Source organism: Ctenocephalides felis, unplaced genomic scaffold, assembly GCF_003426905.1.
Source record: "Ctenocephalides felis isolate EL2017-DRISC unplaced genomic scaffold, ASM342690v1 CF-g0.4_SCAFFOLD_00845, whole genome shotgun sequence".
In the NCBI taxonomy this organism is placed as follows: Eukaryota; Metazoa; Arthropoda; class Insecta; order Siphonaptera; family Pulicidae; genus Ctenocephalides; species Ctenocephalides felis.
The window spans coordinates 84,312,844-84,384,932 of NW_020536999.1; the positions used below are offsets into that span (position 1 = coordinate 84,312,844).

Here is a 72,089-nt window from a genome sequence, read left to right on the forward strand (position 1 = left end):
TGTAATATAGTAAATAAAATCTGTCAAAACAATTTTTAACCGTTTTTAAAAAAGTTTATAATTAAACATTTAAATTAAAAATGCATTATTCGTGTTAAAAAATCATTAAATTTAAAACTATACAACTTCCATATGAAAAATTGTCAGGATTTGCACCCAGCGAAATTTTATTTTTGAATGTAGTATTTAAAAATTTCATTTGCAAATTTATTTATTATTAATGTGTATTAATTATTATTATTTGTGACATAAACGAATAATAATTTTGCATACAAGTTTCAATCTAAGTAAAGTATCTTTCATTCCACCAATGATTTTGTTGAAATAATTTAAAATGTTCTTCGAAATTGAAAAAGATTAAAAATCCATGGATAAATTCTTTGAAAATTTCATAAAAATAAAACGGCTAAAACTTTGTTTAAAAATCCATGGATATATATCCATCCATATTTATATCTTTGATTATTGACTGTTTGGCTAGTCGACCGGGTTCTCGAATCGGGTCTCCAGTCGACTAGCGATCGCGACAGATTTCAAAGCCTTCGTCGATCCTTGAGTTGGATTGATTTTTGACCTAAAATATTGAAGAAAAAATGTTGTTTTTTTTGTTTAAAAAGTTTTGTTGTTGTTTAAAAAGTTTTTATTAATTTTGTTATTTTTTTCCATTTATGACTCTCGCTGTTTTGTACTGATGCGAAGTTATATATTTTTTACAACTCATAACGCACGCTGTACAGTACTGCCTGTACAATTAATAATTAAATTCCTTTTTTTTTTTCAAAATCCGGACACCCTTCCGGGGCTCATTCAGGCGACACTTCCGCCGCATGAAATTTTTTTTATTGGCCGTACGAATAACGATACGGATCTCACTAACATTTTCCTAGCTGTACTGCACGTTGTGTGCTATTTATGGACTTATGAAAATTTCAAGCTAGCAACGGTTACAGTGTGTGTAATGGCCATGGCAACTGTTGCTACAACCGTTACTTATATATTTTATTTAAAAATATAGTTTATATTTTTATAAATTGAGGGTAGTTCTATATAACCAATTGGCCGAGAGCGTTAAGTTACCACTACGGTAGCTCTGTGTTTCCCGGTTCAATTCCCGAAGTTGCTCAAAAAATCAGATGGGTAGTTTTTCATAATTATTAAATATTAGTTCTGAATGTTAAAATCAGGTGTCGCATTTCGACCTTCACACTTAGAATATTTCTGAAAAACAAAAAACTCAAGGATGGCACTTGACTGTAAGAGTGATATATAAAGAGAGAGATGACGAAGGTAGAGGAAGAACGGAGGAAAGAGAAGGGCAGATTATGAATAAGAGAGAGATGTGTATGATATTATATACTTTATTCAAATTCAATATTAATATAGTATGAGAATATAGATATAACACTTTAATATATTAGTAACTCAAATAGCCGAGTGGTTAAGGTGACCGCGTACTCGGTGACATCACTCTGGAGGCAGAAGGTAAGGCGGATCGAATCCAGCTGGAGGCGACGACGACCAACTCTGAAGCTGAAAAAATAGAGCAGTGATGGTGGCAGGTGTTGGCAGACGCGGAGGTCCTGAAACGAACACTCGAAGTGATAGTCAACCTGAGGTTCATGATGCGAGAGGTTACACATAGGGGGACGGACAATTGCGGACGATTCATCCCGAATCCAAAAATCTACCGATAATCCACAACATGCAAAAAAAAAACATCACCAAAAAAGGAAAAAAAAACATCAAAAAAGGAAAAAAATGTGAAAAAAAGCGGTGAAAGGAGAAAAAAGGGGAGAGGGGGAGGGGGAGAGGCCAAAAAAAAACTCCCCTAAGTCCTATTTAGCGATTTCACTCTCCGGTTCAGCGTTGAAACTTTTTTATGTTTTTTAGTGTTCCCTCACACCAAATCCCAAAGCCAACACTCGAATGAAATGAAGTCCACTTGAAAAATTTTCACAACGAGAAAATATTACTGGGACTTAGTTAAAATTCTTAAATATGCCCCAAAAATATTTTCTCGCTTTGAAATTTTCAATATGGGTCTCATTCATTCAAATGTTGGCTTTGGGATGATATAGCATGCAAAATTAACTCGTCTGTCTTAATCGAAAAGGTTTCAGAAAATATGGACTTAGAAAAAAAAAATTATTTTAAGGAATTATTTAATTCATCGATGAGATGAAATAATGTTAATCGAATAAAAATTGTTGATATGACTTGATAAAACATGTGAAACCTTTACAATTAATCGAGACTAAAACAAATGTAGTTGACTTGAAAAAAATAAAGCTATAAAAGAAATTCAACAAAACTTGTAAAATAAAATATTAAAAAATGTTCCAAAACTTGAGAATTAAAAAATCAAAACTGTTAAAAAGTTCACTGTAATCCTTTAGAAACTGAGTTAAATAATTTTCATAACTTGAATCGAATAATAAACTTGTAAACAAAATTATGTTTTGTCTAATCATTCAAGTCAACTCTTCAAAACTTTGATTGCATGTTCTGATCAAAATTATTTTTAGCAATAAGAGAATAAAAATCTATAATATAGCTATGCAGCAATATAATTGAATACATTTTAAATAAAGTACAATCTAAGACTTTTAAAAGCTGCATTTAAAAAGGTCATATTGAACATTTTAAATGTTTTGATCAAAACCAGCAATCGTGTTATCAATAATAAAAATGTTCATGCAGTCAATATCGCTACAGGGGGAAAACACATGATTCTTGATACTGGAAATGTAAATTTTAAATATTTTTTCTGCAGATTAAAATAAATAACAAGAAGTGTTATAAAAGGGATCTTCGTAATAAAGTAAATTTGTAACTTGTAACAAACAACCATTAATTTAGGAGTTGTCTAAGGAGGAATGTTAAAGCTGTATTAGTTAACTAATAATTTATTAACAAAAAATTAATATATAAGATTTCCGAATTCCATACAAAATCAGCTCATGGTGTTATTTGCAGAACAAAAGAATTTCTGATTGACTATTTATGAAATTGTAATAATATAATTTACTTTCAATGAGTTTGATATGTACGAGAAGTACAAACTTTTTTCTTTTATATTGATTTTAAACATTCATAAAAAGCACTTGTATAAATAAAAAAAAAATTGAATCAACATGTTTTCCCTGTGACAAATTAAATAAGAACATAGTTTTTCACACATATGTCTGCCAAATTAATTTAAATTCTTTTATTCGCATAATAGTTGTAGTTGAGTAAACAAAAAAGATAAATTGTATTTTTTGCATTAAAAATTAATAAAGTATACCTTATTAAAACAATTATATTGACTCAAATATAATAATATAAACAATATTTTCAGCAGATATATGTATGCAAAATAATAATAATGCACAAGCCAGAAAATATTTTCCTAAAATATATACAGGCATCAATGATATCGGATAATGGAAGGACAAGTTCTCAAAGCACAGTGATATAATTTTATATCACCAGCAATATGAACACTACGAAAAACAATCATAAAATACATTATTAATAAGAAATATTATTATTACAAGCATAAAAAGTAGCATGTAATACAAACTCGATCAGTAATAGTAAACTCTTTTCAGAAAATAAATTGTAAATAACATGTTTTTATTTATTTGTATTCAAGTTATAGTTTCACTGAAGATGACAAACAATATTGTGTCGAACATCAAAGATTTTCATAATTATTTGATTTTTGTTTGAATTCAAAATTAAGATAAACTTAATGCATATATATATATATATATATATATATATATATATATATATATATATATATATATAAGCTAAATATTAAATATTTAAAACAGTATAGGTGCATTAGATGTAGTACGAAAAATACCTGTATATAATATCAGAAATATATTCTTTGACTCCTTTTGTATAAAACATGCTTCGCACTTACATTGTTAAAAATCCTCTGCAGCAGCTAGCAGATCACAAAACTAATATATGAATCACCTCTGGAGCATCTGTCAGAAGTCTCGAGTACTGGACACAAAATCACTACTTTAAAACCACCGCATAACTTTGTCTTTCACAATTCTATTCGACATGTTGCAATTGTCTGAGTAAAGTCTTTACACAACACACAATAAACGACTTGAATTGGAGATTTTTGTGAATTTAAAATTCGATAACAAACAGGTATGGAAGAGAAGCACTTAAGTATAATCCAAAAAAGCACATATATAAATTATACTATTGATAATTGCATATATATAAATAAAGGATACATTGGCGCTGTAAATAAAATGTTTTCAAAATGGAGGCCCTGAAAGAGATAATTATAAAACTATTGATAATTGCATATATATAAATAAAGGATACATTAGCGCTGTAAATAAAATGTTTAATCATAAAATGTATTCAAAATGGAGGCCCTGAAAGAGATAATTATAAAACTATTCAAGGTACACCCAAGCACTTCGATACATACCCATTTTTTTGGCTAACTAATATTTTTATATCATATTGATCTACAGATTTAATTAAACAATTTGTTGTACAAATTGACAAAACCCAATTAAGGATTTAATTAAAAACTCTTAATTAACGCGAGCACATATCAATTCACAAAAATCTCTTTGACATTTGAGTTGACTGAAGTTAGCAAAATAAATGTTGTCCATATCTTGTACAATTTAAAGCGCGAAATTCAAACAGAAAATTTAATCTTTGCAATTATTTAAAAATATTTATATTCATCAAAATATAAAGTATTGTTATATAAAAAATATTGTTCAAAGTGTATAAATTTGCTTGAAAATTCTTTAGTTAAAATTGCTTCATGAAATTCTTTTAGCTCATTAATAAGTATTTGATTTGAATTTTATATTTAAAACAAGCTGAAAATAACATAAATCATATACCATAAAATTTATAATTACAATTACAATTAACTCTTATAAAAATTTTTACGGTTATCAAAGACTCATTTATAATATAATTGCGCTTAGTAATTTGAATAATACGATAAAAACGTTTCTCGATCAAATTAATATGGATTCAAAGAACGAAAATATGGATAGTATAAAATTAAAAACTAGTGGGGTGTATGGTATTGTAAATTTTATTCTCCTTTACGAGAAAGGAATCTATTAAAAAATCGATAAGAATAAATAATAATTAAGACACAATAACTATGAATCACTTACTTTCTATGCGTGCCAATCCTTCCACCAAGCCATCTACAGGCAGAGGTTCCTCTGTCGGTGTGCCTTGATCAACAGTGCTCCGTTCTTTGTTTATGGCCTGCTTTTTCATGACATCTGCCCGGAATTTAAAATTAAATTACATTCTGTGTCAGCTGCAAAAGCATTAGTCAAATAAATAAGATCACAATAATCTTCTTCTTCCTCTTCATCTTCAAATATCCTTTTGGTCCTCTTACGGTGACCCCTTCCTTGTGGCTCATCGCTTTGCGAAGCTTTGCCATCCGCCGCCGCTCTCTTGGCTTTTTCATACTAAGCTAAGAAATTGTAGAAAGCCTTGTATGTTCCAAAAATAGGAAAGCAAATTGTTTTGGTAGACAAAAAACAAATTTCAATTGGTGAAGAAAAATAGAACCCTAAAAATTAGCTTCATTGATTATCAGAATTTACTTCCATTAACTTGTCCAGTTTTTGCACCAAAAATCCAAGAAAGTTTCCTCTGCACAAACATTTTCCTTGAGATGAGTCTAGAGTGGAAGACTGATGGTGAAAAAGCAAGACGTCAAGGTTCCTCTTCATGTTCCACGGAGAAGAAATGACAATTCAAATTCCATGGTACCAAAAATTCTTGGAGGTACTCAGACAATTCTGTTCAAAATTCTATTGTCAATTTCTGATAGAAAAATTTGAATTCCTTGTTGAAAAATGAAATACTGAAGACGATTTATAAATTTTTAGAACATTTTTCTCAACTTTCCTGGAAGATTCATTTTTGACTTTTTCCATGCGCAGTAACAGCAATATTTGTGAAGGTTTTGTTCATGTTTCTGACTTCTCCAAGGCAATCTTGCAACTCAGATGTTGACACAGTTTTTATGGCTGGTGTTTTCTTCCAGTGTGATGTTATATCCAAAACCTTCTACAATTAAGGATGACCCAAAAACGACAGAGAATTAAGCATGTTGTCTTGTTGGAAAGAAATTGTTTGATTTGAACCCAGAAATCAGGAGAACTCTGATAAAAACTAACAGGATATGAATGCTTATAAGTACTTAATAATTCAATTTACATTTCTCAGTACTTCTAACCAAGTCAAAGACAAAGTCAAATGGATATTGTCTCTTCAATATTCTCCATGTTGAATGGCAGCAATGTTGTTCAAGATTCGTGTATAATTCTGCCAGTAATTAGTCAAAAGTTTCTGGTAAAAACCGGACAAGTTTATCAGTATCCTCAATGCTGGAAGCATTGAGAATAACTTCATAATCCAAAGATTATGAAAAACTGTTGGACTGTATGGAAAACTGTTGGACACAAAGATTACATGATTTGTCATCACTGCTGACTAAGATGAAACCAAAGTTCAATGGATTTTGTCTTTTTGATATCTTCCAAAATGAATTGCAGCAATGTGGTTCAAGATTTGTGTATAATTCTGCTAGAAATTACCCAAAAGTTACTGGTAAAAAGCAGAACATTAAGAGTTACCTTTGTATCCAATGTCTTTGTATCCAAGGATCTTTTCTTGATGTCTAATTTTACTGGTACCACTTTTGAACTAAATCTTGGCATCTTCTTCAGATGGTGACATAGTTTAGGAAAAGTTGCACTTTTATTTGTGAAGATTCTTGATCAACAGAATGTCTGGATATTCTACGAATAAACCCAAGAAAAACTAATTGCCATAGTGCAAAGAATTTTTTGGGCTTCAATCAGATATTGGTAGAATCCTGCTGAAAAAAAACAAGGAATTAACATTATTTCCAAACTGGTGACTAACTTTATTTTATTTGCCATTACTTTTCTTCATGATGAAGATCATCTTCATACCCAACGAGGTCAGCATTGGAGGTAAAATCAAAATTCAAAAATCTTTCCGTACTGAAACTAAATTTTGCAAAACTGCTTGAAACTAGTGGAAGAATTTGGAAGAAATAAATTTGAACTTTTCCAACTTAAATTGCAGAAAGATCCGGGAAGATTTTTGTCCAAGATTATGTCTATGGGAAGTATTTGATGGAGTTGTTACACTGCTGGTAAAAAATAGGACATTGAGGATTATCAGTATATTTGATAATGTTTCATATCCAACATAGTCAGCATTGGAGGTGAAAGAAGTCCAACGAATTTCTTCGCGATGTCTCATTTCAATGAAACCAGTTCCTCAACTACGTGTGGTTAGTGTCCCAACTTTCCATGGCTGGTGGCAAAAGTGAGAAGCAAAGTTGAGGCAAAAATATTTAATCCTGAACAACCCTTCATGAAATGTTGACCAGCAAAAGAAGTTGCAGGATCAGACTTCACTCTGCATTTTCAACATTGTATCTTCAAAACAACAAAATTGTATCCAGATGCATTTATTAATTCCATTTGATGAGTTTTACTCAGTATAAAAATCTTTTGAAGCAGTTTATCAAAAAAAAAAATTCGAGAAGTCTGAATATAATAAATCACCTTTTGTTACACTGACTTCAAAATCGTAAAAGTCTTCTCAAAAAAGTGACGGCAACACATTTTGGGTGAAGCTTTTACGAATAAATTGGAATCTAAAAATCCATTTCGTCTATTTTTGGTCTCTGGATTATGCTGTTGCAACTTGTTGTGGTGATTTGAGCACTTTTTTCTTGGATTTAGGAAATAAATGTTAAGTTTATAATTGACTTTTTTTATTTCATCCGATAATGTGAAAATATTACATTTTATTTCAGATTATATAAATTTAGAAATTTGATAATTTTTGCTAAATTTGTTCTATGAAATTGAAGACAAATACAAAAATACAAAAAGTGCAACCAACAATTTGCTCGCAAAACATCATGTTTAAATGGTAAATTTAAGTGAAAGTACCAGCAATTTGTCTTAAGACACGCTGCCATACACCACTAGTTTACTCTTTAGTTTAATTTTAACAAATTACCAAAATGTTCAAACAAAAATCTACAATCGTTTGGCATTTGTCAGATTAATAATATCCATAGTTTTCCACATGATTTTCAATAAAATTTAATTAACAAAAATATTTGACATTAAAATTAAAAAATCAACTCACCTTCATAAAAATAACCTCTTCATAAAAAATATTTTAAAAGTGCATCTAAACTAAATTATAAAAATTTGGACAAAAATATAAATGTGAATTTGTTTTCACGTTTTTTGAGATAATAAAAAAATGGATAACTATATTAAAAAAATAATCATTGTTTCTGATTTTGAATATTAAGTACATCTAGTAACCCAAAACAAACACAAACGTTAGCAAAATATTTTCAAAAATATATTTTCAACAAAATTTTTCCTTTGAAAATTTTACTCAATCATTTTTTTCAAAATTACAAAAGATTTAATAAGTTTACAATAATATTTAATATATTTAAATAGAGTATTTGGTAAAGTTCATCAACTTTTCAAGTTGGGAATCTTCTTTTCGATACAATTCTGGATTAAAGTTGATTCAATTGATGGGACTTCATGCAACGAGTCATGTAAGAAATATTTTGTACAATTTGACTAATAAAAATGGTCTTGGTCAAAATGACCATTGCTATTTTGTCATATCGTCAATTGACAAAAAATTGTGTTCCAAATCCAACCGGAGTAAAAGCAGTTCAGTTCCAGATCATCAATTTTGGAAATACTAATTAGGAGTCATACACTCTGCAAACATAGTTTGGGAAATCAGAGATTCTTACTTACATTGCTGATGATCAAAAAAATTCCAGACTTTTTTTGTGCTGAACTGGAGTCCGCAAACAAACACATTTTTTACCCCATCAGAATTCCATCTTGGAAGATTACCAGGAGTTGAGAAATCATCTCCAGATTTTTTTGAAAGTCCGCCAAGGTCCAGAATTGTCCACAAAATCGTCCTCAAATTAACTACAGTTGCTTTTCTATTATCTGAATCCTCATGGCTGGTGCCGTAGATTGGACAAAACTTTCTGCAAATGTCATAGATGGTCATTCCAGTATAGTTTCTTAAGGCTGTTGGATATTTTCTTTCCATCATAGTAACTTTGGTTCCAAAATCATTTATATTCTTTGCACCATCTTCAGCATCAGAAGTTCATTCTAAAAGATTACCAGGAGTTGAGAAATCTCAAAAAGTCTTCTAATTCAGTCAAGATCTAGAGATGTCCAATTTTGTCAACAAGATATTCCACAAATTAACTACAGCTGCTTTGTTATATACAGGAATCTCATGTTTAAAGCCTGATTGGTGAGGTAGATTGGATTTCTGCAAATGTCATAAATAGCCTTTGAAGATTTCATGATGTTTTTCCTGCAATATAAATAACATAAGGAAATAAAAGTTAGTACTTAAATCAAATACATTTTTAGCTCCATATTCTTCAGCAAATCCTTGGTGATTACATTACCAGAAGAAAAGTTCATAAATAATCTTTAAAGTGATGTCAACTGTGATTAACAAGATTATCTACAAAATGATGACAACTGCTTTTCTATGTGTTGCCACCACATTTCAAGAGCAAGTTGTCACCATTGACCCAAGGAGTATCTTTTTGGACAAAACTTGCTGCAAAAATCATTAGAGCTGATCTAAGTACTTTGTTGATAATTTTCCTCCCACCAGTTACAACATAATACATAGTCTCCTCAAAATAGATCTAGATGCTGTCGGAAAATGCTGGTTACAAACTTGAGAAACAAGAATCTCCAAGAAACTCCAGAGTACTTCTAGAAATTATGCTTAAAACTTAAGAAGCCAAACAAAGGAAGTTAGAACTTGGATTCCAAGTCAGACTTTTTTCCGGAGACCATCTTCAAAGTCAATGTCGAATAAAAATGAAGGACGTCCAATTTGGTCGACAAAATGATCTACAAACTGCGTCTTCATGTGTTAGGAGCACATTTCAAAAGAGAGTTGTCACATTTGATTCTTGGATGATCATTTCTACGGATACTAGTAGACTCTTGGCTTATTTTCTTTAGACATAACATTCTGTAAGAACCATTAGAGCTGGTCCTAATTGCTGATGATTTTTCCTTCATCTACATGTTATAAAATTGGACTCAAAATTGTTCTAGATACTGGTGTTGGAAAATGCTGTGATTCAAAGAAAATACCACAGCTCCATCAATGAAATAAAGACCATCAGTTTCAGATCATCAATTTCACGAACTTCCTTTCTCCAATATCCAAAAAACTAATGAATCTACTATTTGTACTTAATTTTATTCCTGTACTTCAAAAAATTCAGCTTAAAATCAGACAAGTTGAACAAATTTACATAAAACTTGGATTCCAAGTCCAAAATCAAATAGAATTTCAGAGCTATATAGATTCCATTGACAATTATCACAATTTTTCCCCAAATATCATCTCCAAAGACAATGTCAAATAGAAACAAAAGAAGTTCAATTTGGTCATGAAAATTGTCTACAAGTTCATGACTGTTGCTTTGCAATGTGGTCGTAGACTTCAAGAGCAAGCTGTCACCATTAAAACAAAAACGACCATTTTTAGGTAAAACTTCTTACAAGAATCATGAGAATCATTGCTGGTCCTAGTACGTGTTGATAGATTTTACTTACAGATACAATTAATGGCTACCAGATATTTTTTTCCAAATACCATCTACAAAGTCGATGCCAAATAAAATTGAAGGAAGTCCAATTTGGTCAACAAGATGGCCTATAAATTCACAATTGGTACTTTACAATGAGCTAGTACATTTCAAGAGCAAGTTCAACTATGAACCAAGGATAATTTATTTTAGACAAAACCTTCAAGCAAGAATTATTGAAGCTGGTCCTAGTACGTGTTGATGGATTTTACTTACAGATCCAATTAATGGGTACTAGATTTTTTTTTCCAAAAGACCATCTACAAAGTCGATGCCAAATAAAATTGAAGGACGTCCAATTCGGTCAACAAGATGGCCTACAAATTCACGACTGCTGCTTTACAATAAGCTTGAAGCAGATTTTTATGGCAATATGTTTCTTGGTTTACATTTCTCATAATTTTACTATGTTTAATCAACTTCAGTTTGAAGAGAAGTTGAATCTGGAGAAATTTTTTTAAGCAGGCGCTGGTGTATTCAACAATTTAACCAATTTTGCAAATACTTCTAGTAATGACCAATAGAACCTGCGGAGTACAGAACATACATTGACCAAATTGACATGTTCAAAAATCTTTTTACATTCTGGTGGTGTCATTACAAATCCAGTTCTTTGGAAGCAGAAACTTTTATGGAAACAATTGCCACACCCAGAATCTGCTGAAATCAATCCTGGGGCACTAAAAAACACTAACTAAAAAACAGCTGTTTGTTCCAATCAATCATGTAAAAAAGTTGGGATCAATTTCATCAACCAACGCCCACAAAAATGAAGACTATGTATATGAAAATCTCAGAAGAATGTCCTAATTTTTCTGGTCAAAACAGAATTTAATCTGATATTTCCTGTATTAATTTGTATCTTCAATTGATTCCCGATACACTCAAATAATTTACATTGCAAAAGTTTTTAGAACTTTGTTTGGTTTAGAATCCTGCAATGACTAATATCGAGAGCAAGACTAGTTCGATTTTTTTTAGGTGAGTTTTCTTTTCGAAGAATGGGAGGATTCTAGTCGTTGTAAATTTCTATCAAATTTTGACGTCTGTAAAATAATTTTATAATAATTATGATTGCTTATTTGTGTACCTAAATTATTGTCAAATTTTCATAATTTGTTATGACGTCTAAATACGAACAAAAATCAATACAATTTTGACATTTGTAAAATTGTTTTAATATTACAATTGTGTATTTGTATTTGTAAACAATTGTTAACAAATATCAATCAGGTTGCTCTGACAACATTAATAAAATTAAAAATAAAAATATTTATTAAAATTATACTTACATTATTTGTATCAAAATATGCACAGATTTTTATTTCACTATATTTACACTGGTTTGTTTAATTTATTTTTCAAATTTGGTTAAGTTTTGTTAATAATTACTATTAAATTTTGTTATAATTTAGTTACGAATAATTTTGGTTTCAATAGATCTAATTCATTTGTTTTTGTTTAAATAATTGCATACTAGATAAATCCATTTAAAAAAGGGTATGATTTTAATTTATAATTTTGTACGACCGTTAGAATTTGTTAGAAATTTTGGAATTAGGTTCCTCTTACCCTCAAGTTCAAAAGTGAAAACAATTCTGGTTGCGCCATCACTCCCCGGGAGATGACACTCCTTCTCAATTGTGTAATTACATTTTTTCAAAATAACGTCGGAAATCGATAGAAGAACTAATTATAAGAAAAAAATGCCTTTTATAGTTTTTCAAAAAAACTAATACTTTTGAAGTTACTGGCCACTAAAGATTCATATATTTTTGGCGTTTTTCTTCGTTTTTTGCAAATATCTCCTAAAATATACATTTTAACGAAAATCATGTAATGAACAAAATAATGTCAATAAAAATCTTAATAAATCGGTATTACATAAAGTGTTCTAGGAAAAATATTAAGCAAGATTTAAAAGAGCAAAGTCGTTTTTTATTTCGTTCAAGATTTAATTGTTGAATTTAAAGCCATCTAGTGTCGAGGTTTTACATTTTATGCATTTCGGTGAAATTGGGTTTTATAGTGCTCAACATAAGCTCTAAAATGAGTGCTGTTACAAGTTTTTGCGTGTAAAATGAGTGAGCTATCATGCAAATAAGAAGCATATACGAAGTTTTTTTATTTTAAATCATATGGTTTAATGAGCGCCATTTCCACCAGAATTAAAGTAATTCACATTCCATCTACAATTCATTTCATTATAGACATATTGATGGATTCTAGCAGATTCACTACTTTAGTACAAACTATTTTTAAAAAACTCACGATTTTATAAAAACTTTTTTTTAGTGAAAAAAAACATTTGGCATGTGACTTTTCAGATGAAATGAATGCATAAATGTCTTTTTGCATATATTGCATTCATGTGGGCGTTCTTCATTGTGCTTCAGCATGTGACTTTTCAGATTACCTAATTGTGTGAATGTCTTATTGTGTAAGTGACTTTTAGATTACCTAATTGACTGAAAGTCTTATAACAGATTTCGCATTTGAAAGAACTTTCTTTGCTATGACTAGGCATATGATTGGTCATATGCTCTTTTAAATGACGTGATTCTACATAAGTTGATATTTCGACTAACTCCTTTTTGACTTCTTCTTCAATTGTCACCTCGGAATTCATGAATCTTTCTAAACATGTATCATCTTCAGAACACGATTCAGATTTAACAATAACGTCGGGATCATCAAAATCATCCACTATTTCGAGTTTAATGTCTTTTGGCGAATATTCTGGTGGTTCAATTTGCTTGATCATTCATAGGCGTAATTGTTTCCTCCGACATTTTCAAATATTTTCACACAAAAAGTACAAAATAGTTGTGTGCTAAATAATAGTCTACTTTTGTCTATAATTTTTTTTAATATTGTTGTGCCCGCTGCACGACACTATATTCCTATATACAGTGTGCACACCACTAGCTAGTACAGGCGAAGAATATCGGAGATACCCGAAGATAACCGAAGGAGGAAGACCTAAGAGGCTCATCGAATACTCACTCTCTTCCTTGGCAACTAGCGGCGATACTAAACTACTAAATTCAGTTAATTACATAATTATACAAACTACATCTAATATTCATCAAAAGTTGTTCTGTTAGTGTTAATAAATTATTTGTAAGTTAAAAGGACTTTCTTGAGTTTGAATTTATAATTATATATCCTCGAAATAATCTCCGCTGAAGGCAACAACAAGCTGTAGTATATCACTGTTAAAGCAGTGAAATATACGAAGCACAACAATATAATAAATCATTTCAACTTAATTTTCATTACATTTACTTTTTGGCATTTGAAGCATAGAGAGTATATTGCTAGAAACATGAGACATTATTTGCCGAGGCGCGCCTTTTCAAATTCAATATGGTTCCCTATGTTTCTACTCTCTCTACTGCTACAAACAAACTCTATGCTTCAAATGTCAAATAACATAGATCATATTGAAAATAATTATTGATAAAACTATTTAGCACGCAACTATTTTGTAACTTTTTTTGTTAGTATAAGCAGTAAAAATATTTAAAAATGTCGGAGAAAACAATTATGTCTATGAATGATCAGGCAATTAAAATTGAACCACCAGAATATTCACCAGAAGACATTAAATTCGAAAAAGAGGATGGTTTTGATAATCCCGATGTTAGTGTTAAATCGGAATTGTGTGCTGAAGATGATAATACGTGTTTACAAAGATTCATGAATTCCGAAGTGACAATTGAAGAAGAAATCAAACAGGAGTTAGTCGAGTCCTCAATTTATGAACGTGACATTTGCAATAGAAAATTTGCAGAATCAAATCATTTAAAAGAGCATATGGCCGATCATATTGCTAATAATAGCAAAGAATGTCCTTTCAAATGCGAAATCTGTTACAAGGCTTTTAATCGATTAAGTGTTCTGAAAAGGCACATGCTCATTCACAGTGGTGAGCGCGCCCATGAATACAGTATATGCAAAAAGACATTTACGCATTCATTTCATCTGAAAACTCACATGCTGATACACAGTGGAGTACGTCCCCATGAATGCGATACATGCAAAAAAACATTCACGCGATCAGGTAGTTTAAAAAATCACATGCTGATGCATAGTGGAGTACGTCCCCATGAATGCAATATATGCAAAAAGAAATTTACAGAATCAGGTCATCTGAAACGTCACATACTGATTCACAATGGAGTACGCCCTCATGAATGCAATATATGCAAAAAGAAATTTACACAAACAAGTAATTTGAAAAGGCACATGCTGATTCATAAATGAGAGCATACTGATAAATGTGAAGTATGTAATAAGGAATTTACTCAATCGAAGGATTTGAAGGGACACATGGCACTTCACAGTCAGAAGCATGGTGAAGATCAATGAAACATAAGCATATTTGTGCACTTAAATTTAAATATTGTAAAATTTTCTTGCATGTAGAAATAGTATGAAATGTACAGTACACATTACATAATATCAATATTATTTCATAATTTTTTATTCATAATTTAATTTTTATAAATTAATTATTATTAATGTGGATTAGTAACCATTGGTTTCAGGTTCAAATACAAATTGGTCAGGAGTAGCTTTAACTTTCTAAGACCGTATTTAATTTTAAACAGATGTTTAGAAGTTATTATTATGAATTTTAAAAAATGTCTTTACACAGGGCAATATATACCAGAAATATGCCACATTAACTTTAATTTTTTTTTAAATATATAAACATAAATTTTTTGCCTGGGAAATGTTTTAGAAAATTTATTCAGCTATAACTTTGTCAAGGACTATATTTAGATATAATAAGTAATTTAAATGTTATTAGTAAAAACACGAAACAATGTCCTTGTTCCACAAAAGGGCCGACACGTTTTCAACATTATGCAAGTTTAAAATTATTTTAAAAATATAAGCAAGAATTTTACATAATTTTTGACTGAGAAAATGTTTTAGTGAATTTATTCAGCAATAACTTTGTCAAAGACTAGAGTTAGTTATAAAAAGTAATTTAACAGTTATTAATAAAATTCAAAACAATGTTTTTGTACAACAAAATGGCTGACACGTTTTCAACATTGTGGAGATTGTGGAAGTTTAAAAATATAAGCACAAACTTCACATCATTTCTGTCTGAAAAAATGTTTTATAGAATTTATTCAGCTACATTTTTTTAAAGATAGTATTAAGTTATAAATAGTAATTTAAAAGTTATTAATCAAAATACAGAAAAATGTCTTTGTACCACAAAATAGCCGACACGTTTTCAACATTATGCATGTTTAGAAATATTTTAAAAATACACGCACGAATAGCAGTCAGCTATAGCTTTGTCAAAAACTGTTTTTAGTTACAATAAATAATTTAAAAGTTTTTAATAAAAAATACAAAACAATGTCTTTGTACAACAAAATGGCCGACAAGGTTTCAACAATATGTAAGTTTTAAAACATTTTGTGCAGTTATTTTCATAGTACCCCGCAATTACGAGAACTAGACTTGAAATAGTTTTATCTTTTATTTTCAACTGTGCTTGAATTCGGCGGTGTTCTAGTGTTAATAAGTTTGTTAATGACTACAGAATACTGTAACGTAATTACGGTATATGTTTTTTTTTTTAATTTTTAACCCTAATAATTGGATTTGAAGTGACTACTATTTTGCAAGAAAGTACACGATTTTTTCACTTATTTGCATTATTATACAATGAAATTGTATAAGGTTTATGACCTAGAATCATAGAATATCGTAATGATGAGATAATCATTTGTTTCTACCTTCTCATCTATGATCAATTATTTCTGTTATATAAATTGAATAAAAGTACAGGTAAACCCAGTATAGCGCACGGTACTTATAGGACACGGGTTCACGGGTTTAAATTTTATATTTATTTTAAGTTCATATTTTTGTTTAATCGACGTTAAAAATTATTCCTTTGTTGTTTCATTTCTTTGATTTACCGAATCATTCAGTATTGATAATGATTATTATACTATTACTATAATAATACCAGCTTTTATTTTATTTTTATTTTAGAAGTCTCTCAACTTCTTATATTTTTATGATTGTTATAAAACTATATTAATGTTTAAAATTATATCAAAATATTATTTATTCGAATAAACCATATTTTTAACTTCCCGAAGGAGAAGTTTATGTTCTCCTTTATACTTGTTTATCTATGATGTTCTCATCAAAAAATCCGATTCGCTAATTTTATGTTTTCTCGACGTTTCAAGTCATTCTGAATCTAATGAGATCAAATTTGAAAAAAGTATGTGTGTGTGCGTGTGTATGAACAGATTTATTATCGTAAATCGACGTTTTCTCAAAAACGGCTGGACCTATTTTAAAAATTTAAAAGCCATTCGCTGTATCTCGATGAGGACTATTATTTGTCAGTTTTGTGCGACGATCGGCCAAGCCGTTTCTTTATAAATAGCAGAAAAGTGAAACATTTTTCGTCCACGTTTTAGCCCGTAATTCTGAATCGATTCTGAAAATTCAAAACAGTAGATACCATAGGCTTCTAGATCATACTAAAATATTACCGCACTACGACAACTCGTTTAGCTTTAAAAATTTGTCAAATTTTGCAAAAATTGGTATCGTTTATTTCGCATTTGTCAAAATTAGAATTTTCTTCGACGTTTTCTCAAACAAAAGACCAGTCTGGGATGCATAAAAACATTTCCTTCGCTAAACAAAAAAAAAAAACACACCCACATACTTTTTCCAAATTTGGTCTCATTCGATTCAGAATGGCTTGAAACGTCGAGAAAACATAAAATTAGCAAATCGGATTTTGTTATGAAAACATAAACTTCTCCTTTGGGAAGTTAACAAGACCACAAATTTGCTGTAAAAAATATATAATGAGAAACAAACATTTTTTTCATTCAAAAAAGATATAATTCAATATATAAAATTGATACTTGAACGTTTAAAGTATGTATTTTAAATGAAACGCTGAATTTGAAGCACACCAACACCATTTGTGATATGCTGAAAACACTAATACAGAGTAAAGCGCATGCTTACCCCTCATGAAGTAGATTCTGTAAATATTTTAACTACATTTATGACGTTTTAAATAATATTGTGCCCGGAAGCCCTTGTTACATATTTCACATATATACGGGCATACTCCAGAATGAATACGCATGTGTACTTTCAAAACACTGGGTCTAGGAAAAGTTTTTTCGCATATTCCACATTGATGAGAGCTAACTCTAGTATGGGTGAAGATATGCATTTTCAAACCCCTCGCTTGTCTGAATTTTTTGTTGCAAAATCCACACTTATGTGAACGCTCTCCAGTATGAATTAACATATGCTCACTTAAACCACCTGATTGTCTGAATGTCTTATTGCAGATTTGACATGTATGTGGACGCTCTCCGGTATGACTAATCATATGTCGTTTTAAATGACATTTTAAACAAAATTCTGCACTGCATATTTCGCATTTAAAAGGACGATCAGGATGGATACTCATGTGTGCTTTTAAAATACTTGATGTTGGGAAAGCCATACCGCATATTAAACACTTATGCGGACGTATCCCAGTATGGGTCATCATATGCTGATATAAACCAGCAGTTTGTGTGAATGTTTCATTGCAGATTTCACATTTGTGGAGACGTTCACCAGTATGAATAAGGTTGTGAAGTTTTAAATTATGTATTGTAAGAAATGTCTTATTACAAATTTCACATTTAAAAGTATTTTCTTCACAAGGAATTTCATTGCTTGTTCCGTGCAACAAAAGTTCTCTTTCGTGAGTGCGCATATGTTGTTTTAATTTAGTTGATGAATAGAACACTTTGTTACATATTCCACATACTACATTATGATTAAGCATATGTATTTTCAGAGTGCTGGATTGTGTAAAAGTCTCTTTACATAATTCACATTTATGAGCAGTATGAGCACGCAATTTCCTTTTTAGATTACCAGATTCATTAGGCTGCTCTTCGGTATGATCACAAACGTGTTGATCTAATATAAATTTTGTAGCAAATGTTTCATTACAGATTTTGCAAACAAATGGTTTTTCATTGGTATGATTTTTGATTGCTGACTTACGATTATGAACTACCGAGTGCCGTTTTAAATCATCTAGTTGAACAAACGACATACTACATATGTCACATTTATAAAAAGAAGTCTCACCCATTTCTTGTTCGACATCGTCCTCTATTTTTACCTCAGCATCCATAAATCTTTCCAGACATGTTTCCTCATTTTCAATTTCACGTTTAACTTCTTCGATTAAAAATTCTGGTGCTTCTGTTTTAATTGTCTGCTCATTCATAAATACAATTGTAGCTTCAGGCATTTTTAGATTTTTCACTGCGCATATTTAACAAATATAGAAAAAAATGTTGCAGAACTATTTAATAATCAATTTTTATTAATATTATTTTATTTAAGCATATTAATATTTATTATATTCACTTTTATGAAGAGGTTAGTAGTTTGACATTTGAGTTGACATTTGGAGCATAGAGTATATTTTTAGAAAGACGTTACATCTTTCTTGTTATTCGGTACGTGTGTGACTAAACATTTAATTTCAACCATTGTTAAACTCTTCTTTTATCTATGGTTAAACTGTTAAAGTGTTATGTACTGCAAACAGATTTATTAATTTTAAACTAATATTTAGGAATAAAGGTGCGTCCACACCTAACGAACGAACATAAACAAGCAAGAATTGCGCACCAGAACGAACAGCAACGAGCGTACTGTGGCGCCACAAAGGTCACGAACGAACATAAACAAACATGGCGAGCCATGTTCCGCAGCTTGTCGGTACATCAAAGGGAATTGTTCGTTCATGTTTGTTCTCGTATGTGCAGAGTGGACGCTACCACGAATGTAGACAAACATTTTTCTTTTTTTATGTTAAAATGTGCATTATTGCATTAATTTATGTTGTGTTTATTATAAGATATTGCTGTTATTAACAAATTTTGCAAATTTGATGACTTTAAATAATTTGGCTCTTTCCCGCCACTTTAAATAATAAATCTGACGTTTCACGGTACATCCTCGAACAAAAAGATTCAAGCCCTCACTACTTTGAGGCGTTTGTTTGGAATTATTCGCGTTCGTTCGTGTTCCTGTTCGTTCTTCTTTGTATTTTCTTGTTCGACATGTTCGTTCGTGCTCGTTCGTTATTTCGTTATTTGTTAGGTGTGGCGCACCTAAGCAAACATGGCGAGCAAAGTTCAGGTGCGCCACACCTAACGAATATTAGTTTATGGCAAAGGCGGTTTTGGAGATACAGAGCTAAATGTGCAAAAAATGGTAGTTTTTGAGAGAACTAAGCGTCCGATTTGAATAATTCAAAGAACTTTCTGTTTGTTTTAACAAAATAATTGACTTCGGAAAAAAAATTTCGTTTCAAAATTTTTTTTTCAAAAAAAAAATTTTTTGTATATCGAAAATAATTGAGACTTTTATTTTAATTCTGTTCTAATATACTTTGAACAAAATATTATTTCAAATAAAATATGATTAAACAATAATTGGCAGCAATGTTTTTATTTATTCTATTGACAATACTATTTTACTCGCTGAACAATACTGCCTCAATTTAGATAAATATGAAAAATATAAATAAAATAAAATTTCAGTATGAATACGAATAGATTTCAATATTCCGCAGTATATATAATTCTATTTATTATTTACCATTTTTTTGTACTTCATGAAAATTATATCATTTCAAGTAAACATTTTAAGTAAAATTTGACAAATAAAAAATAATTAATTATTTATAGTCACATTTTGATTAAAATATAATCAGTCTCATTTGTTTAAATTAATTTATTGGGAAATGCTAATGTTAAAATATTTTTTTGAATTATTTGATTATTGTATTATTTAATTATTATATTTTAATGATTAATATATAATATATATATATATATATATATATATAATATATTATTTATTAATTATAATATATTTCAGAAATTACGTTTTTATTTCAACACGATATGTTTTTGCACATGATGGTTCGAATATGGTTCGAAATTCTATTAAAAGTTTCAAATCATTGATCAACTTTTATTGATTATTATTGATTATTTTTAATTACTCAAATTTTGAACTGCGGTACGGGAAGTTCCAGCAATTTGCCTCAAGGCACGATGCCCTAATTGCCTTAAGACAGAATTCCACTTACAGCTAGTTTTTTTTGTATATCGAAAATAGCTCACTCATATACTCTAAATAAATAATTTTAACTTTGTTATTCAGTTTATATAATTCTTATAAATAAACATTATTTATAATAATCTATTTGAAAACATTTAATATTCCTCGAACATTTCGTTACGGTACGGGAAGTTCCAGCAATTTGCTATAAGGCACGATGCCATACACAACTAGTATTAATTATATTATTATTAACTTCCCGAAGGAGAAGTTTAAGTTTTAATCAAAAAATCCGATTTGCTAATTTTATGTTTTCTCGACGTTTTAAGCCATTCTGAATCGAATGAGACCAAATTTGGAAAAAGTATGTGTGTGTGTGTGTGTGTGTGAACAGATTTTTTGCCGTAAATCGACGTTTTCTCAAAAACGGCTGGACCGATTTCAAAAATTTAAAAGCCATTCGGTGTATCTCGATGAGGATTATTGTTTGTCAGTTTTGTGCAACGATCGACCAAGCCGTTTCCTTATAGATAGCAGAATAGTGAAAAAAAAATCGTCCACGTTTTAGCCCGCAATTCTGAATCGATTTTGAAAATTTAAAAACCGTTCGAAAGATATTGGTTGGGAATCGTGCTGATTAGTTTTTGGTAGAGATCGGCAGGGCCGTTTTCTTGTAATAACGTGTTAAAGAAAAATTTTCGAAGATTTTTATTATTATTTTTTTGGCGGTAGATACCATAGTCTTCTAGATCAGGCATCGGCAACCTACGGCACGCGTGCCAGGCTTTGGCGATCGGACGAGCCGGTTGTTTGAAATTAGAATAAAAAAGCAAAAATATTACGTTTTTGGAATAAAGCCAGAAACCGATTTTTAAATTGAAAAAAGATTTCTGAAAGATATCAATTAGGAGTCAAAATATTTGACAATTTTAAAAATTCATCAAAGTTTGATAAAACTTCATAGTCAAAATTTGTGTTAAAAGGCGCTTTTGTGATGTGATAAATCAAAATTTAATTTTCAAAAACGCCTGAACTGATTTCACAAATTAAAAAGACATTGGACTAAACTCGATAAATAGAACCGAGATATTCAAAAATTTCGCTTTTTTTTTAATTCTAAAATAATTCGATTATTTGAAAATTTTAGATATTTTAATTTTTAACTTCCCGTAGGGATAACTATCGCAAAAAAATCGAAAATGAAAATTTTTATATATCTTTGCGTTTCAGAGGTTTCTGAACATTTTGGCATACCTTAGAAAAAAATGGATGTATGTGTGTGTGTGTGTGTGTGTGTGTGTATGTATGTATGTATGTGCGTGTGTGTATGTATGTGCGGATACAAATTTTCGTCGACGATTTCGGGAACACGGATCAACCGATTTGAATAATTCAAAAAACATTCGATTCGTATTGATAAGGAGACGTGCTGATTAGTTTTTGGCAAAGACAGGTCTAGCCGTTCCAAAGATACGGGGCAAAAAGTGCCGAAAACGGTAACTCAGTTTTTAAGAGAACGGAGTGTCCAATTTGAATAAGTCAAAAAACATTTTACTTGTATTGACAAGATGAAGAATTGACCAAATTTTCATAAAGGCAGGTCTAGCGGTTTCGGAGATCTAATGAAAAAAGTAAAAAAAAATGCCATTTGGCGGTCAAAAATGATCATTAGACATATGCACATCAAATTATCAGATATTTTATAGAGATTTTAACAATAAGTATGAATTTTGTTTACATTCCTATGGGTTCCGTACCAATGTTTACGCGTTAGACGGCGACGCGGCGCTTACGCGCAAATTATGCCGCCCTAGGCCCGGGTCTAACGGGCCTTTGGGGTAATCGGGCACTGTTTATATTAGATATTCATGTTATTTGTTAATAAATATGTTTAAAAGATAAATTTGGTTATAATTCTTCTCCCCTAAAACCTAACTATATATTTCAAAATTAAGGCGGCACTCTAAAACATATTGGTAGAGTGGCTTGGCACACTACAGTTAAAAGCTTGCCGACCCCTGTTCTAGATCATACTAAAATATTATGGCCCTACGACAACTCGTTTAATTTTTGGCATTTGTCAAAATTAGACCTTTGATGAACGTTTTCTCAAAAACTCCTGAACCGATTTCAGAAATTTAAAAGCCATTTGATGTATCTCAATGAGGACTATCGTTCGTCAGTTTTGTGCGACGATCTGCCATACCGTTTCTTAGTAATTTGGAAAAAAGTGGTAAACCTTTCCGTCCAAATTTAAGCTCATACTACCGAATCGATTTTAACAAATCAATAATTGTTCGAATGATATTAGTTGGGAATGATACTGATTAGTTTTAGGGGAAAATCTACCGAACTGTTTTCTTGTAATTAACTGTTGAAAGAGAAATTCAAGATGATTTTTATGGAACTCTGTTTGGCGATATATATATCATAGCCTTATAGAACTTACTGAAATATTACGGCCTTACGACAAGTAGTTTAATTTCAAAAATTCATCAAAGTTTGAGAAGTGAGTAATTTTTTGACGTTTGTTAAAACTAAAATTAGACGATTTACTTGGTATAACAATAGAGTACTTGGTCTTAATGAACATCATACTAAATCATTAAAGTCCTACGGTAACTGGTTCAATTATAAAAATTGTTGATTTTTGAAAATTTGCTTTTAGAAAATACTCCGAGTTAACGTGATCATTATGTGTAATAAATCCACTCGGAATACTTTTAATCACTCATAAGTTAATTTATTTTTTAATAATTAAATCGATTATTTATACATTTCGGGAAGTTCATGTAACTTGCCTCAAGGCAAAATACCAACTAGTTAACTTCCCGTAGTTATAGTAATCGCAAAAAAATCGAAAATGAAAATTTTTATATATCTTTACGTTTCAAAGGTTTCTGAACATTTTGGCATACCTTAGAAAAAATTGATGTATGTGTGTGTGTGTGTATGTGTGTGTATGCATGTACGTGTGTGTATGTATGTGCGGATACAAATTTTCGGGAACACGGATCAACCGATTTGAATAATTCAAAAAACATTCGATTCGTATTGATAAGGAGACGTGCTGATTAGTTTTTGGCGAAGGCAGGTCTAGCCGTTCCGAAGATACGGGGCAAAAAGTGCCGAAAACTGTAACTCAGTTTTTAAGAGAACGGAGCGTCCGCTTCAAATAATTCAAAAAACATTTCACTTGTATTGACAAGATGAAGAATCGATAAAATTTTCATAAAGGTAGGTCTAGCGGTTTCGGAGATATAGAGGAAAAAGTAAAAAAATTAGCCATTTGGCGGTCAAAAATGATCATTAGACATATGCACATCAAATTATCAGATATTTTATAGAGATTTTAACAATAAGTATACGTTTTGTTAACATTCCTATGGGTTCCGTACCAATGCTTATGCTTTAGACAGCGACGCGGCGCTTACGCGCTTTATATTTTGTCCCTATGCAGTTAAATCAGTACGATTGCTTTGAAAAAAAAGTTCAGATCTTCCACAATATGTCAAAATAAAGAAAAAAAATTTTTTTTTTCAAAAAAAAAAAATTAAAAAAAAAAAAAAATTTAATTTTTTTTTTTTTTGAAAAGTAATTTTTTGTCCATATATATAGTTTCTCAAAAATCTTATTTTTTCAAAGTACATTTTTTTCAAAAATGTTAATCGTTTTTAAAAAATTAATAATTTTTGGTACGGGAAGTTCTAGCAATTTGCCTTAAGGCACGATGCCTTAATTGCCTTAAGACAGAATTCCACTTACAGCTAGTTTAATTATATATTTGAATAAATGAATGTCTATGTGTGTGTGTGTGTGTGAATAAGTAAAAGATATTCACTACTAGTTACTTTATATTTCATTGTTTACTTTGACTTGTTTATTGCCTGCATATTTTACTTAATTCACATTTGCACTTGATATAGAACAATTATAATCTCACCATTCCTTAACACATCAATCATAAATTATATTAGAACATTATTAAATTTTCATAATCAAGAGTAACCAATATGCTATCTTCTTTATTTTTCATTCTTGTATTTTTGTTATGTTCAGACATTTTTTATTTCAATATGTAAAAAAATTCATTATTTCAGTTCATATAAGTGTTTCTTCTTATAATTTCTAAAGACAGCAAACATTTGAAAATTCTTGATGCTGTTTCTTCATTACGATGAAATAATAAATTTCATACAATTATATCAGTTTTTTGAAATTACATTCGATTGTTGAAACTTCTGTATCCATATTACTTTTTCCTTTATCGTGTGCATTTTGTTTAAAATGATTCCCTGATATTTGCTGCTATTTTCATTTTGTTTAAAATGATTCCTTGATATTTTCTTATTTCATTTTCTTGAAATGTTTTGCCTACATGAAAATGCAGAATTAATATATGAATATAAAATCAGTATAGATTACTATTACTATTTAATCGACTTCTGAAGTAAAACTTCTTTAGGCGCGACTAGGGTGTAAATCCGTACAAATGCAACGGAAAAAGCGTTACGGCCGAGACGAGTGCCAATGATTCGTCATTCGCTCTCGATGAGATCATTTCTATACGGATCGATTGTTATTGGTCGTCGTGTCGCGTGAGTATGATTGCTTCGATTGTATAGTGAAAATAATAAAACAAATTAAAAATCCGACGTGTAAGAAACGTAAGCTTATTGAAGTAATTTGTATTATTCGTTGTTACTATATATTTTTGGGGTTATTAAAATGAAAATTAGTTTTATAAGCAAAACAGTTATTACAACTGCTCAAAAAATGAGACTGTATCGCCAGCAAAATAGTAAAAAACAAGCAGTCAATAAATGTATAATCAATTTTAATTCTCTTCAGCTCTTCAAACACAATTACATTATGAGTTTTATAGATATTAAAAAATATAAAAGCAGTACAGTTTTGTTCTATCATGCCAAAGTTATATCTTTTTCAGAATTATCTCAGACACTTTTGGAAGCTTAAAGGAAATCTACATGTTTTTCGATCAAGATGGCTATTAAGTTTTAAAAAGTTTGCAATTTTTATAATTAATGAAGAATAAATTGATATTCAGATTTATTACTCTAAACATGATCAAGCACAATAATAGTGTAGCTGTGTAAATAAAATTTAAAATAATTTACTATATAAATATGTATAATGGTTGACATTAAAAAATGTGTACCATCACGATTGTTACCATATTACGAATAAACATTATTCAAAATTGTTATATGATATGTTTATTTTACTTAAATGCCATCTCGTACAATAGCAAAAAAGTTTAACTTCATTCGCTTGTGAACCTTACGCGCACTCTTTTTTTATATATTTTATATTTTATTGAATTTTTATTATACAACTACTTTTTGTAGGACCATAATATTTTAGGATATTTGTTTAGGCCATGAATTTTTTTTAACAATAATAATAAACTTATCATATTAATAATAAACAAGGAAGGTAAAAAAAATCATTGATTTCGTGGTGCTCTCATACTATGAACCTGCCTTTGGGCAGACTACTATTTACATTGTAAGTCGATCTAAAGAACTTTTCTCTATCTCAGTTTTAGTCATGTTGTGTCTCATTTAAAAGATCTCATCGAGTACATTGCAATTTTCAGAATAATTTTGATGTGTTCTCATTGTTTTTTGTTAGTTTAGTTCTTTTTCTCGTTTTCGATCTAAAAAGTTTTACTTCAAATTTTCTCTGTCTCAGATTTAGTCATGTTGAGTCACATTTAAAAGGTCTCATCAAGTACATTGCGATTTTCAGAATAATTTTGATGAGCTCTCATTGTTTTTTGTTAGTTTAGTTGTTTTCCTTGTTTTCGACCCAAAAAAGTTTCACTTCAAATTTTCTCTGACTCAGTTTTAGTCATGTTGGGTCTCATTGAAAAGGTCTCACCGAGTACATTACGATTTTCAGAATAATTTTGATGTGCTCTCATTGTTTTTTTATAGTTTAGTTCTTTTTCTCGTTTTAGATCTAAAAAGTTTTGCTTCAAACTTTCTCTGTCTCAGTTTTAGTCATGTGGGGTCTAATTTAAAAGGTCTCATCTAGTACAATGCAATTTTCATAATAATTTTGATGTACTCTCATTATTTTTTGTCAGTAGAGTGCTTTTTCTCGTTTTAGATCTAAAAAGTTTTACTTCAAATTTTCTGTCTCAGTTTTAGTCATTTGGGGTCTCATTTAAAAGGTCTCATCGAGTACAATACGATTTTCAGAATAATTTGGATGTGTTCTCGTTTTACCATTTTGTTTTATGTGAGAACAGTACATTTTCCCACACCTCGGATAGCCTGATAACAAGCAGTATGATATCAGTTTTCACTTGAAAATATAAATAAAACTATATTTTCAAGTTCGGCATTGCTTAATCAAATTAAAATTATATTATCAGTATTAGAATAATTCGAATAATAAAATATAAAGAGACCTACCCGTTTAGAGTTGCCTTCTAAAAAACGACATTAAAGAGAAGTATCATGACAACACAACAGCTCATAGGACTCATACATTTTTTATAGCAGTTCACAAAACAAATGTGTCTCTCACCCGATATTCCTAATTTTTAGTGAATCGTCTCCTGGCTGCATGTTTTGCAGCATCCTGCAGACGCTGCTCCTCCTCCCTGGTGTCATGGGCTCTCAAATCGTAGCAGGTGCCAACGTTCACAGCATTATTGTTGTTGGCAGAAACCTAGAGATAATATTTTATTGTGAATAAATGAATAGATTAGGTGTAAGTGACATTTTGCTTTAGTAAATAATAATCCTAATAAGAAATGAATCTATCGAGTTGCCATATATCCTTATACTTAAGTGTATAGTATCTCTCTAGTATCTTTCTAGTATCAATTGATATTAGAAAGAAACTATTGCGGTATATTAATTTTTCTACAAATTCGTCAAACATACAATAGTTATATTTGATGATTAGTTTAAATGTTAATTAACCCTCTGGGGATCGTTCAAGTATTATGTAAGCAGATTTATTACATTTATTTACCCCCCGATCCCCCTTGTCAGCAGAACCCCCTCTTACCCCCTACCCCCATGCTTACGTAAACATTTTGCAATTAATGTAAAAAAATAAAAATACTACCTATGACGTAATCATCATCCAGACTACCCCGCCCCCCATATCAACCCAAAATAAGCAAATCAACAAACCCCCCGCCTCACTATAGTAATACTTGAACGGCCCCTTGCATTCGCGAATTGCGAGATTAATATGTATTTCCGGTGGCATCCGAGTGGAAAGGGTTAAATTAACGAAAAATGTGTGAAATTGTTGCCCCTTCACAAAACACTTATTTTTGCCTTCCTATAAATATATATGAATAGTTGGGCAGATTTTCCTGTGATATCAGTATCATCTCTGGTTGCCAAAGAGACTGGCTCAAAAAAGCTTGTTTCTTAGTCTCATTTGCCGTTTATTTTCGAGTATTTTCGCTACTCTTCGTTTAGTACACCCCTTATTTCACTTCAAGTTGCACTTATGGTAATTATACAGAAATTTTAGTCCAATGTAAGGAACCGATTCTGTCGCAAAACAGAAAAATGTTATGGCAAGGCCATTTCACGATCCACCTTCCATACATGATGCTACTGAATCATACTGAATACTGTCAAAATTATGTATATGCTGTGCATTCAGGCGTTTTACACATAAACTGCAACGTCACTCGTGTGTTATGAAGCTGGGTCAGAAAGACCCTGTTATATAACATCGTTTTTTTGACATTTGTGCGGTTTCTAAGTTAGATTTTCTATGTGACAATCTGAAAAATACACGTGACTGCACACTAACCACATGGCTTTTGTCAATATTTTGCATTGAAAGTTTTTTATAACATAGCCTTGCCATAACATTTTACAACGTAAATGTATAATGTAACCCACAACTTACATTATAAATTTTATTATTAACTTCCCGAAGGAGAAGTTTGTTTTCATAAAAAAATTCGAATTGCTAATTTTATGTTTTCTCGACGTTTCAAGCCATTCTGAATCGAATGAGACCAAATTTGGAAAAAGTATGTATGTGTGTGTGTGTGTGTGAACAGATTTTTTGCCGTAAATCGACGTTCTCTCGAAAACGGCTGGGCCGATTTCAAAAATTTAAAAGCCATTCGATGTATCTTGATGAGGACTATCGTTTCTAACGTTTTGGACGACGATCGGCAGAACCGTTTCTTTGTAAATCGCAGAAAAATGAAAAATTTTTCGTCCACGTTTTAGGCCGCAATTCTGAATCGATTTTGAAAATTTAAAAACTGTTCGAAGCATATTGGTTGGGAATCGACCTGATTAGTTTTTGGTAAAGATCGGCCGGGCCGTTTTCTTGTAATAGAGTGTTAAAAAAAAATTTCGACGATTTTCATACATTTTTTTGACGGTAGATACCATAGTCTTATAGATCATACTAAAATATTACGGTCCTATGACAAGTAGTTTAATTTTAAAAATTCGTCAAAGTTTGCAAAAATTAGCGTTGTTTTTTTGACGTTTGTCAAAATTAGAACTTTCATCGACGTTTGCTCAAAAACGCTTGAACCGATTGCATAAATTTAAAAGGCAATCAATGTATTTTAATGTGGATTATCTTTTCTCAGTTTTGTGCCGCGATCGGCCGAGCAGTTTCTTTGTAATTTGAAAAGAAGTGTTAAACTTTTCGTCCACATTTAAGCTCATACTACCGAATCGATTTTATAAAATCAAAAACTGTTCGAAAGATATTATTTGGGAATGATACTGATTAGTTTTAGGTGAAAATCTACCGAGCCGTTTTCTTGTAATTAACTGTTGAAAAAAAAAATTAAGCTGATTTTTATGGAATTTTTTTTGGCGATTTATTTCATGGTCTTATAGAACTTACTGAAATATTACGGCCTTACGACAAGTAGTTTAATTTTAAAAATTCATCAAAAAAATGAGTAGTTTTTTGACGTTTGTTAAAATTAAAATTAGATGATCTACTTGGTATAGCGATACAGTGCTTAGGGTTAATGAACATACTAAAACATTAAAGTCCTACCGAAACTGGTTCAAATATAAAAATGGTTGATTTTTGAAAATTTGCTTTTAGAAAATAATCCGAGTTAACGTGTTCGTTCGTTTTTAATTATGGGTAATAAATCCACTCAGAATACTTTTAATCGCGCATAAGTTAATTTATTTTTTATTGAATAAGTAGGTTATTTACACATATTGGGAAGTTCATGTAACTTGCCTCAAGGCTGAATACCAAACCAACTAGTTTTTTATTGACATTTATAAGATAATTAGAATTTAAATAGTAAATGTTATGAGAATCTGCCAAAAAACTTGTTAATGGGAAATTTAAAGCAACATTTTGACTAGAATCTTAAAAGAACCTTAATGGAATCCTACTTGCCTACATATATACAAAAATAAGTCGAATTTTCCTTCCGACTTGACAAAATTGCTGGAACTTCACGCACCGTAATTAAAAATTCGAGTAATGAAAATATACAATAATTGTTTTAAATAATTTCAAATAGATTATCTACATATATATAAAAATAAGTCGGGTTTTCCTTCCTGACGATATAACTCCAGAACGCACGAACTAAATTCGTCAATTTTGCATTCGTTGGAAAGGTCTCGGGCTCCGCAAGGTTTATAGCTAAGAAAATTAGTTGTGCATGGCATCGTGCCTTAATGCAAATTGCTGGAACTTCACGCACCGTAATAAAAAATTCGAGTAATGACATTAGTAAGAATTATCAGAATTATGCTTGGTTAAGTCAACGAGCAATTCTAGCCGCAAAGAATAATGATGAACACGCACTGAATTTCACCATTCAATCAAAAATTGCTATCGATTTGGGGACATACCAATGATTCCGACTGGTCTTCTGTTTGACTTCAAACGATTGCAATTTCCAGTTCGCCTTGCGTTCGCAATAACAAGTCGCAAGGCCAATCGCTTAGTGTTTTCGGGAAAAAGTTCAAATAGATTAATTAGAAAATCATTGTTTTTCACATAGGCAGTTATACGTTGCCTACACACGAGTTAGAGAACCATCCGCTTTGTTTGTGTTAACGTCAGACCAAAAAATAAAAGTGTGGTTTACCAAAGAGCACTTCAGTGAAACGGATAGTTTGCGGATTCACTTTCATTTACTTAGAGAAGTTCAACTAAAAAACACTTCATTTCATTCATTACTGTTGTGTAATAAAATTAAATTTTTCCTTTTCAAATATAAAACAAACAAAAAATTTCTTCATCTTTCACACGAAACCAACTGGTGGCGAAACGGAATTCGTCGAGTTTGCTAGTATATTATACAAATTTTACAAAAATTGATACATTTTACCAATGCAAGTTAAATGAACCGCTCGAAAGTGTATAGCAATCTGACTTAATAAAAAAGAATTGATATTTAGCTTTTTAGATAAAACTTTCACATGTTTTTTTTTAAGTATTTATATTATTAACATCCCGGTTATTAATGATATGACGAATTTACTGAATGTCGGTCGTTTTTTCCTACAATATGCAGGCTAAGATTTAACCATACATACACTCCGTTTCACCTGAGTAGAATTGGGATCAATACCGATCCTAGTTGCTATTGCTTGGGTGGAGTGACTAGGGCGGATGCTGAGCACGCCATTATGGTGTGCAAAAAATGGAAAAAGGGCAGGCAAGAAGTAAAGAGGGAGACAGTAAGGCAAAAAATATCTCCGAACTAATTTTATAACTGTGATTCCTATGGATGAGGGATTAGTATGTGGCCAAGCCAATTCCAGCCGCAAAAAGTGCCAAAAATGGAATTGGAGTGTCCGATTTCAAGATTTCAAAAAACATTTTACTTGTATTGACAAAATGAAATGAAATTTTTGGAAAGGCAGTTCTAGCGGTTTCGGAGACCCAAATAAAAAAGTAGAAATAAATGCTTTTTTTATTAAAAATGATCATTAGATTAGATATGCATATCAAATTATCAGATATTTTATAAAGTTTTTCATAATGAGTACCAATTTTGTATTCATTTCTATGGGTTCCGTATCAAGATTAATTATGTTTACGCGCTCCTACGTTTCGTCTCTAAAACAGCTACGCATCGCGACTGCTTTACAAAAAAATCACAATTTTCAAAAGATTTCGAAATAACCAAAAAGAAATCAAATTTTATAAAAAGTTCTTTATTTTAAATTTCAAATTATCAAAAAGTTTAAAAAAAAATTTAAAGCTTTTAGGAGTTTTAAATTACGGTGCGTGAAGTTCAAGCAATTTGCCTTAAGGCACGACGCCAATCAGCCACCACTAGTTATTACTGCCATTTCATAAGCCTATAGTATTTTCGGATGTTCGTATAAACCAAAACCCTATCAACAATTGGGAATTTGAAAAAAAAATTATATATTTATTTTTATGCGCTTTAAAACTACATTATTAAATTTATTGATATGTGATGAAAGAAAAAACAAAAAAAATGTTTTTTCAATTAGTTATCGGCGTTTAAAAATTGATTAAATTCAAAAATTAGTCATGTGACCGTTAACGCGCCACGATTGGCTACCGTGCCTGTGACGTCAGATTGTAATTGCAACCTCATAAAAGCGCAGTGCCGTTACTTTATCAGTGCAGTGCTTACGGTTATATTTTACGGAACTTGTAAAACACGTGGTAAATTCTCTTTTAAAAACGATTTTTTAAAGTTAATTTAGTTCAACTATGTGTGATATAGGATTTATAAAAGCAAATTCTGATAATGTTCCTAATATTGATATATTTATGGTAGCCGATTTTTTAAAAAATGATGTTCGGTTTAATTCTGCGGAAGTTCGAGGCGCCAAGGCATTGATGTAAGTCTGTTAGAAAATATTATAAATCACAATATTTAAGTATTAATTTTATATTGAATATAATTACCTAATAAATTAATTTTAGAGCATCGCGTGAAAGTTACTGCGACAAAGCTGTGGGTTATGCTCAACTTAGTCGTAAAAATGGAATTTGTATTTTAAAAGCACGTGTATCTCCAGAACATCGAGTTCAAAGCAAAGCCTATTTAGTTACATTAACAATTAATGAAAGGTTAAGAAAAGTTCAGGATATTAAATGCCATGACTGTGCAGCTTCAGCGGGTAATTAGTAATCCAATTAAATTCTAGTTATTGAATTAATGTTATAAATGAAAATCAATTTTATATCAAATGTACAGGTGGTTGCAAACATGCATTGGCATTACTTATGTGGACCCATCGCAGGAGCGAAGATCCGACACCTACAGAAGTTGATTGCTACTGGAAAAAGTCTAAATTATCAGGCGTAGGAACTACAGAAAAAGATATTCAAGCTGAAAAATTGACAAAAAAAAAACACAGTTACTTCAGTTGAAAATTTGCCAGATAACAATACATTTTTGAAAGAAGTAATTGAACTTGCCGAAAACCATCAAATAAACTGTCAAATCGGACAGTTAAACTTCGATATAAACTTGAAAAAAGCTGAATATCTCCCTTCCGCTTTTTTGCTCTTGGTTTATTATACAAAAAGGCGGAAGCGAGATATTTGGCAACCTTATAGTTTATCTTTGCACCGCATTATTTTTGATTTTAACAAAAATGATTCGCAAGTTCAAAATTTTTTAGAGTTCGCAAAGATTGCAATGAAAGAAGCTGTGTGCCAAGAGGCTAAAGAATTAACTAAACAACAAAGTGAGTGTGCAATTTGGCATGAACTTCGGTATGGACGCATAACGGCTTCAAAATTTTATGAAGCTGCTCATTGTAAAACTGGTAATGGGTCACTAGTACAACAAATTATTGGTGCTGGTGAAGTTTATCAAACCAAGGCTATGGCACGAGGAAAGAAGCTGGAAAAGAAAGTTATTGAAGTTCTGGAAAAAGAATTAAAAGTAGAAATTGCGCCTTCAGGAATTTATCTTTCGCCTAGCCATCCAGTGTTTGCAGCATCTCCTGATGGAGTAACTAGTGATGCTATAATTAAAATAAAATGTCCCTCAAGTCAAAAATCAAAGTACACTTTTTTGCCGAAGGGCAAAATAAGCTTAAAGTGTAATGCTCAAATGCAACTGCAAATGTTAATGACAGGTAAAAGAAAGGGAATCTTTTGTGTTGCCGATCAAAACTTTGAAGACAATCAAAAAATTTATGTTAGCGTATTAAAATATGATGATGCAAACACTCAAGATCTCATTAAAAAATGTATAGTATTCTGGTCCAAAAATATATACCCAAAGCTGTTCAACTCTGTACAAAGTTAAAAAAGTTAAAGTCTTAATTAGTTATTATTCAATATATTTTGATGATATGATACAAATGCAATAAACGATAAATGTATAATAAATAAATAAAATAATAAATATATGAAACACATTTAGCCATTTCTTTTGTCATGAAAATATTCTTAAATTTAACTTGAAATTATAGGTGTTTGTAAATTCACTAGTGCTGCTGCGATGATAACAATATAGTCTGTTAAAGGTAACATATTATGATAAACAACCACATGAGGTTTGAGAAAATCAAACTCTCTCATTCGTCCGATCACGCGTTCTATATGAATACGTAGAGCAGCGACTCCTTTGCCTTGTAAAACATCGGATTGTGATAATTTAACTCTAGCACTCACTGAAGGTGGTCGAATTAATTCAATCTCTTTATTGTCAAGAAGCTGAACAATATTCTTGAATCCTCGATCAGCCATTACAGCACAACCTTCGGGTAATTCTTCTACTATTTCGCTCTCCTGAAATAACAATTCATCTGAAATTCGACCTCCAACTCTTTTTAAGATGAAATTGATAAAGCCATATGGTGTGCAAGATATTAAATATTTTAAAGTATTACACTTTTTGCACTCTGACCAATGATTGATGCTCGGGATCACTAGGTTTCTCGATTTGGATCTCAAATGCAATAATAATATAGCTACCACATGACTATAAGAAGATCTAAATGCTATCGGTAATATTCTTTTTGTATTATCAAGCTCAGGCATGTAAACAAGCTTTTTAAAAAAATGTGCCAATAGCGGAATTGTTTTATTAAAAATAATGCTAGCGTCGCTTACACTTATTCCGAACTGTTCACTGTCTTGGCGTAGAATTTTCATTAAAGATAATTTTATATTAGTCATATTGGTGTTAAAAATAACACTGAGACGTTCTAACATCACATTAAGTTTTTGAAGGACTCCAGTATAGGCCTTCAAATTGTTATCAATTAAATAATTTATGACTTCTACAATTTCACCTTTTTTTATAGGAGACTGTAAGCTACAGTCTATATAACTCGAGTCGCTATTCTCTGAAGGCTCATAAATCTCTCGAGAACTGTTTGAATTTGTGGTGAAACTAATATCTGACAATTTTTTCTGATCATGTTCGATTATTGGTATTATTGGAGATGTTGCAGTACTCATGCTACCAGTTTTAATTGGTGAGCAGGACTGATCTACTCCGGCTGATAAAAGTTCACATTGGACTGACTTGCTACAATATTTAGGATTTACTTGAATAGCAACAGCACGACTGTTAAAATCGATTGGTGTTTGTGTACCAACACTGACTTTAATTATTATATTTGAAGGAGCATTATTACTTTCAACATCAACACTGTTGCCTGTTATGGCATCAATATTTGATTTCTGTGGATTAACAATTTCCATATTACCCGAAGATTCACTCGAAATTTCTTGAATTACTTGTTTTCTTCGTCTTTTTTCTAAAGCTGGTCTAGAAGTCCCTCGTCGTTTACGATTAGGCTGACATTTAAACTTGTGTGGTACCACATCAATTTTAATCTTGGCTTTACCTCCCAATGTCGTGTAATATATATAATTTTCCATATCATCCTTTAGCTGCAAAAGGAACGTATCATAAGAATTATTTAAATGTTTTTATGATAAGGAAACAAAACCATAAAATTTACTTTCAAATTTATATAGTACAATACATAATCTAAAACGTCAGAAAATTATAAATAATCAGTAGAAAATTGAAATACTTACATCAAAGTGATCTTCACAACAAGAAAAATTCGATTTTGTTTTAGGATAATCTCGGTGCACTGCTTGACAATTTTTTCGACATTTCTCGTCATTAGTAGCATGCAAAAACATTTTTTCAGGAGTTGTCTTTGTTGTATTTGTACATAATGGTACAAAACAATTGCGATAACATTTTACATTTGACATTTTTTATATATTTTTGAATATTTAACAATGACAGAACGATATTAATGATGTAACAGAATGACGTCACACGCGCTTGGCTTCGTTCGGGATTTGTCGGCGCTCTTCGGTACCGAATTCAAACACAAATTTTAATTTGGTTTAACTTTTTAATTATTGCGAGAAAAAAAAATGAAAAACTTTGTTATAAAACTTATATATGATATTTCCATTAAAAAAAAACTACTACGATCTTTCGAACAGGTTTTAAATTCTCAACATCGGTTCAGATATTTTGGCGACGATAAAAACATTTGTACTTATTGGAAAAGAAGAGGCTGGACCTATTGTCGTGCAAAACTATAAACGCGTCTTTATGGAGGCTTCTAAATATTTAAATAGCTTCTAAATGTTTAAGATCGCTGCCACCATTTTTGAGAAAACTCCGATGAAACATTAATAGGGAAATTGTGACTTATAACATAGCGTTGTCAAGGCAACGGTATCTTATGCTTATTTATTGGTAGTAAAACTGTCAAAATGCCTATTTGCTGAGCTATCAAGCGTATTTTACATATAAACAAGCAAGAAAGAATGTTTTAACAGAATCGTCTATGATGGAGTAACATTCAGTTATCATAACATTCTTCCTTGCTTATTCATATGTAAAATACGCCTGATCGCACAGAAAATAGATCGACATTTTCACAGTTTTCACTACTAATAAACAAGCATAAGAGATATCGTTGCCATGGCAACGCTATATAATGAGGCAGAACTGCCTCATAAGTTTTGGCTAACATAGATAATTATATAGGTTGGGTATCATTGATAATCAAAATTTTCCAAAAGTCGAGATCTAAACATTTAGTAAGAATTAGCTTCATACTCATTTTCGCACTTAAGGAACACAAACATACTATCAACAATTCTAGAAATCTCTTCCACAATTAATCAAAGGATTAAACTAGATTAATTTTATTAATTATCGAATCAGGAGTCTTGCTATGACCATCGCGACAAGGAGAGAAAAAGAAAGTCAACCACTAATATATACTACTTGCATTATTATTTTCATCGTTAGCAGGAGAGGTCACAGTCCTTCTTCCATTCAAACCCTGCACTTGCTGCTCTTGGCCACTATTAGAGACATTTCTATTCTCATTTATTTGTGCATTAAAATTATTATTGCCTCTGTTAGGAGCAGCAGATTTTATATTAGGATGTGTTGCTGCTGCCAATGCAGGAGACGGTTTGAAGACAGAAAGAGTTTTGCTGCGAGAAGGTGTTGCTAAAGAGTCGCGCAGGAGACGAATCCAACTAGCACGGAAGGCCCCACTGCGCCTCCTATAAAAAAATTATAGGAATCAAATAGCAGAACATTTATTGAGTAGTAATGATTACCTTTTGATGGATTGTCGGATGTCAAATGACTTTTTGTTGAAGCTAGTAGGCATCTCGCTGTTTGTTCTGTTGAGAATTAAAATGATAACATTAGAAATGTATTTGGTGCAATCCATATTATATCGCCAACTGTTTTCGTGCTTCAAATATAAAAATTTATAAAATTCAAATGATAAAAGTATTATCCCAGTAAACACCGAGCGGCGGTAACAATCTGAAATCCACATAGATTCCACATGGGTGTCACAACGCTGAAGGAACGCTTGTGGATTTCAGGTTGCTGCCCGAGCGGCGGTAACAATCTGAAATCCACATAAATTCCACATGGGTGTTACTACGCTGAAGGCACGCTTGTCGATATCAGATTGCTACCGCCGCTCAAATCACACAGTATTTCCTAAGATATTTGACGCAATAAATAATATAACATTGAATGAAATAGTATTCATGAAATATTAATTTCTCTTTTCTTAAACAGTTATTAAACTTGATTCCTGTGAGCTGTGTGTGTATATGATGATACTTTTCCTTAACAACTTCGCTTTAGAAAGCAGCCTTTTTAGTTGACCGATTCCTGCTTGATTTATTTGCAAAATTAGTATTTCTCTAATACTAATAATATATTTTTAAATTGATGCAGTAATGCCAGGGATCTATACTTTTATGTGAAAACTGATAACACTACTGCTAGATACCAGACTACGAGGACCAAAGCTCTTACCAAAACTTAATAAAATAGTATATTAAGTTTGGTTTGAATAATCATTCATACTTTATATCTATTTAGAACTTTTTTAATGGTTTCTATTACCTTTTATTTGTATTAATGCAGTTGTCATCTTCATTACTAATTTTTTTGTCCTTTTTTTTGAATAAAATAACTTCACTGCATGTATCTAATGTAAAAAGAAAGTAATATGAATATTTGAAACTAAATTAAATGTAATGTAATGATGTATTTTAGTCGTTACCTATATCAAAAATTCGAATACATTTAAATATAAAATTCACTTGCAACACAATACGCAATTAAAACCAGTTATATACAACCAAAGCATTATCTATAGTTATAATTTATTAAACTATTAAAATTAATTATAGTTATAATTATATAATTATAACAAACATAAAGAAATACAACACAATATAAAAAATAAACTGCAATGATTGTCCAGCATCCTACATAGGTATAAAAAAAAAATTTAAAAAAAGGAACAAAATATTTACAGTAGAATCTTACTAATCCACTATTAAAAAACAGAGGGTTTCGGATTAGTAAAATATACGGATTACTGGAATCTAGTGAAAAAAAACAGAAGTTATTGAAAATCGAAAAAAAAATCCAGCAAATTTCCACAAAATTGTCCAGCGCTGCGATTGCTGGGGATGTCGAATTATTGGAGGTGTCGGATTAGCCAGAAAAGAGAGAAAACTAGTGGGGCGCATGGCATCGTGCCTTAAGCAAATTGCTGGAACTTTCCGTACCAACTTTTTTTTTATAAAGATTAACATTTTTGAAAAAAAATTACTCTGAAAAATTAGATTTTTGAGAAACTATAAATTTTTGACAAAAATTTACTTTTTTTGAAAAAAAAGACTTTTTGAAGAAAAGTGTATTTTGAAATATTTTGGAAATCCTGAACTTTTTTTCAAAGCAATGGTACTGCTTTAACTGCATAGAGACGAAATATTCAAATCGCTTCATCCGTGTTCCCGAAATCGTCGATGAAAATTTGTATCCGCACACACATACACACACGCACACACATACATCCATTTTTTCTAAGGTATGCCAAAATATTCAGAAACCTCTGAAACGTAAAGATATATAAAAATTTTCATTTTCGATTTTTTCGCGATTACTATAACTTACCCTACGGGAAGTTAAAAATACCAAAATGAAGAAAAATGCGATTCTTTACGTATATATATATGTATTTCCATTTATTTATTTTATAAACATTTAGGTAGTATTATGTTATATTATTTAAATAGTATATTATTTCTTATATATATGAGGAAAATTAATCATAATTAAAATTAAGAAGGGGAAGATTATGGTGAAGAAAAAATAGTTTCTGCGTTTTTGGAAAGTAATTTACTTCTTTTTTTCTCGTAGACCATTCCAGCTTCGCGGAAAAGGCGTTCTGAATAAACACTACTTCCTGGCACCGATAAATATTTGGCTGCAATTTTGATCAAATATGGAAATTCCGATTTCCTTGCTTGCCACCAATTATATGGATTTTCGTGACGGTGTATTTGGTAGAGCTCAAATACTGATCTATTTCCGTTGAAAATTCATTTTTATCCCCTAATGGATTTTTATGGGCTGTAATTTTTTCTGCTATTACCTCATCGAAACAAGACATAAAAGTCGATTGGTATGAATTTGACTTTGCTCTTCGGTTCTGATCTTGTTTTTTGCAGAGGATGAACTCGCACAATCTTCCCTTGATTCTTCATAGCTCATTTGTATGCTATCGATTAAAACATACTGTTTTGCTTTTTCTTTTTGCATCTGATTAGTAAAAGAAGTTTATTTTGAATCGTGGATCGAGAAAAGTAGCTACCAAATGGTATTTACTCGTTGCAATCTCTTCAAATCGTTCTTGTATCCCTTGCTGTATGACCAGTATTGCCTGACCTAATTTAGATGTTATCTCTTTTGATGTGCTCATTTTATTATAATACCGCATTAAGGTTGCAACATACGGAATAATTTCAGAAATGCAAGCGTATCTAGAACTCACAAGTTTTGTTATCTCCTCAAACGGTTTCAATAATTTTAAAATATGCTGCTCCAAAAGCTCCCATTGTGCCGCAGTTAAATTGGCAATGTCACAGTCCACGAGATACACAGAAATTGCTCGTTTTTGTTGCATTGATCTTTCAAGCATATAATAAGTAGAGTTCCAACGCGTGCTAACGTCTTGAACTAATTCGTGTTGAAGAAGATCCAAATCTTTTTGAATAGAATGCAGTTTCTCTTGTGCAGTACCAGAATGATTTTTTTTTATTTCTGCTAATTTTAACAATCAGATTACAATACTATCTATAAGTTAAAAGTTATAGTATGGAAAATCAAAATCAAGAAGAAAAAAAAAATAGAATAATAAGAGTTAAAGAAAATTAATAGAATAAATAAATGAATAAATAATAATTAAAATAATAGTATTAATAATAATAAAAACAATAATCAATAATAAATTATAAAAAAAAGTAACTTATTTGAAAATTTTCCTGTGCAAAACAGAGAAAATAATGTTGTTGACGGTAGATCACTGGGCCATTTTCTTTTCAAGCGTTTTAATTTTCCGGCTGTCTGTACTATTTGCATTTCCTGATTGAAGTGTACATCCAATTTGTTTTGAAAGATTAGACTTCTGTTTTTAATAACTTCCGCTACTATAGGAATTTTTAAGTCTTACGTCCACGGAGCCTTACAGACCATTCTCAGAATTTTGTTTTGGACTCTCTGCATTATTTGAATGTTACTCTTGATGGCGCAGCCCCATAGCTCTATCCCATTAGTCCATATTGGAATTATTATTGCTTTGTATAACAGAAGTTTATTTTCTAGAGACAGTTTGGATGATCATCTCATTAGCCAGTTTATTTCCTTCAGTTTCAAATCTATTTGTTTGTTTTTTCTTTCTTTAAAATATGCGTTTTCCAATTTAGTTTACTGTCTATATGTATTCCTAGGTATTTTACGGAATCCTGGTTTGGTATAATAGTCTTATTCAAATACGCTGGCAGGACTTGTGTGGCTTCTCAATGAAATGATGAGGTGCTGAGATTTCTTAACGTTAGTTTTTATGTTCCATTTATCTAGCCATAGTTCTATTTTCGCCAGGTAATTTTGAAGTAAAGAAGTAGCTGTTGTCACATCTTTATGACTTGAGGTAATAGCGATGTCATCAGCATAGTTGCTTATTGTTAATGTCGGATCGAGTGGCATAACACTGGTGTATAGCAGATATGTATTGGGCTGAGAGCGCTACCTTGCGGAACATCGGAATGATTTTGTTTTGTAGAGAAGAGTTCTTCATTTTCTTTAATTTGAAAGGTTCTATTTGATAAGTAAGATTCCAAAATTGTGAAATATTTTGGAAATGTTTTCTTTAATTTATATAATAATCTCATGTGCCAAACTTTGTCGAAGGCCTGGCTGATGTCTAAAAAAAACTGCTACACAAAATTCTTTTTCATTCAGGGCTGTGTTGGTGCTTCAGGATTGAGTTGGTTATTCTGTTGCATTGGTGTATTGTTGAGTGATGTCTTCTAAAACCAAGTTGGTGGTTAGGTATCCCGGATCCTTCGGGATGATCTTCTAATAATCTTTGTAAAATTAGTCTTTCGAATACTTTTGATAGGGATGGAAGCAGGCTTATAGGTCTATAAGATTTTACGTCAGATGAATCTTTGTTTGGTTTTGGGATCATTATGATTTTTGCATTCTTCCAAACAGATGGCCAGTAGTTAAATTGAAGAATGGAGTTGAAAATGGTTGTGATAAATAAGAAACATTTTGGTGGAAGTTCTTTTAACATTTTAGGAGCGACTTGATCATTTTTTGGGCTGATTTTAATTTGATAACTTTGATTTTATTTTTGATTTCACTTAGTTTAAAACCAGAATGATTAAAATGAGTTACGATTCTTCTACCTGTAGCTATCATTTGAGTTTCATCCCTAGACATGCCTAGACAATATAATAATATTATATGATCTCATCTAACTGTTGCGCCATGGTTGCACCTTTAGACAATTTATGACTATTAATTGAATAGTATGAATGAAACAACGCGCTGAAGTCAACTCTGCATCGTTGACAGCTTTTACAATGTTTCGTCCATTATCATGACATATTTGCAATTTCTTGTAAACTCATTGTTATGTTACTCGCTGTATGTTTTCTCTCAAAATGCCTAATACTTAATACAGCAGATTTAAGATTAAAATTCGATCAATAAAATGTGCCGAAAACTTAAAAAACTATTATGATTATGCAAGTACGTCCACATGTCGGAAGTCACGAAAATAAAATCTGCTTCTGTAAGTATTTTTTTTATTTTCGCAACCACTTTCTGATATATCTCTGAAATAACATTCTGGGAAAAATAACGACGACTCGGTATATTATACCTTGGCAAAGCACTATTAATTAGTCCTCTAAAACTAGCCCCTTCTACGATATTTACTGCCTCGTTATCAAGTGCAATCATTTCAGCTATTAAAACCTGGTACTTTTTTGTCTTGGAATCAATAATATCCCACGATTTATTTATTTCTGTGAATTTCTCTAGAGTCAGCTGCTTGCTTTCATTTTCATTTCTGGTGTTTTGCCACTTAGACAGCATGGGTACCAATTCATGAAACTCTTCAGAATGTTTATATTTCAAATGATTTAACATACCTGATGTAGTAGCCTTTCTTCCAACGCCACCATGAGAAATTTTTGTTTCACACAGTATTCACATAAGACTTTATGATCAATTCACATCATCTTTAAAGTGTGTCCATATAGAGGATTTTTCTTAGAGTTCATAATGAATTTATTATTTTTAAAGCAAATAGGTAATTATTGAATTGTTTATTTGTTAAATTTTACACTTGCAAACACATTCAATACTAGGAGGGACCAATGAACTGTACTTAAGCACTTAATCTTAACGCTAACGCAAGAATTAGTAACCAAATATTCAGGGCAAGCCTAATATATATATAAAAGTGCAAATAAGCATTGTTCTATTTTTGTACTAACAATTATTGGTCTAAACATGTAGATGGTAAATTATCTTCTATTGATGTGCTCCTCAGTTTGTCCTCTTCAGAGGTTGTGTCAAGAACCCCTTCAACATTAGAGTTATGTGTTTTCCTGTGCCTCATTAAATAAGTCGGTGAGCCAAAAGCTTTATCGCACATATCACATTTATGAGGACGACCCCGAGTGTGAGTATGTTTGTGTTGAGCTAAATTACTCGATTGAGAAAATGCTTTACCACATATTTCACATTTATAAGGCCGTTCTCCAGTATGAGAAAAAACATGTTTTTTCAAGTTACTCATATCAAGGAATGATTTATTGCATATAGTACATTTGTAGGGCTGCTCTCCGGTGTGAGTCATTGTGTGTTTAATTAAACCACCAGATTGGTTGAAAGCTTTATCACACATTGTACATTTATAAGGCTTTTCACCGGTGTGAATAAGGAGGTGTTTTGTTAAGCTGCCTGAGCATAAAAATGTTTTATCGCATACTGAGCATTTATAAGGTCGCACCCCGGAATGAATGAGCATGTGCTGAGATAAGTGACTCGATTGTTTGTAAGTTTTATTACATAAAGTACAATGATAATTACGTTCACCTGTATGAGTAATCATATGCATTGCTAATCTGGTAGCGGTAGTGGATGCTTTATTGCATATTTTACATATATGACTAGGTGTTTGTGTATGAATTGTAAGATGCCGCTTCAATTTGATAGGTGTGTCAAATGATTTATCACAATATGTACATTGAAAAGTCTTGTTGGAAGTGCCACATTTGAACTGGTTTTCAGCTTCAGCATTAGCTTCAATTTCTTGTATTTCAAATTCTTCACTTTTAATAAACCTTTGGACACAAGTATCTTGATTATTATTATTTGAATTAGTTGCATCTTCCACTAAATATGTGTTTTCAATATTATCATGCAATGATGAAGAATCAATTGGTTCAATTTTAATTATTTGGTTATTAGGATTTGTATCGGCAGACATTTTTATCTATTTTAAATAATAATATTTTATTGTAATTGACACATTACTAATAAATGATACATAACTAATATATTTTTCACAAAACCTATTATTAATAATAATTATTGTCAGGTCAAAGTTTTGACATTTCAGCTGTCAAAACTGTCAAACATGGCGGACACTTCGAAAGACATCGAGCAATTCGACACTCTTCGTCAATCTTCGTGTTCGAATGCACGAACACGTGCTTAGAACATACACACTGAATGGCCTGAGGACAAGGCCCATTATTCGAACCTTTAATAATTTTTGAAGTAAAACTTCTTTAGACGTGACTAGGGTGTAAATCCGTACAGTTGCAAAAGAAATTGCGTTACGCGCCAACTGTACGTCATTCGCTTTGGATGAAATCATTTCAATACGGGTCGATTGTGATTAGTCGTCGTGTATGTGAATAAAGATCTGTCGTTGATGTATGCGTACCTGCATCAGCGTTGTATGCGTACCGATATCAACATGGAAATCGGCATGAATTCGTAGTTTCTATAAATCTTTGAAGTTATTGAAATGGAAAATATTTTTTAGACAAGACAGATATTACAGCTGTTCGAAGAATGAGAGTATATCGCCAGCAAAAAACTAAAAAAATACAAGCAGTCAATGAATATATGTTAATTTTGATTACATGAAGTTCTTCAAACACAATTACATGATGAGTTAAGTTGCAAAAATAATATTTGTTTAGTTGTTGTTTATTATAATCTACTGTGTGACGAATATTATAGAATTTATTAATCAATTACTTCTTTTCTCTAATAAAGGATCATTTCTAAATGCTAATTACAATGGCAAACAAATGATCATGTCATATTTGAAGTATGACTTTAATTACATAATTGTTTTTAAATATTATACATATTTTTAATGCTATTATTAACATATAATTTATAATTTATCATTATATAAATGTGTATAATGATTGACACTAAATGTGTGCATCACGAGTGTTACCATATAGTAATATTAGTAATAAACATTATTCAAAATTGTTATATGATTTATTTATTTTCACTTAAATGACATCTTATACAGTAGCAAATAAGTTTTACTTCAATCGCGTGTAAACGTCACACGCACTCTTGTTTTTTTTTTAATTAAACCACTCTTTATAGACCTATATTATTTAAGATATTCATTTAGAGCACACTTCCCAAATTTTCTTTTGTCATGGACCCCTTGAACCTTGCCATATTTACCCGATATCGTTTTTTGTTATAAATTTCTAATAGTACTAAAGTTTATTATTATATATTTAAATTAACCCAAAAGTAAATATGCAATTATCAACAATTGGCAACAATTTTTGTAAAAATTTAATATATAAAGTTATTCGTTTAGACCACAGTTACTCAGTTTTCTTGTGTCATAGACCCCTTGAACTTTGCCATATTTACCCTATATCGTTTTTTTTGTTATAAATTTCTAACAATACTAAAGTTTATTATTATATATTTAAAGTAACCCAAAAGTAAATCAACATTTGGCAAAAATTTTGTAAGGCTTAAGTGTACATCCCTTTTTGTTAGGAGATCAGTAATAACGCTAAACCACCTTTCTACTGTGTATTTTAAGTTTCAAACAAAAATTTATATTGGAAGATTCCCGAAACTCATTTCATAGTTTTTAGCGGTTTATTCTAACACGTATTTATTATCTAAATTAGGAAATTATTTCACAAACAAATTTGCTCTTAGTGATTCGTCATATAAACAAAAATACACAAGTACAATAACCTATCAAATCTTGCATGTTACCGCTATCCATTATATATATATATATATATATATATTATATATATATATATATAATGAAATTGTTTCTTGGGCATCCATCCAGTAATTAAAAAACAGTTTTAATGAAAAATGTTTTTATTTTAAGAAGTGCTATAATTAAATAATTCAGGGTTACAAATTAAAACAATATAAAAAATACATAATTAACAACCAAAAATAAGTAAAACAATGTATATGAAAAGTATATATGAAAAACAACCATAAAATAAACAAATGTAAAGAAACTCACCATACAAATAAATTTTGAAAAACAACACAAAGACACAAAATTGCACGAAAAAATAAATAAATGTGAAATAAAAAATTGATGAAACGTCTAGTTATGAAAAATTTAAATAAATGTAAAATTAAAATAAATGATATATTTTATTATAAAAAAGCTTATTCCAAACGAACATGTTGTTAGTTTGGAAATTGTATTACGAGTGTGTATGAGAGTAAAATGTGTGCGTAAGTGTTTGCGGAAAATAGTGGAAACTGTATCGTCATTGGTGAGAGAAATAAAACCATGATCACCGAGCTATAATTTTTTATGTAACTATTATCGTTCCATAACTATTATCGTTTTTCTGTTAATATCTATACTTTTCCTTAATAATTTTCTCTTCATTCACAAATTTTTTGGATTTGATTATGGATGTCTTACACATGTATATTTTTACTATGTTCCTATTGCGCATGATCGTTAAAAAAATCTTCGTAATATAAAACCACTAAAATTCTCTCTATCCCGTTCTCTCACCAATGACGATACAGTTTCCACTATTTTCCGCAAACACTTACGCACACATTTTACTCTCGTACACACTCGTAATACAATTTCCAAACTAACAACATGTTCGTTTGGAATAAGCTTTTTTATAATAAAATATATCATTTATTTTGATTTTACATTTTTTCAAATTTTTCATAACTAGACGTTTCATCAATTTTTTATTTCACATTTATTTATTTTTTCGTGCAATTTTGTGTCTTTGTGTTGTTTTTCAAAATTTATTTGTATGGTGAGTTTCTTTGCATTTGTTTATTTTATGGTTGTTTTTCATATTTACTTTTCATATACATTGTTTTACTTATTTTTGGTTGTTAATTATGTATTTTTTATATTGTTTTAATTTGTAACCCTGAATTATTTAATTATAGCACTGAAGATGGGTCAAATCAGGACCCGAAACGTATGTTCTTAAAATAAAAACATTTTTCATTAAAACTGTTTTTTAATTACTGGATGGATGCCCAAGAAACAATTTCATTATATTATTTCACCATCTGAAGAAAAACCTCTCGCTTTATATATATATATATATATATATATATATATATATATATATATATATATATATATATATATATATGTATAAGAAAATAAACTAGAACTTACTTGGTCTACAATCGAATGCCAACTTTCCTTCAGCCTGTCGAAGAGCAACATAAGATCTCACAGATCCTACAGATGATGACATTGCATACTTCCATATCTGCATTTTAATCATAATTTTAATTATACAATTATAAGGCATAATTAATTTTATATTAATTGTAAATTATAAACAAGTTCTCACATTCAAAGATATTGATTTGTAATAATACAATGTTAAATAAAATTAAATCATGCATTATAAATATTAAAATGATAACTGTTCAGTACTTTTTTGCAGTTGCATAAAATGAGTGTCGCATTCAGTACATATTTTTTATATTATTTTGTATACGGAAAAATGTAAACGTTTAAGCGTAAATAAATTTATGTATTTAATAAATTTTAACTTAATATTTAATCGATTTTTATACATCTTTGTCACGACAAATTAATATTTATAATATCATTTAAATATTAAATAAAATGCACTGCCTTTATTTCAAATTCTAACCCAAGATCAAATCAAGCCTATTTTTTAATTTCCCAAAGAAGTTTATGTTTTTGCCACAATTGAAAGTTTATATATATCTAAATTTTTGTTGATTATCGGAAAGTTTATGCAACTTGTCTTAAGGAAAAATGCCACATAAACCTAGCTAAATATTTATTCAAACAAAGTATTTCTAAACAAAATTAGTACAAATACTGCTATAGATTAGATAATTTGTAATTAAGACCACTTAAGTCTGAAATATAACAAAATCACTTTTGTAAATTCTTAATAATGAGTTTGAAGTAAAATAAAATAGAACAACTAAATAGTTATGTGTATTGTTAGATTATGTATATCTCAAAGGCACAACTGACTATTAAAAATTTTAATAAATTTATATAATTAAATACCTTTTGGTTAATCTAATTAAATATTTATAAATATGTATCATTAGATACTGTACCTAATATTAATAAAATTGTTTTAATAATTGTTGGCTAATTACTTATAATTAATCAATTAAATTTAATTTTTTCACATACCTGTGAGTCGTTTCCACAGTAACTACTGCCTTCACTATACTGACTGCACAACTTTTGAAAAAATGCCTCGTTTTTCAAAAACAGAGAAACACTCGATGTAATTGCCTGAGGATGCAAGAAAAAGCTGGAACACCTCGACTTGCCAGGATAACTAAAAGAAAATTATTATTTTAATTATATCATAGTCAGTTTAATGTTTGATCTAAATAGTAACTAAGCCAAATTTAATTTATAGATGTCGAAATAGTAAGTGAGTGTAGTATTACAAATAGATATACAAATTTTATTGAATTCAAAAATTTACAGTTTACAACCAAGCCCTGTGATATATTTTTAAGAGAAATTATAATATTATCAATTCTGGTTTTTGAGCTTGCCAAGAATTGAAGTTTTACTTTTGAAATTAATTAAAATATTAAATAAGAAGCAAAGCCTTAACCAAACACTGAAATGATTATGGCACATAATATATATGCCACAATAATATAATATTCACGTTAACATAAATATTATTAAAAATATATATACATATATTAATAATTTATTGATATTCAATAAAAAGCCTGGTTTAAAATTTATTAATTAATAGTTATTAATAATTAAATTTTATTATTACTAAATAGAATATTTTACAAAATATATCTGTACATTCATATGTAAATTGTTTCATAATATCTTATACCAGGCACCCTTGCCTGACAGATATGAAAATAATATATAAATGAAATATAATAATAATAATAATTTATATAATACTTACATTCCATAACATCCTTGATTAACAGATGTATCAGATACTGAATTGTCTGTTGTATTTGCTGGAGAAATTTCTTTCGGTGGTGCAATTATTGAAATTACTTTTCTTGCATTCTGCATAAGAAAAATATAAAAAAATGCTTGTTAAAACATAAATCTATATATATATATATATATATATATATATATATTTATATAAATATTTATTTATTTATTTATATGTATGTATATAAACATACATAATTAAGTATGTATAAAAAATTGCATAAGTTTTGTGTATATACATACCTTTTTCTTATTTTTCTTCTTCATTTTTGATGGTGATATGGTTGTAAACTTCACTAAAGATGAACTGTGTTCTAAACTATCTTCGCCCTCATTTTCTATAAATAAACATATAAATAAATGAGTGATTATATAATTGTATTCACAAAAAGGTCCACTACCGATATCTCAAAAACAAGTAAAGTTAAGAAATTTTTTAATAACAATATTATTACAACATCGCTATCAATGTTTGAAAACAAAAAAAATCCGTAACAAAAGTATTTTCTTCGTGGTTAGTTTTATTGGTTGTGTGCTGTTCGTTAGCTTACGAGACCATACATTACTTAATTGTTTTGTATGCATTGTTTTTTTTTTTATATAACCTCTACATATAACAGTTTACATCTGGGTGGGGTAAAAAGGACCAACTGAACCTTTACCCCGGCAAAAGTGTAAACAACAAAAAATAGTAAAAAAAAGTAACTAAGTTTGAAAAAGCAATTTTACAAGTAATAAATTAAATAAATAGTTTCAATTCTGCTGATAAATATTTCGGGTGAAATACTAGATCAAGGTTATATACAGCCTGGCTTTGTAAAAACTTTACCTATGATTTATATTTTGAATCGGTTGAATAATAATGTAGCTTATTTTATATCGTAAAATCCTTTTAAAATTAAAAATAAGACATTGGATCTATTTGCTGGTCCTGACTTTCCTATTTTACACCAGCTATGGGTAAAAAATTTTTAAAAAACATTTATAAAACAAATTTTAGAAAAATAGCACATTTATATAAATAGGAATTAACTGAGATTATATAAAAATTTTGTGTCTCTGTTTGATATATACTCTTTAATAAATTAATAATTAATTATTAATAAATTTAATAATTCATACTTTATAAATATCGAATAGCTTTTATTTTAACTATTGATATCAAAATTATTGCAAATATATTAAATTTATTATTCGACATTAGTGTGCATTCATAAATTCCTAATAGATAGCGGTTTTGGCATCTAATTGTAAGTTGCTAAAATATTTTTTTTTAATTCTAATTTTTTTTGCAGACTTATTAAAGAAACGCTTGGCTGGGTTGGCTAGTATGTACATATATAAATACATTTTACTTAAAAATAATCAGTAAATTATTTTTGGATACAAATAAATATATTTTTTAAATAAAGTGTGACTTAATTAAGCTTTAGCTTTAGCTTAAGCTAAATTTCATGTATGCATTATTAAAAAAAAACTGTTTACAAGAATATCATATATATGATATTAAAAAAACCTTTATATCAAACATAATCTTAATATATTTAATTAATAAGTTTATTTATATAATTTATGGGGCAATTCTGTCGTCGACAGAATTGCCCTATTAATTTATTAATTTATTCATTAAAATATGGCAAAACTCATCACAACCAATACGCAATCAAGATTATTTATAATCGTAACAAACTTGTTATGACTATTACCAATATATTATTATTATTTTCTTAATTAAATTAATTAATTAGTTATTTACCAATATCATTGAGTCCAAAAATATATTGCAGCTTCATGGCCAGCCTTGTCTTTGGTGGAATAGAAGGAGAAGAAATAGATTTATTGTTGTTCCTGCAATCAAAATGTAGTATTCTTACTATAAGTTGTTACTTTAAATTAAAACTAATATGTAAAGGTAATTCAAAATAGTGTAATTTGTAATTAGATTAAATTTTACCTCGTGTTGACTTCTCGATCATCCTCAATCCCAAAATTTCTTTGGAAATCATATGATATTTTATCGACCCTGTAGTAATCCTGATTTTGTTTCCCAAAAGCATCCATAGAATCTTGTTTTTCTGTTCAATAACAAAAATAAATCTTTATTTCATAAAACAAGCGAGCAGTGATAAAAAATAAAAAGATATAATAAAATAATAATAATAATAAAAGATAAAAATTAAGAGAAATATATAAGATAAGTAAATATTGTAAAAATATTAGGGTGGGTCAAGTTGTATGGGCTAAGAAAGTTCACAAGGGCATATCGCAATTCTGATTTTTAACTTCCCATATGGTAAATGTTTACACATTTTACATGTCGTTTCAGAGGTTTTGAACATTTTGTCATACCTCAGAAAATATTGATGTGCATGTGTATGTATGTATGAATGGATACAATTTTTCGTCCACGTTTTCGGGCGCATGTATTAACCGATTTGAATGGTTCAAAATACATTTGATTCCTATTGATAGAGAGATATGCTGATTAGGTTTTGGCAAAGGCAGGTCCAGCCGTTACGGAGATACGGAGCAAAAAGGGCAGAAAATAGAAATCGAGTTTTTAAGAGCACGGAGCATCCGATTTGAGTGATTCTAAAAACATTCAATTCGTAATATTTGGCAAAGGCAGGTCCAGCCGTTTTGGAAGTATCAAGCTAAATATGCAAAAAATAGCAGTTTTTGAGAGAACTAAGCATCCAATTTGAATGAAGCAAAAAACTTTCTGCTTGTTTTGACAAAATAATCGCTTTTGAAAAATATTTTCTTCATTTCAATTTTTTTTCTATTTTTTTTTTCAAAATAATTTTTGTTTGTATATCGAAAATAGTTCAGGTTTTCATTAATTCTGGCTAAAGTTCTAAAGATCACTTATATACTCTAAATAAATAATTTTAACTTTGTAATTCAGTTTTTATCATTATTATAAATTACTAATTAGACAATGTTACAGTATTTATAATAATCTATTTGAAAACATTTAATCTTCCTAGAACATTTCGTTAAATTATAGGAAGGTTCCACCAGTTTGCCTTAAAGCACGATGCCATACACCACTAGTTACATTATATGTTTGGCTAGTAAAAAATGATGTTTTTGCCTTTCTAATGCAATACCTAAATCTTGGAGAAACAACTAATATTGAAAATTTGACTGATTTGAAATTTACTTCTTCACTATGGTTTATTCGGCAAAGTTTCTGAAAATGGCCCACACAACTGAATCTACAAGTGCCCCAGTAAAGTTTTTAAATCTAAAGTAAATTAAAATCACGTTAATAAAACTTTGATATTGCATATACATATTTAATAGTCCTACAATTTATTTATTTTTATTACGTAACAACTACTTTGATTATGTTTCATAAATTTAACATCCAAAATCTCACGCCTAAACATAAACATGAAAAACATGAAGCACAGAAGATATTTTAGAAACTTCGTTATGAAATTAATGTTATTAAAGAACCAGCGGCCATGTTTAATGTATATTTCATTTTCGTTACGTGGCAGCTACATATACATGTTTAATGTATATTTCATTTTCGTTACGTGGCAGCTACGCCACCTGTGTTACATCAGATTATTATCCCTAGTAACAAAAGTAAGTAGTAAAATAGCGAGGAGTACAAAAGAACGAATTTATTATGATTGTAAAATCTTCAGTAAAGTATATAATAGTCATCATCAATAAGTAGACAATATGCAGGTACCATAATTCATTTATATTTATACTTATGATGAGAAAAACCATAGTCTGAAGCGTTGCAAAGTGTAGTAAGACATGTACTGTTCTTTATATTTTCAAAGAAAATATTCACATGTTCAATCTTACCTGTTTCGAAGCATTGGTTATCCTCGTTCGGACTCATCGTACCGGAAGGGCAGTCGTCATACCGGACAAGCACGTCCGAGCCGAACCGAACCGAACGCAGAGATTTCACTCGGTTATCTTCGTATATGTTTCCGAATGAGGTTGAGTAGTGTGTCGAAGAATCGTACGCCCTGAGGGTTAGAAAATTAAAATTTCTAACTTATTATTAGAAATAAATAATTAAACATTAATGAATTTTTAGGATATTTTTTAAGATCATGAAATATAAAGTTTCATTATGATGTTTCAAAAACAATTTCAACAATTAATAACAAAGAAATGGCCGGACCGATCTTTGCCAAAGATTATAGTCAAAAAGATTCTCAACTGATATCTTTAATGCAGTTTTTGAATTTTCAAAATCGGTTCTAAATTTTTGGCAAATATGTTGACAAAAAATCACGCATTCATCTACTAATTATAAAAATCGTTTAGAGAAAAAAATCGACAACATTCCAAATTTTTCCTCACATATAATACTCTTTCCAATTGCGGTGTCCAAGGGTTAGGATAACTTATTGACACCTCGATAAAACATAAATTAGGCACATTGGATTTCTTAGATTAATAAAAATAATTGTAATTATAATTGTTTCTCTTACCCGTAATCAACTGTTCTTTGTTCAGTAGAAGCATCATCCATCAAAGGATTTGTAGCAAACGATGATTCTTTACTTGAATCAATACTCTGGTACACATAATTGTTCCTGTCATCATCAGGAATCTCCAACAACTTTTCATCGCTGGTAATTTCGTAACGCTTTACAACCTCTAAAGGTTTCTGATCTTGTTCATACACATCATCATAGTAATTGTGCTTATTTTGACCTTTGTGCTTATGTTCTACTCGATCTGGTGAATCGTGATGATGCCTTTTGGATTTATTCTCATCTAACTTATCCGCATGGTTCTTGGATTTGGTTTTCAGTTCATTGATGGATTTGAAATTTTTGTCATCTTTTTTGGAGGTATTTTTGTGTTTTTTACTATCAAAGTGGCGATACTTTCCAACACTGCAGTATTCATTTTTATCATAATTTTTTATACTTTTAAAATCATCAAACTCATCACCAGGATCATCAAAGTAACCGTTAACACAAACAAAATTATCCAAACTTGTTATGTTTTCAGACACTTTTTGACTGTGTGTCTTTTTATGATCCTTGAATTTAGCAAAACCATCATCAATATCTCCAAAAATACCTCTATTGCTATCAAAGCATTCATTATTATCGACAACTGGTTTAAGTTCTTCAGAACCTGCACGTAAGTAACCTGAATTTGAAGCTGATAAATCCATTGGTTTATCAAAATATTCACCATCTGATGATACCAATGTACTGCTGTCACCTGAATTATTATCACCCATGTTAGTCCATAACAGTTGTTCTTGCTCTTCACTTGAACTTGAAGGATAGTGGTCTTTGGTGGTAAGTTTCTGTAAAACTTTTGCTTCTGGTGAAGAATCATGATTTGTATTGTAATTGTTCCGGTTATGATGATCTTCATAATTGTTTTGTTGTTGAACCTTCTTTTTGACATAAGTTCTATCACCATTTTTGTTGAAGGATAAGTTTTCATTATCATACAAATCGATTTCGTGCCGTTTGGTTTTGTCCACATAGTTGTCCAAGTATTTAGTAGTTTTCGGTTGGTTGTACGTTTTATGTTTAGATGCATCATAATATTTATTCTTGGTTTCATGCAATTGTTCACGGTACGTATTTTCTTGGTTTTTACCATATGTATTAACTTTATCATTAAAATCTACGTCATCGCTAAAGTTATCAGGATACTTTTTTGAGTGTGCTTTACTTACACGCTTTCTATTTTCATAGTCGTCAATAATAGAAAAATCATCGTTTTCAGGAGTTATATCCAGATGAAGCTTCTTGTGCACCTTCTCAGCGTCGTCAGTTATATAAACATCATCCTTTCCGCGAATTTTATCCTGGTAAAGCTTCTTGTGTACCTTATATTTATCAGTAACATTAACATTATTAACATCATCGTGTTTATGAGTTTTATCCAGGTAGAGTTTCTTGTGCACTTTGTGGGAATCTTCAACAATATAATCATCATCAATTTCAGGACTTTTATCTGAGTAAAGCTTTTTGTGCACTTTCCCAGAGTCGTCTACAATATAAACATCATCATTTTCAGGAGTTTTATCCAGGCAAAGCTTCTTATGTATCTTCTCAGAGTCATCATTAATATAAAGATCATTGTTTTCAGAAGTCTTATCTTGGTAATGCTTCTTATGCACCTTTTCGCGATGTTTATGATATTCTAATGGTTCTGGTAACTTTGAGGACTCTCCAGAATTATCATAATGATATTTATCAGAATTTTGTCTAAGCTGATCATTGTAGTTGTGTTCAACTTTAGATTCGTCATACAAGCCTTTGTTTTTATGTAAATGTTTTGCATGGTTTTTATCATTGTCATCATAATCACATGGTTCTTTCAACTTCTGCTTAGCAACAATATCAGGACACATAAGATTGCTACTGCTATTGTCTGTCAACTCGCTCATATCTTTGTTAAAATATTTCCTATCCAATATCCTATCCTGTCGCATATGCCGTGCCTTCTTGTTTTTCTTGGTCTCGATTTCAATCGCAGGTTTACATCTTTGTTTGCGCGCCGTCTTATTCATAGAAGTCTGCAAATCTTCCAAGGTCTTCACATGGACTTTATAACCACGTTTGAGTTGTCTCACAATTTGTGAAAACTGGGAATCGGTCAAGTCCAAACTTTTATTGAAATCGATATAAGCATCATCCTTTTTGCCTTTTTTGCTATCATAATGCTTTTTACCATCTGGTTCTACCTGATAATCTAAGTTCTGCACTGCTACTGGAAAAACGTTGTCGTTCCCATTGATAATCTCATTATCATCCTGTTTCTGGCTTTCGAGAGAACTGCAATTGGTTGTGTAGGAACACAAATCAGGAGAGTAAATTTCCAATATGGAACCAGTGTCATCTGGATATTTTGAAACTTCATGGTCTTTCTTTGTGTATCTTTTAGGCGCCAGAGGGGGGATTTTCTTGCGTTTTTCAACAGATTTCTTATATTTTCTTCGGGGGTTGTATTTTAAATTGTTCTGTCCAGTGGGTGTGTATAGACCTCGGAAATTTCTATGAAAAGAGAAAAGAAATATAAATATTATTAATTATACTTGTAAAATATACTCTGCCATATAATAAATGAATGCATTATAACACATAATAAAGAATTTAATATATATAATATGTTATATAACATGCAAATATGTAGGTGATTATAAAATGTGGTACAAATATGGTAGAATAAATAATAATACTAAGTGAAAGCGGCATTTTGCCTTAAGGGAAGCTGCATAATTAACTTACTGATATTAGTCCAGACATTATAGTAACTTCACCTACATATAGTAGGGTGTCAATACCATATGTAGGTTTTGAGACAACTTTATGGTGTCAATATACAAGTATTTACAGACTTACAGCTGGGTATCTCGAATTCCGAGATTCTTACCTAATTTAAGCCTGAATGACTGGACTATATGTGTAATAATAGGACTTGATCGATATAAATTAAAATTAAGCTACTTAGATGTAATTTTCAACTGTTTATTTCAAAAATAAACTTTTCGCTTTCACTAAAAGCTAATTAATATATTTTTCAAGTATGTTATAATAATATCATATTAGTAATTGAATTAATTAATTATAGCACTTCATATAGACTTCATAAATCCTAAAAGAGCTAACCGTTATTCCCAATTTTAATAAATGTATATAATATTCAACCAATTTTTGCAGGCCTCCTGCTATGTTAGGTATTCTTTCAGTACATTAACTCTGTCAAAATTGCATATAAAACGAAAAAACATTTATGGCCGATTCTGCCAAACAACAGACCAATGTTATGGTAAGGCCATGTTACGCTTCAACTTCCATACATATAATACTGAATACTGTCAAAATGTCACGTATTTGCTGTGCATTCAGGCGTTTTATATATAAACTGCAACACACTTGTATGTTATGAAGCCGGGTCAGAAAGACCCTGCTATCTAAGATCGTTCTTTTTGACATTTGTGCGATTTCTAGGTTAGGTTTTCTATCTAACAACCTGAGAAAAACGCCTGACTGCACAGCAACCACATGACTTTACTCGATATTTAGAACGAATTTGTATGGAAAGTTCTTCATAACATAGCTTTGCCATAATATTTGTCTGTTATGAAGAATCCATGAATGTAGATATAGAATATTATATAATTTATATTATCATCGACTCACTTGAAATCTTTGATACCCAACAGATTTTCTTCTTTCTTCACCAAATTATCCGCAAGAGATTTATTCCAATACATTGGTGACCGTTTACCTTGTTTCTTGTTATATTTCTTCAGATACTTTTTCATGGCAATCTCTAGCTTGGAACTACTCGAAGACTCCAAATCGGTATCGATCTATAAAATAATACACAAAAACAAATTAAATACATATGAATTTAATAATTATAATATTACTAAACCTTCTTTTAGATGATAATTTTATCCTAGAGTTGATCAAAATAGGAAGAAATAATATAAATTAATAGGTGATGAAAACGAATAATGTATATTGGTGCAATTCAGGGACCAATTCAGCCGCATAACAGAAAAAGGTTATGGCAAGGCCATGTTAGGCTCCAACTTGCTTAGATTATGCTACTGAAACGTACTGAATACTGTCAAAATGTTAAATATTTTCTGTGCATTCAGGCATTTTACACATAAACTGCAGAAAGACCCTGTTAACTAAGATCGTATTTTTGGCAATTGTGCGGGTTCTAGGTTAAGTTTACTATCGGAAACCTGAGAAATACGCCTGACACCAACCGCATGGCTTTTGCCAATGGTTAGTATGGAAAGTTCTTCATAACATGACCTTGCTATAACTTTTTCTGTTATGCGGCAGAATCGGTCCCTCAATCACATAAATCAAATGCCTTTGATATTTATTCATAATTAATTTCTAATGTATGATATTTGATGATAAACTTACACGATATGGTTCTCTATCGTTAGCATTTCCGACTGGAGAATCCAGAAAGGTTCCAGCTCTCTTCCTACTTTTAGCTCTTTTGCTCAACAGACCGAATTCAGAAATAATATAAGGTCGTTTGTTTCCTTTATGTTTACGTTTTTTCTCACGTAATTTTCTATAGAATATCAAAATAATTAATATACTAATCATTTGGAAAATAAATAATAAAAACATCCCATTTAACTCGGTTTAATTATAATAAATAAACTAGTTGTAAGTAGCATTTTGCTTTGTGGAAAGTTGCATATTCTTATCTTTCTGAAAAGTGTAAATAATTGAATTGATAAATAAATTTTTTGATTTATATATGATTTACCTTCTATCTAGTTTACCTGTCTTCCTGCCTACCTGTCTATTTCTTTGCCAGCGTACCTGTCTACCTGCCCATCAACCTACTGGAGTCTATCATTCTACTAATGTATATGTCTCTTTTTCTACTTTTCTATCCGTTTATCTATTTACCTGTCTAGCTGCCTGCATGTCTATCTGTGTAAATGCCCACCTTCTTACCTGACTACTTATCTGCATTTCTACTTTTCTACTTGTTTACCTGTACCTGTTTACCTGTCTATCTGTACCTATCTACCTGCCTACAAGTCTATCTGTCTATCTATTTACCAATAATTTTATTTGTATATGAATCATTAATAATGATTAGTAATGATCATTGCTAATCATTATTAATTCTTGGCTACCAAATGGCACTTTTTTCTATATCTGTAAAAATGTAATCAGCACATCGCGTTGTCAATACAAATTGAAGGTCTTTTGAATCAATTTAATAGGATGCTTCCGTTCTCACGTAAACTGACTTTCCATTTTTTTAATTCTTTGTCCCATATCTCCAAAACGGTTGGACCAGCCTTTGCCAAAAATTATTCAGCACATCTCCCCATGAATAAGAAACAAATGATAATTGAATCATTAAAATCAGTTGATCCCTGCTCTCAAAATCGTGGACAAAAAGTTGTATTTATACAAAACACATACTACTTACAGTATATTTCCGATTATATAACTGGAACAGCTCATTATTAAAACTTCTTCTGAAGAATATAATTAATAATTTTTTTATACAAAACCCTAATCTTCTTCAGAAAGTTTAAAATGTTCTAATACACTCTACTTGATGTTTTCATTTAAACAAATTATTTTTTACACTCTTGTATGATAGTTATTTTTCCATGTTAGGTTATTAGTCCACAAACAAAAGTTTTAAATACTTGTATGAAATATTAAAAAAATACCTGTCCTCGTACACTAAATTTTCGTAAGAAGACCAGCTGCTTTGCAAACATACTTCTTCATTCATATTCAAATGATCCTGAAATTTTGTTGAAATATATAAAAATGTAATTGTAAAAAGATGTAATAAATAAAGTCTATTAATGTAATTTTTTTTAAGGTATTACTGTGCAATGTTATATTCAAATCAAATAACAAATGTGAATTTATAATTTGTTATAAATACCTCTTTATTTATAAAAATATTGGCACTATCATAGCTTTCTTGAATATTGTTAACTACAATAGTTTTTGGCACATCGAATTCAGCAACTGAAAAAAAGTGTTAGCTATTTTTATAATAAACTATATAAGTTAATTCTCTAAGCAAATCTTAATGGATAAGTTATTTCTCGAAGCAATTTCAATCGATTAAGTCATAATATCATTCCTAATTCAACTTACGTTCAGCCACAGGGCTATCTGTACCCTTTTCTGTAACTGCACATTTCATTGCAGACGTCTGTTTGGACTCTCCTTTGGTTTTCTTGGATCTTTTAGATTTCATCTTATGCTTCAATTTGGCACTCAACACACTGGCCGATGACCATTGAGAAACATTATCCTATAAAGATAAATAATTATTATATAATATTATTCTTTAGTGCAGTATTGGTTAGTAAAAATCTACATTAACACATAAATAGTGCGGGAGACACATGTATCTTTGAATGAATATTATAAACATTAGAAATAAATATTATAAATATTCAATAAATATTGTTAAAATGCTTCCTTCAAAATATACCAATCTATTTTAGTGCTGCTTGTATCGCGATCTTCATGGCAAGGGAGTTTACTTTACATACTTTTTAACATTAACATATAAATAGATACACGGATATATGGAGATAGTGGGAGAAAAAACACCATTACCATCATCACTAATAATAATAGCGGGACGTTTGAATTACAAATGTATATATAACATTTCATTACATAAAAAATGTGACAAACAATATTGTCCAATTATTGTTTATGATTATATAAAATATAAGTTGTAACATTGTTATTAAAATTATTTAATTAATATAATTATTGAGAATATTAGATAAATTATAGTTAAACAATAAATAAATATTGGCTGGTATACCAACTCAACAGTTACGACTAGCTGAAAGTGTCATTTTATCATTAGAAAGTTGCATTAACTATCTGATTAGTGAATTTAAAGTTGTAATATAAAAACGTTTACAAAACGGCTTTGCCTATTGTCTCATTAGCTAGTTTATTTTGAGTTTTATTAAATGACTTTTAAACTTTTGAAATCGGTGCAGCCATTTTTAAAAAAGCATCGACGATCGGTCATATTTTAATTCACATGCACACACAAACTTTTTCCAATTTCGGTCTCAAAGAATGACCAGATGCATAAAAAACTAGTGAGTCAATTATTCTGGCAATAACAAACCTCTTCGGAAAGTTAAAAATACCAAATGAATAATTAATCATTAACAAGAAAAAAATAAACAAATATTAAAACTTAGCTCATATTTATAAGAGAATTTGTGTTTGATGCTTCATCAATTGTATGTGTAACCTGACAGGTACCATTTTATACTACTTTAACTTTTGCGCTCCATTGGCGCATGTATACGGTGCAACAATGGCGACTACAGAGTGAAAAGGGTTAATATACAATGAAGATTATTCATCAATCTTAAATTATCTTCTATTTCAACATCAGGTTTTTATTTTTACCTCATTAGCTGTAGTTGTAGGACTATGTGTATCCAATGGACCTTTCCATTTCGGTCGTTTTTTGTTTTTCGTGTTATTCCTGGTTTCTCTGGACCTGGATGATCTTTTGTTTTGCAACATTTCCTTTTTGCGTCTTTCTTTCTTCTCAATAACCAAATCCCGAAGCCAACCACTTGGAGTATCTGGGTAATAAAAGCAAACATCATCGTAAAAGCAACACACATACACATAAATAAATAAATTTATATATATATATATATATACTAGCAGACCCGGCAAACGTTGTTTTGCTAAGTAAGTTATTTTATAAACAATTTCTAGAGTATCTAAAAAATTAATACTTTTTGTGTAAGGATGTGTTGTTTGAATTGCTATATACAATGAGATATTATAGAAACAATAAACCCCATTAGTTTGTATATATTTTATTAATACAACCAAACTGAAAGTTTTATACACTTTCTATAGAAAACATGGCATAATTCAATCCAAGTCTTTGTTGGTCTTTCGACTTATATAGTCATTACAAATTCCATTTAATCGATTAATGAATGCGTTTCAAATTTTTTGAAATTTTTTTGGATTCTGGATTTTGTGTATAATTGTAAATAATACTATTGAGCTTGTACAAATTTTTCAAATTTCTGCGAGGAGAGATACAAAATGATTTAGGTATCTCTTTTTTGACCTGCTTTTTGAAAAGTTTCTAGTAATATTCGATGAATAAAAGTAAATTTAATAAAAAGTATATATGTAGAACAGGGCAAGGCACAAAGGTCCAATTGACTTTAGGCAAATATAAATTTTATTATGAAAATCAAACCAATTACATCACAACAAATGACACATTTCAAATGAACAATTATCTGACTACGTTCAGTAAAACTACCAGCTACTTCATCATTGTAAAAACGTGCTTTTTTGCTGTCTTTAAAAAAAATTATCTAGACCTTTTTACCCTATAACGGGTAACTTGGAACGGCCAGATGGCAAGCAGGTCTAATGTCATATTTTAATTTCAAAGGTATTTTACAAAATAATTACATTTTCAACTAATTGCTAGAAAACTACCAATGGAAGAAAATACTTTTACTATGGATTTTCAAAGATTACCATTTATCTCCCAATACCAAAGTCATAAGAATCAGGTTATAGCTGATTATACATATTTTTCCCTTTACATTCAAATACTGCTGTTAAACAATGCTTAGCTTTACTGGTTTTTGACACTTCGGTCGTGGATCTTCATATATTACTATCCATTCTTGAATAAATTCAGAAAATTATAACTGGAAATAAGCTATTCGACAAAATGTTCCTTTGATCAATTCCAAAGGGTATGGGCGTGTTTCCATACAGAATTGGCCCCACCCTGGTATTTAAATAATTTTGATGCCATTTTATAGGTATTTTCGAGAAAATCCGATAAACCAAATTTCAAATCCGTAGCTCATCATTTGGCCAAGATATCATTGAAAATGTGTGAAAGTGGCCCCTTTTTTCAAAGTCGTTTTTTGTCGCAACGGTGAAGGATATCAAAAAACAATAACGGGATTATATTCATATCGATGTCTACTATATTTTAATAACAAATATTGTTTAGTAATTATTTTTAGTGCAGGAAAAAGTGAAAATAATTTTTCGTTTTGAATTTTCAGGTAGTGCGGTTGTTTGGACTAATTTTAATTAGCATCATTAGAACGGCTATTCAATTTTCTTTTAGTGTGCAAAATTTTGTTTTATTTCATGTGGTAGAACACATTCAAAATTAGAAAAAACCTGAGCAAGTACACGCTCGCGCTCATATAGCACTCGCGTAAGTCGTCTCTCATTCGCAACGACTAGCAACAGCATTGCTCGCCGCGCGTCTTGATAAATTAAAACATTTTTAATAAAAACAATATATATACATTTATATTTTGAATAATTATATTTTTATTATATGTATAATAATAACTTTATTTTTATATAATTAAATTATATATTTATATATTGCACAAGTATATTATATGATTTATCATCATTAATAATTTATCATTAATTATTACTTATTAATTAATTATTAATTATTATTTATTGATATTAATTATTAATACCACTAATAAATATAAAATAGATTAATAAAAATATACATAATAATAGTATATCGGTATATGATTACTATTCATGCTACAGCGCAATGTATACAAATGCAAGTAGACTAAGTTAGTCATAAATATATTAAATAAATCTTGAAGTTTTTTTTTAATTAGATAATATATAAGAATATATTGAATAGAATATCTCAATCTATAAATACTCATAATAATTATTGAACTACTGCACTATTATGTATCATCTTAATTAAAATATTTGAAATTTCGCGGCATTATAATTATATATTGCATTGTGGTGATAACTAATTATATAAAATTGAATTGACACTAAAATACAAGAAAAGTGCAAAATCAACTGGTACAAAGGTGTAGAGCACACAAAAATTAAAAAGAGCATTATTTATTTAATAATTATCAAAATTTCGTGATTAGTTAAATTCCAAAATTATATTATTTTATGCTGTCTGTATTTTGTTATCTTATGTGTGGTTTTGCGGGCAAAATTTCAAATATTTTAATTAAGGATGATACACAATAGTGCAGTAGTTCAATAATTATTATGAGTATTTATAGATTGAGATATTCTATTCAATATATTCTTATATATTATCTAATTTAAAAAAAACTTCAAGATATTATTTAATATATTTATGACTAACTTAGTCTACTTGCATTTGTATACATTGCGCTGTAGCATGAATAGTAATCATATACCGATATACTATTATTATGTATATTTTTTATTAATCTATTTTATATTTATTTAGTGGTATTAATAATTAATATCAATAAATATAATTAATAATTAATTAATAAGTAATAATTAATTGATAAATATTAATGATGATTAATCATATAATATACTTGTGCAATATATAAATAATATATATTTAATTATATAAAAAATAAGTTATTATTATCATATACATATAATATATAATTATTCAAAATATAAATGTATATTATTTGTTTTATTAAAAATGTTTTAATTATCAAGACGCGCGGCGAGCAATGCTGTTGCTAGTCGTTGCGAATGAGAGACGACTTACGCGAGTGCTATATGAGCGCGAGCGTGTACTTGCTCAGGTTTTTTCTAATTTTGAATGTGTTCTACCACATGAAATAAAACAAAATTTTGCACACAAAAGAAAATTGAATAGCCGTTCTAATGATGCTAATTAAAAATTAGTCCAAACAACGCACTACCTGAAAATTCAAAACGAAAAATTATTTTCACTTTTTCCTGCACTAAAAAATAATTACTAAACAATATTTGTTATTAAAAATATAGTAGACATCGATATGAATATAATCCCGTTATTTGTTTTTTGATATCCTTCACCGTTGCGACAAAAAACGACTTTGAAAAAAGGGGCCACTTTCACACATTTTCAATGATATCTCGGCCAAATGATGAGCTACGGATTTGAAATTTGGTATATCGGATTTTCTCAAAAATACCTATAAAATGGCATCAAAATTATTTAAATACCAGGGTGGGGCCAATTCTGTATGGAAACACGCCCATACCCTTTAGGTTCTAAATCTGAATAATCTAGAAAAGGTTTTATAAATACCAATGAGTACATAATTATACAAATAAGTTCTTTCAGAGCATTGTGTTTGAGAAAAATATGATTTGTCAACCATACTGAGTTATACATAGTTCGCTTCACTGTTTATACGAATGGGCAATGGCACTATCATTATATTATAATTGTTAATTATTTATTTAAAATAAATAATTTTATTATTAATTCCTTACAAATATTGAATTGTCATCCATGCGTGATTACATAGCTGTCATTTGCTTATTGTTATTCCAAGTCGAACAGGATAAAAGGTATCCTATGTCCTTCTCCTGGCTCTGAACCAACTTTTACCAACTTTACCAAAGCCAATTTTCAGTTAAATCGGTTCAGCCTTCTTGAGTTATAAGTTCTGACGATATATCTCGGAATGCACAAACCGAATTCGACAATTTTGCATTTGCTGAAAAGGTCTGGGGCTCCGTGAGGTTTATAGCTGGGTTATAATATATAAAAACCAAAAACTAATATTCTATCACGATAGTTAACATAAGGTAGTCGATTACTTCAATTAGACCTTTTTATTGTCGAATCAAAGCACCAACTTTTACCAACTTTACCAAAGCCAATTTTCAGTTAAATCGGTTCAGCCTTCTTGAGTTATAAGTTTTGACAATATAACTCCAGAATGCACAAACCGAATTCGACAATTTTGCATTCGCTGGAAAGGTCTGGGGCTCCGTGAGGTTTATAGCTGGGTTATAATATATGAGAACCAAAAACTAATATTCTATCACTATAGTTAACTTAAGGTAGTCGATTACTTCAATTAGACCTTTTTATTGTCGAATCAAAGCACATTTGCTGATAATATATATATGCCAATTAGTTGTAAACACCTGAAACATTTTATAAGATATGTATAAAGAAATTACAAATTAACAACAATTAATGTATAACTATTTACATTTTTATTACAAATTTGAGGTTATGTCAAGAAACTATATTTCAGAATATTTTTTTTATTAATTTGTTGATGATTATACTTATTGCTGATATATAAAATAAACACCTCAAATACTCTATTTAAATACGTATAAACAAATATACATAAATACCTAATTATATAAATATTACATTTCCATTTTCAAGAAATAAATTTCCCCATCGTCCATCTAGCATCGCTTGGTATTATTAAGAATTAATTTATTTGCCACTTTGTATTAATTTTCCGTGGCGATTAAAATATTTATATTATTCACGTAATAATTTTCAAATAATGGTCATTAAGAAATGCATATCAATATATTTGTATCAAAACAGAAACACCGAATGACAGTTGACAATCGAATGTAAATGTCATGGATGAAATCATTGATAGTATCATAGATTGAATAAACTACATGGATTGTTTATAAATAATTAATTTTGAATTAGAATGAAATAAAGGGATAAAAAGTATCCTAAGTCCTTCTCCTGGCTCTAAACTACCTCCCTGCCAATTTTCATCTAAATCGGTTCAGCCGTTCGTGAGTTATAAGTGGTAGCACATAAGGCGATCCTCTTTTATATATATAGATATATATTTGATAATTCAAAAGTTTCAAAATTTTTAATATACTATACTAATATTTACCGTTTAGTTAAAAATAATAATTATTGTTTTTTAAATCACTCGAATTTATTTTCAATATATTGAGCTCAATTTATTTTAATGCCAATGGTTATACAATATTTTTAATCATACCTGTAGATGTTTAATTAATAATTTTTTATGACTGAAAAATTGATTTTCCAAATTTATCCTACAAAAATTCATCGTGTGCCTTTTGATTGGAAATTGTAGTCTTAATTGTAGTCGAAACAGTGTAACATACAATTATTAACTTAAAATATGAACTTAAGTAAAATGTATATTAAATTATTAGTAAGAAAAATGCAATTTAGATATTATAATTAGCGAAATTCGATTAAAATATATACGAGATTATAAAAATTATAGGCAACATTATTGAATTATTTTGGGTGGAAAAATCCAAGGTGATATTAATTTGTCAAATCCTATTCATATGAGCACTATTCAATCTATTATCAACTAACTAAAAATTCCGTATTGAATACCAAACAGATTAATTTTTGATATAATGAAATTCCTAAATGATTTTTTGAATAAGTAAATTTTTTGTATTGTGAAATAATTTGATCTTTTTTATTTCAATTTCTGGCACATCTCAGCTACTTTTGGCACAATCATGATTATATTATATTCTAATATTGTCTAGACTCATAAGTGAATTGAAATTTCCGGCAGATGACAGTTGTCATTTGTCAAAATATTTTCAATGTCAAACAATGACATGTCGTTTTTTGCAATTTTTTCCATTTATTTCTGTATTTTTATAATCATTCAAATCCTAAAAATTTTCCTTAGCAAACTTCAAAAAGATTTATCAAAATCCGAATAATCGTTTAGGAGTCTCCTTTTATACACTCGTACAGAAAATTTTATATATAAGATAGTTACCTATTGATTGATCTTGACAAACTGTAGTGGGTTTTGTTTTAATTTTCAAGGAACAGTCTCCGCACACTTTCTCATCTTCGGAACTGCACAAACTGCTAGAAAATTCACTATCTGATCCCCCACGCTGTATAATTAGAAAAATAATTATACATTTTCACATTATATTTATAAAAAAATACTTTAATAAGTATAAATATAGATGTAAATACAAAAAAAATATGTATTTTCAATTTATACAACAATTTCTCTTCCTACTTGTTTCTGCCCTGGAGCATGATAATCTAGCACTCCAGTAAACTGCGCCTGCCTCCGCCCGTTCTTCTTTTTAATGTCTCCAGAACCTCGGACAGCTCTGGACGCTTTCTCATCAATTTCCGTTCCTGCGTTCACTTTATCATGAACAGAATGGGGATTTGTTTTCTTAACAGAAGGTGACCTTTTCTTTGGTTTTTGCAATCCTTCACCAGGCACAGGATTGTGAGTGGCGACTGTTACGAATCCTGCAGTTCTGTTATCTTCAGGATTCGTTTTATATGAGGAATCCTGATACTAAAAAGATAAACATCAAGATGATAATAATAAGAATATATTACTAAAGACATAGGTAACTGCAATAAGTAAAAAAAGCAAGAAAAAAACATAACACACACAAGAAAAAGTATAACACACAAGAAAAAGTATAACACACAAGAAAAGATTTAAAACAAAAGTTTTTACTTACATATGCATAATTAGGATACTGCGACTGCACACTTTCATTCTCCATATAATTATGAATGACATCAGCTCTATAACAAGCCATAACATGCCTAAATATAAAGCCCCATTTTAGATTATATTATATAATTTAATTACTTTGTTGTTTTTGATTAAGATTTATGTTAGATACAGTTCGTTTGTCAGTAAAGTTCTGTTTAACTTTTTTATTTCAGACTCATCGAAAGAGTTTTATTTGTTTTTATTGAGTCAAAATTAAATTTGTTTATTGATAGAGTTATATTTCAATTCCTTTTCAAATCACCTTTGTTTGTTAAAAGAGAAATCTTGTTCTTTCTTATCTATTTTGTTTGTCAGTAAGAGTTGTATTACTAATGAGATTGAAGTTATTTTCAATTGTTTAACATGAAAGTTAAATAAAAGAGCTGTGTGTTATTATAATATTGTTATAGATAAAAAAAAAACTATAAGAACTTACGTGGGTGTATTGCAATGTTGATGTGTATATGTAGGACAGCAATTTTCAACTGGCACTTGACTGCACCACATTCTATTTCTGAAACAAAGTAAAAACAATTAACAAAACTTACATAAAAATAATTATATAAGATTAAATTAAAATAAGTTGTTCATGATATTCTTCTTGTATCCTGATCTCATTTATATTCTGTAATAAATCTGCAAATTTAGCAAGGAGAACTATCGCAACTTAGCAATGATCAAAACCAAACTTTATCTATTACAAATATATCTATTATATTCATAATTATATATAGACAGTTCACATACATTTGAAATAAAAAAATTAATGAAATTAAAAGGAATGTACTAGCCAGAATGTGTTGTATTAAATTTAAAACAATTTAATTTAAAATTTTTAACTTAAATAAAAATAATTATATAGAAATAAATTAAATTAAGTTGTTTGTAAAGAAAGGTATCATATTCTTTTTATATCCTGATCTAATTTACAACATTTATATTCACCATCATAAATCTGCAAATTTAGCAAAGAAAACTCCCGCAACTTAGCAATGATCAAAACCAAACCTTATCTATTACAAATATATCTATTATTATATGTAAACAGTTAGTTTATACAAATTTTCAATTAAAAATTAATGAAATTTAAAAAATGTACTAGCCAGAATGTGTTAAGTTAATTTAAAACAGTTTGCAATTGTCACTCACTTGCAGCTCCATCGAGTTGGTGAAAACTGATTGAAAGCATTGTAAAAGTTTTCGCCTGGTAAAATTTGTTGCTCATGCACTTTTTTCATAAAACGATTTGTCATGGAAACACCTAAAAAAAAGTGGTAAATAAACTCAATTGACTAAAATAAAATATTTGCTATTAGCGAATCCATGAGTATTACCATGGTGTAGTGGATAAGAGCTCTACATAAAAATAAAAATTAAGTATTCAAAAATAATAGTACTTTCAATAGATTATGGGGCGTCCATTAATCACGTGAGGGTATTAGGTTTGTTTCGGTGTTTGATAAAAAATCACAAAATATCACATAGGGGAGAGAGAAGTACAGTAAAATATCAGGTGCTTTTGCTTTCTACTTGAATTTTTAAAAAAATCCAAACATTTCAATTGATTTTCAAAAATCCTTAAAGATCGATCACATGATCAATGGAATCCTACTTATTTAGAAACAATGTTGTAACAAGGAAATTGAATATCACAAAACGTTAACTAAATAAATAACTGAATGAAATTAGTTTACAGCATATTTAGTAGCTGCATAACATTGTCTTCTGCAATAAAAAATATTGAAAGCAAATATACAAAATATGACAATTTAACTAACCTATTCCCCCATCGTCAGGAGTCACATATCCTGTTTTCCTTCTTCCCAGCCTAGACCTGCAAGGAGGCCATCTGCGCCTATAAGGACTTCTGCAGGGTGATCGCATTCCTTTTGGTGAGCAAGCTGTCGTTGCTTGCCCTTTTGGGGTAGCTAAGAGGTAAATGAAAGTGTTGGACATGAAAACTTTGTATATGTATTTATTACTAGCTAACCCGGCAAACGTTGTTTTGCTAAGTAAGGTATATTTTAAACAATTTCTAGAGAATCAAAAATATTAATACTTTAAGTGTATAAGGATGTGTTGTTTGAATGCTATATACAATGAGGTATTATAATAACAATAAACCTCATTAGTTTGTCTATATTTTGTCAATACAATTAAACTGGAAGATTTATACACTTTCTACAGAAATCCATCCAAGTCTTTTTCGACTTATTGAAAACGTTTCAAGTTTTTCAGATTCTTTTTGTATTCGGGATTTTGTGTACAATTGTAAATAATACTACTGAGCTTATACAAAATTTTAAAATTTTTGCGAGGAGAGATAGAAAATGAATTAAGTATTTCTTCTTTGACCTGCTTTTTGAAAAGTTTCAAGTAACATTCAATGAATATAATGTAAATTTAATAAAAAGTATATATGTAGAGCAGGGCGAGGCGCAAAGGTCCAATTTGACTTTGAGCAAATATAAACTATATTGTGAAAACCATAACAATGATATCGAAAGATTAAAAGCCATAAATAAATAAATAAATAAAAAACAATTATATCATAACAAGTAACAAATATCAAACCAACAATTATCTAACTACGTTCAGTAAACTGCCTTCTACTTCATCATTGTAGAAATGTGCTTTTTCGATGTCTTTCAAAAATGTGTTATCTAGACCTTTTTACCTTATAGGCGGGGCAACTTGAAACGGACAGGTGGCAAAAAGGTTTAAATCCTTATAATTTTAAAGGTATTTTACAAAACAATTACATTTTTAACTAATGCTAAAAACTACCAACGGAAGAAAATACTTTTATTATGGATTTTCAAAGATTACCGTTTATCTCCCCCATTTCAAAGATTGCCGTTTTCAAATCAAGGCTTTAGCTGGTTATACATTTTTTTTCCTCTACTTTCAAATAATGTTGTTAAACAATGCTTAACTTTACTGATTTTTGACACATCGGTGGTGGACCTTTTTAACCCCGGACCTTCATATATTACAATCTATTCTTCGATAAATTCTGGGAAATTATAACTGGGAAAGTGTTATTCGACAAAATGTCCATTTTGAATTTAAATAATATAACATAGAAAATATTTTATAAATACCAATGAATATATAATTATACAAATGAGATCTTTCAGAGCACCGTGTTTTAGAAAAATATGCCAAAAAGTGCATTTTCAAAAAAGTTCAAAGACATTTCAAAAAATTGACATTTTGAGTCTCTAGTAACACTTGCGGCCCGTTTACTAACGTTTTTGTATATAAATAAAACTACTAACGAAACTACTTACTACAATGTAATCATAATTAAATCATATTCACGTGAAGCATCCTATTAAACTTAATTGAATATCATCTGTCAAAAACGTTTGACATTTGCCACCGTCCATTGTTTTTTTTAAATTACGTTTCTACAAAAATTTTCGAATTAAAAATGTAAAGTTTCTACGCGGATTTGAAATAATTTCTCACCTTTTGGACATTCTCTGGATTGGCACGAATTTTTCAAGGCTAAGACTGGCCAAATAGATTCAGCCGTTTTCGAGTTTTACTTGGACATTTAAAAGATAGCTCCATTTTTATATATAAATAGATTTAACTTATTTGACAAATAGGTCAACTATGGGTCAACCCATGAAGAATCAAGATTCGAGTACTAATTCTTGAATAAAATAGTTACTGGTCTCTTATGTTGAGTAGACGCATGTGTTGGTAGTGTCTATAGTGTTTATTTGAGCATTTTCTATAATCTAACTGCTAAAACCTAACTTTCAATTTGTACAACTGTTAAAGTATAACATTACTTTGATGTTATATTGTTATGTAATTTATATATATATATATATATATATATATAATATATATTAGGGTGGTCCTTAACAAGGACATTTTCGAATTTCTTTTGTCTAGTAATAATATATTGTAAATAATATAACATGTGTCATACATA

At 29.9% G+C, this 72,089-nt stretch overlaps 5 protein-coding genes across 5 annotated transcripts; 1 reads left to right on the forward strand and 4 right to left on the reverse strand.

The window, feature by feature from the left end:
• The first annotated feature begins 14,281 nt into the window (after window positions 1-14,281).
• LOC113391163 (zinc finger protein 681-like) lies at window positions 14,282-15,124 on the forward strand. Its single transcript, XM_026627121.1, has 3 exons — window positions 14,282-14,702; window positions 14,817-14,984; window positions 15,042-15,124. The coding sequence occupies exons 1-3, from the start codon at window positions 14,282-14,284 to the stop codon at window positions 15,122-15,124; spliced, it is 672 nt and encodes a 223-aa protein (XP_026482906.1).
• A 2,593-nt stretch (window positions 15,125-17,717) lies between these two features.
• Window positions 17,718-19,174, reverse strand: LOC113363671 (zinc finger protein 501-like). Its single transcript, XM_026606147.1, has one exon. It carries the CDS (start codon window positions 19,083-19,085, stop codon window positions 17,814-17,816), a length of 1,272 nt encoding a protein of 423 aa, XP_026461932.1. The 5' UTR covers window positions 19,086-19,174; the 3' UTR covers window positions 17,718-17,813.
• Window positions 19,175-25,181: 6,007 nt separating this feature from the next.
• On the reverse strand, window positions 25,182-42,200 carry LOC113391164. The gene is made up of 7 exons (XM_026627122.1): window positions 42,167-42,200; window positions 40,083-40,520; window positions 38,307-38,391; window positions 37,496-37,561; window positions 37,156-37,438; window positions 27,473-27,616; window positions 25,182-25,288 (listed from the first exon to the last, which is right to left on the reverse strand). Exons 1-6 carry the CDS (start codon window positions 42,198-42,200, stop codon window positions 27,482-27,484), a joined length of 1,041 nt encoding a protein of 346 aa, XP_026482907.1. The 3' UTR covers window positions 25,182-25,288; window positions 27,473-27,481.
• A 1,066-nt stretch (window positions 42,201-43,266) lies between these two features.
• LOC113391165 (zinc finger protein 429-like) lies at window positions 43,267-44,078 on the reverse strand. Its single transcript, XM_026627123.1, has one exon. It carries the CDS (start codon window positions 43,888-43,890, stop codon window positions 43,267-43,269), a length of 624 nt encoding a protein of 207 aa, XP_026482908.1. The 5' UTR covers window positions 43,891-44,078.
• Window positions 44,079-47,464: 3,386 nt separating this feature from the next.
• LOC113391166 lies at window positions 47,465-53,251 on the reverse strand. Its single transcript, XM_026627124.1, has 7 exons — window positions 53,122-53,251; window positions 51,245-51,365; window positions 51,047-51,138; window positions 49,534-49,628; window positions 49,250-49,359; window positions 48,490-48,640; window positions 47,465-47,572 (listed from the first exon to the last, which is right to left on the reverse strand). The coding sequence occupies exons 1-7, from the start codon at window positions 53,156-53,158 to the stop codon at window positions 47,465-47,467; spliced, it is 714 nt and encodes a 237-aa protein (XP_026482909.1). The 5' UTR covers window positions 53,159-53,251.
• Between the last annotated feature and the right edge of the window lie 18,838 nt (window positions 53,252-72,089).

What these genes read in the sequence shown, in the direction of transcription:
- LOC113391163 (XM_026627121.1), top strand. Translation starts at nt 14,282, where the DNA reads ATGTCGGAGAAAACAATTATGTCTATGAATGATCAGGCAATTAAAATT. An exon ending in TGAGCGCGCCCATGAATACA is followed by an intron (nt 14,703 to 14,816) that starts GTATATGCAAAA and finishes TCACGCGATCAG; the next exon opens with GTAGTTTAAAAAATCACATG. An exon ending in AAAGAAATTTACACAAACAA is followed by an intron (nt 14,985 to 15,041) that starts GTAATTTGAAAA and finishes ATAAATGTGAAG; the next exon opens with TATGTAATAAGGAATTTACT.
- LOC113363671 (XM_026606147.1), bottom strand. Translation starts at nt 19,085, where the DNA reads ATGCCTGAAGCTACAATTGTATTTATGAATGAGCAGACAATTAAAACA.
- LOC113391164 (XM_026627122.1), bottom strand. Translation starts at nt 42,200, where the DNA reads ATGTCTAGGGATGAAACTCAAATGATAGCTACAG. An exon ending in ATCCGACAATCCATCAAAAG is followed by an intron (nt 37,439 to 37,495) that starts GTAATCATTACT and finishes ATTTTTTTATAG; the next exon opens with GAGGCGCAGTGGGGCCTTCC. An exon ending in CTAACGATGAAAATAATAAT is followed by an intron (nt 27,617 to 37,155) that starts GCAAGTAGTATA and finishes TATTATCTCTAG; the next exon opens with GTTTCTGCCAACAACAATAA.
- LOC113391165 (XM_026627123.1), bottom strand. Translation starts at nt 43,890, where the DNA reads ATGCATATGATTACTCATACAGGTGAACGTAATTATCATTGTACTTTA.
- LOC113391166 (XM_026627124.1), bottom strand. Translation starts at nt 53,158, where the DNA reads ATGAGTCCGAACGAGGATAACCAATGCTTCGAAACAG. An exon ending in AGAAGAAAAATAAGAAAAAG is followed by an intron (nt 49,360 to 49,533) that starts GTATGTATATAC and finishes TTTCTTATGCAG; the next exon opens with AATGCAAGAAAAGTAATTTC. An exon ending in ACTGTGGAAACGACTCACAG is followed by an intron (nt 47,573 to 48,489) that starts GTATGTGAAAAA and finishes ATTAAAATGCAG; the next exon opens with ATATGGAAGTATGCAATGTC.